We start from the raw sequence: 72,089 nt of genomic DNA, 5'->3' as shown, positions 1-72,089 counted from the left end.
AGGATAAATAACCTATTTCTAGAACTAAGGCTCTGATACCAAATGATAAGAACCCACTAGACGACCTGCTTTAGGAACTCTTGAATCAAGTTGTTATGTGCCCCTAGAAACTAGAAAACAAGTTGTAGTTGATCAGATTAGAACCTTAAGGAAACTAAGTCCTTAAAGAATCCAATCTTGAAGATGCCACAAAGGTTAATCACTCCCTTGATAAGTCATGATATTGTATTCTGCCAAGAACACAAGAAGGCAAAGCTAAGTTTGCTGAAAATACCACTATATTATTGATGATATCTCGTTTTACATAGTTGTGGCCTTTATATAGGCATGTAAACATCATTATCTTATAAGGAAACTCCTAACTAATGATTGTCTTATCAAGAAACACTTAACTCATGAGAATCCCTTTAATTTAGGAAAACAAATATGCTTTGATATAGGAATCCTTCTAAAAGACTACAACTAATGACAACTAAGCATAGAAAAGTCAAAGTAAAACAAAACAAGACAAAACAAGACAAAACAAGCCCATCAATACATCTTAGCATGCGAATTGGGCATTTTCTTATCATGTCCATGCGCCAAATCCATCAAGATTTATTCTTCAAGTTCTAAGCCTTGTACATCGCCTTGCACATAAAGATAGGTGATTATTCTTGGTGAAGCTTTGGAAACTGCTAGAACAGTCTTAGAATTTTCTAAAATAGCCTCTTTGTCATGCACTTCCATGATTAAACCTTGTAGAGCCTCTTTCATCCTCTTTGTCATTGCCCTAGTCATTGGTCCACCGATTCCTTGCAAAGGATCTTGAAAATATTTGAGAATATTAGGTTGATCTATTTGGCCAACACCTTGATCTCCATTAGCTAATTACACAAATCTTGAATCTCAGGCCGTCACCGAACATGAACTTAAAATTGGCAATGGTGGAACCAGAAGATTTGGATTATAATATTGGCCACCTTATATCAACAGTTATTCTTTTCTTTATTTATAAGGAAATGTACTGATTGGTGGAATTTGTATTAGGATTATAGTTGGAGGATATGGTAGTAGTAAATATGTAAAAACAATCAAAGAAAATAACATGACATTATTTCATGAAATAAGCCTTGATTAAATCAGATGCTGAACAATAGAGTAAAAAGCTTGGTTTAAAGCAACAAAGGCCACGACAAAATTTATAATTAAAAAAACGTGTATTTGATAATAATCTCTCAAAACATAATGGAAGTGCTAGTCGAGATAGATGATATTTCCATTGGATTTGTAAACCTTATCTTTCTTTGTTCTGTCCTGTATTTTTCTTTGATTATAGTTTGGTGGTTTTCTGTAAAAGTTAAAAGAACAAAGAAGGGCAAAAATGTTATTTTATTGAAACTGTTAAATATGACATATATCTTGTTTGATAGAGGAGGTCTAAGTCCAATCAGAAACCATAAGGGTGGTATAAGCATTCATCTTTATTTATATTAAACCTTAGGGGAGGTTTAAATCTTTTACCAAAAAAATGTAAACTATGTCGTTAATGAATCAGCAGCATTTTTCTCCTTCATCTGTACTAGAAAGTTTGTTGCATAAAAGCAAAAACCAAGAAAACCACCTTTCCTGTGATAAACAATCGAGATGTATGGAAGGATTTCCTTCTTCTTCGGCCAATGATGCACATTGTGTGTCTGCTTTATATTGATCAGAAGTTAGTCGGGTGCAATATATTTAAAGACACTTAAAATTTGGAGTGCGACCTAGCTACCATGATTTCTGCAGTTTTGTTTGATGATTAGAACTACTTTTTTCTGTTCACTTTGAGAGGTTTCCCATTTCCACCATGATTCTCAAAGCTGGTTTGAACAGATATGGGATGTCACCTTCATAAAAACTCTGCCACACTTTAAAAAATTACGGGCATATAGTTGCATATTGATAATATCTTCTCATGAATTTAATATAGTAGATATTTCCAACCTATTCTATTCACAATTACTTCTTAGGAGGTCTTCTTATTATGGATATTGAGAGGGGGAAAGTTAGTTAATGGGATTTTGATTCTTATTAACCATGAAATTCTTGTTCTTTTTTTCCAGATTTATGTGGGGACTAGGAATGTTTATTCGGATAAGTGATACCCATCTCCTAAGTGGGTAAATAACTTTGTGGGGGGGGGGGGGGGGGGGGGGGGAGGATGGTCATTGACATATGTACATGGGAAAAATTTAGAGTTCAATCTACTTTATATAAACAAGAATAGGAAATTTAATTTGGGATTGTCATTGTCTAAACATGGGGAATGGAGAAAGTAAGAGGTGGTTCTCAAGTCATCTATAATTTCACGATTGCAATAATGGGATAAAAAAATGCCATGTAAACTAAAGGTCATAAATGGAGATAAAAATTAAAAAAAAAAGGGAAAATTCCTGATTAGTACCCTGTACTTTGGGCCTAGTGCCATTTTGGTCTCCGAATTTTAAAATGCAACAATTTAGTACCCAAACTTTTAAAACATGACAATTCAGTACTTACCATTAACTAGCTGTTAACCAGCCGATAAGTGGCATTTGAAAAAGACACAAGTGCCCTTCTAGTGTTATTTAATTTTCTTTATCAACCATCTAAATGTTGACAAAAAAAATTAACAGTCCCAAATTTTTGCCTTTTCCATTCAAGAAAGTTGGGGCCATGTTTGACTAGGCAATTTGGTAACCCCAACTTCTTGGAATAGAAGAGACAAGAATTTGAAACTGTTAGTTTTTTATCAGTGTTTGGATGGTTAATAAAAAACGGGCTTTTATAATTTAGTGCACCCCTAGGGTAGAGCTAAGATTTCTATGGGTGGACTGAATCCTGCTGCACAGTGATCTCATGCACAATGATCTCATGCACCCCACATTAATAAAATATCATTTGATGCGATGTGTGTGCTGTGATTTACAATCACGAATTTGTATTTCCTATTCAAGAACAAATAGTTAGATGATATATATATATATATATATATATATATATATGTATTTGTCCTACATTTTTGTTTAAAGGGTAAGACTTTACTTTTAAAGCAAAAAAGTCCTGTAGATTATGGGTGAAAATAGAGATGTTATATGAAGTGATGATACAGTGCAATTTCATCAGAATTAAACAGAACGAAGCTTATTTCACGAACGATTAACCCTGGACCTACTTATATATGCCAGCCATGGAACATTATTCCCTCAGGTCTAATAATCAAGATTACTAGATTACCCAATAAACCATTGGATGAGCTTCCTTTCGTTGCACGAAAAAAGTAAGGGAAATGAATTTACAAATTAACAATGAGCTTTATTAGGTAGTCCAGATCTGCAACTAACTGTTTGTAATAACCAGCAAGAGGACAATGCTCTTTAAATTCCTAACCTTAGTCGGGTTATAGCATTAGTAACATTTCTTTCAGATGGACCAAAGTTATAACTAGTCAACTTTTGCTTGAAATTATATAACAAGATATTTATTGAAATTGTCATTCATAATTGTCTTCATGATTAAAAAAAAATCATTGATGTCGTCTTATAACATTTCAAAATGGATGTATGTAACTATGTATGAGGCTTGATGATGCGCAATTTGATAGCTCCCATTTGGCAAATGACTCAGATGTCGAGCTGGAGAATTTATTGTTGGAAAGGGATTTGGAGGCCGAGTTAGGAGATAGCTTGGGTTCTGAGTTGAATATGAGCAAGATGTGTAGTTCTCTAGAGAGACTTGTGAGAAAATAATATTAGAATGCCCATGTTGCTTTTATCTGAGGTGGGTATTCCGATGTTTATGTCAGCAAATAATTTCTTAGAGAATCATAATACTCAGAAGATAAGAGTGTGTGAGAACTTAATCGTGTGTACCTTCTCTTAGGAGAATGATGCCTTTATATATGTGTGTAGGGCTAAAGGCTCCTTGTAACGAGTCTGAGATTACCAGAGAGCCGCTCCTGCTATGCTCGGAGATAACATCTCTGTCGGTTACGTAACTCATGTTGAGGGCTAAGAACCGTTCAATCAACACTGGCGTGGACATTGTGGGCAAATGAGCTTAACGGTCAATCACTATTACTCCCGGAGAATCCAGTTTGGGTAATGGACTTTAAGAGTAGATCGGCGACCCAGGTTAGCTCAACCGGCATTCGGTAGAGGTCGCTCTAAGCATTAGGGTCCCGTAGATCGGTCAGGACGAGGTACTATAAGTCGGCTCTAGACGAAGTGATACTAACCGTTCTGTCGAGGTGATTTGCTTACTCAAAACCGAGGTGTCATCTGGATACCACGTATTGTAATATTATTTGGAGGACCAAATTACCCCTCATCAAGGCTGAAACCTTATGTTGTGCTTGATTAATTTGATAGAAAATAAGAGATAAGTTAAATAATTAAGTGGAATCTATATAAAATATTTATATCCTATTCTGAAAACATATGGCATTCTCGATGCATGTATAGATATAGATATACTTTTAGCGAAATGAACAAAAAATTACTTGAACTTCTGGTAAAGAGGTATGCCGCACCTCTGAACATACTACGCCTTTCATCGATCCAGACATTCAGCTAATAACCCATCATTCTTTTTTTATACAATAAGACCAACCAAATCACATTTAATTTGTTTCTGTTTGTCCAAAGGATTGACCTTGAAAACAATTAATGATTCACCCAATTCTAGAGGATTTTGGGAATTCCTGAAGGGGGCTAGTTATTTTCAAATCCCTCTCTTGAATGGTTTTGGAGTTCCTGGGGACGGTAACCACAATCCGAGAATGGTCTAGCCGAATAACCTTGAAAATTTGTGGATTTCTTTTCCATTTCCACGGTTTGATTAAACGCACGGCCATTACCTACAAGTTCTGACATGTTTATGCGCCAATAAACCCTGTAGTTCTTTGCATTGACTGCTCTTTTAGTTCCCCTTTCATGTTCTAGTTTCTTCTGAGATTTTGAGTAAATAGGTGGGACTCGCCCACCTTCTTTGGGTTATATTGGGCTATTGTTGGGCTTGAATTCACTTGATTTTATTGAGGCTACATATAGTCATATAAGGCCCATTTGTAGTTTTGTAAGTGAGTGGCCTTGTATCTCAGTTTAGTGTGACCTTGGCTTGGGTCCATAAAACTAAAACAATCATGTGATTGGCCTATCTAAAAGGAAAGTATAAATAAATAAATAAATAAATAAATAAAAGGTATGTAGAGAGCATCTGATTTGTTTATTGTTTATTCTTAGCATTCTGGTTGGTAGCTTCTCCACCATTGGATGGAGTCCGAATGCCCGGTCAAATATATCTATCTAATTGGCATCATTTCATTATATTGATTTATGATAATGAATAGCATTGATATCCTCTAATTAAAGTGGGGATCCAGATCCATATGATCTTCTTTGGAGGGTATATATTCATGGGTTGCATTATAATTTGCCTCCAGGGTACATGTATGATTAATTAATTTACGGTTTTAGTTAAAAAAAAAGTCACATTTTACTATAACAGTCAATGCATCCCAATTGCCCATAGGGAGTTGTGTCTCATAGTGCCAAAAGTATATATATTTTTTTTCTGTAATTTTATTATCATCAATTGGTGCCCCTCTCTGAATAGAAATGGGAGTTGGGGCAGGGATATTAAAATATCATCTCAACAATCTTATGTGAATGATGCTCTTTTGTGATGTACTTTGTCTTAAGAATATATGCTTTTCAAAACACAAATTGATCACCACTGTCATCTGTCACATATTGTCTTCTCTCTCTCTCTCTCTATACCAATAATTGAGTCAGGGATAACGAAAATTATCACATTGATGAATCTTCCGGTTTTTGATTGGGCTAAACTTGTTAGTGGGGGCCCATTTAAGTTGTAATTGTGTACAGTCAAAGAGATCTAGGATGGGAACATATCACGTGTTACAAAGCCAAAGGCCCAAAGCCTTGAAGATGAAGGCAAAAGCAAAACTGGGGTGGGCATTTTGATGAAGTTCCTCAGGCCTCTAAAAGTGTCTTCGACGGTCTACCACCAGCTAGTCTCAGACCGTATCGTGTTTTGTTTGGTTGTGTGGAGTGATGCATGGGTCCTAATCGATTTAATCGATTGATTGAATTATAGTATAAAATCGCCCCACAACCAACCTCATGAAGCAAATGCATGGTACTTGTTCATTCGTACCCACGTCTCAACTCCCAAACCCATCCCGTCGCTTTCCTTTCGCCAGACACCCGATTCATCGAACTGTGTGTCCCATTGTCTTTCGCCTTCTATATTTCAGGGTAAAAACACTGACAAGTGACAATCACGCATTTTGGGGCAGTGATACGTGAGTCTTTTGCCCTTTCATTTGTTATACATCTCAAAAATATAAGGCCCCGCTTAGTTCGCGGGAATAGGAGTTTGGAATCATTCTGATTCCAATTGTTTGGTCGAATAGAATCTGAATCCTATTCTTTGCCCTTCCCTGGGTATGGAATCCCACTCCTGTTGGAATGTCATTTCTATTTGAATCAAACAGATTATAAGAATAGACTATTCTAATTCTGATTTTAAAAAATTTTGATTTCAATTATAATTACAAAACAAACAGACCCTAGTTATAAGTTTTACGGTGGATGCTTTGCTTCTTTCAATTCCCTTATATTTCTCTTTTAAATAAATAAAAAAATCATAAAAAAAGAAACCCACAGGAAGAATTCACACTTTGGATTTGGGAGATACAATAAAGAAGAAGCCTTCTACCAATAAATAAATAAATAAAGGAGAAGGCCAAATGATCTTATAAAAGTTCAAATCTGACAGTTTGCTGGTGCCATTAAAGTGATGGAAATGTAGTATTTGAGAGAATTGGAATCTGCTGCACTCCTTACACCAACTTTATAGTCACATCCCACCATATATTGGGAATATTTCCCATGACTAAAACTGAAACATGCTGTAAAATCGGTGTAAAGAATGCTCTATGAAGAGCATATCCAGATTCTCTTTGAGAAAGTTGAAAGACTTAATATCTCTACCCCTGAAGTATCGGATAGTTTTCTCAATGTTACCCTAAATTTTAATTTGACACCAGCATAGCTGACGGATGAGGAAAAACAGCTTTAATGTAGTACGATTTTAACACGTGGTAGAAGTGATGGGTCAAGATGGTACATGTGTCTGCCATGTCATCTTTTATTGAACTCGGTACGCCAGTGAAACTGGACACTACCTTTTTTCAGTGGTTATGAGGTTTAATATTTGATGGGACACATCTACCCATTCATGGACCCATGATACGGTTAGGATTTGTCTTATAAGTCCAATCCATGTATCGAAACCCTTACTTGATTAGGCAGGCTTGGGAGCCCACAGCCCACTGCTAGGTGCTAGCTGATGGCTTTCGTTGTGTTTCGCCCATGTTTGGGGTTATTACCTCCATTCTAGAACCTTCTGGTGGTCATGGTCTGACTTCCTCTTCAATTATCACCGTTCCATAGCTCGAATCGAACATAGAAATACTATGGGTTGCCACTCTCATTCTACCTATAAAAAATTACAGTCGCACATGGAGAATATCTTTCCATTTTGTATTGTGAGATGTGCGGTTGTTCGTGTACTGTGAGTAAAAAATCTGGATTCATTAAATATAGGCAGCGTATTATTGCCTTGCCTTGTCCTTGTGGGCAGAAAATCGGAACTCAATACTTAGGCCTATTCTTTTGCCGGGAATTAGAAACCAAGTGAAAATGACCAAGAGACGTTTCACACTCTTGTGTCATAGCTAGGCTTTCACCAGAAAGTGTTTGTTCAATAGCCGAGTTGAAACAATTCCAAAAAATTTTAAGGTTATATTTGGAAACGATGCAAATGGAGTGTAAACTCCGGTTCAGGGTAAATTTATAGTTTGGTTTAGTTTTGATTGTGTTTGGCAACGATGCATTGACAAATGACAGAAATCATGTTTTCCAATGCACATTTACATCGATAATGAAATGTAAAAATATATCAATAAAAAAAAAGTAAATTTACATTCAAGTAGGCTTTTTTTATATAAAAAAGACATATTTTATTGGAATTCATGTTTGCATCTATTACAGTTAAAAGTCTATTTGGTAAGAAGGTAATTATCGGTACAAATCTAATCCAAATTTACAATTTATATGAACAATTTTACACTCTACATATTTACATTCACACTTATTTGCATCATTTCCAAACAAAGACTAAGGCTTAGTTTGGAAAGAATACAAATACAAATATGTATAGTATAAATACATTCAAAATACACAGGTTCACACCGTACATATTTATATTTATACTCCTTCCAAACTGAGCCCAATGCACAACAGACGTTGACATTTTGAATCTTGATGTATTAGCGGAAACAATAGAACATCGCAGTTTTATTACTGATCCAAATCTCTTTATTAGTGCAGTTTTAGAACAAAGCATAGTTCTAGTTCAAGCATATATCATCCCCTTAAGTTTGTATATGCACATGATGAATCCTAAAAGCTACAATGGCTATTAATCAAGACTACGATATAAGAATATGTTGATCATTTGGGAATGCTATGGCTATATATGTCTAGCTTTTATATATGGAATAGTCAAATAAAAAAAATATCAACATAATAAAAAAAATTACTCTAACAGGTAGGCTAAAAGGTTGCTAAATGCTAAAAGAAAATAAAAAGAGAAGGGAGAGCAGCTCGATTGTACAAGGAACTGGGACCTTAATCCATATTCCATCCAAACTCCCTTTTTTTTGCAGTGCAAATCTGAATCGAGACAAATGTTGCACTAGGTTCAGTTTGCATATAATTATGAATTTGCACTTTTATCTAGAACAAAATTTGTTAACAAAGCAAATTTTACATTTCAAAAACTGATGCAATATTTGCACCACCTTCTTTCCATTTCATTTCTTTCTTTGTATAAAGTGGGACCATATCATCTTGCTTTCTATTTCACTCCTAAACAAAATAATGCCCACCCAACCTCCATTCTCTTTCATATAAAGTGGAGATTGCTTCCTTTTTACTTCCTATTTTATTTCTTACAAATAAGTATGTGTTTGTATAGCTTTCGTTTATTAAATAAATGTTTGTATTTGATTTGTCTTTAAAATTGTGAAAAAGTACTTGATAAACCATTTAAGGATAAGTAAACTGTACTCCATCTCAGAAATCTAAAATTACAGTCCCCTCCTAGTCTATTAGTAGTCCCTCCCTATGAACCGCATCCTGCCCGTGGATTTGACATCGATCCATGGTTAGGATTCATCCCACTTGTAGGGTGTGGCTAAGATTTGTTGAGGTGGACTGAACAATAAAAACCCCAACCATTTATTGAGAACTAAGCACTACATCATCGGAACAGTGAATAAATACATAACCATTGGAAAAAGTGTTAAAATAAAGCTTCCCCAATGATTGACACACATATAAATCAAAACCAACTTTTATCAGTACCTATGCATACGAATCATCATGGTGAAATAAATGCTGATTTGGCGATGACATGATACTATTTATCAAATAAACGAAAGTCATACCAAACACTAAAGCCAAATCTACGTTCAACCTCATGCATTTAAAGTACAAACTAAAGCCAAGTCATACTATTTATCAAATAAAACTAAACCAGATTTACACTCAACTTCATGCATTTAAACTACAAACTGAGCCTATGACTCAAACATCTTGAGAGACCGGGGGGGGGGGGGGGGGGGGGGTAGATGTAATATTATAATGTAATAATGTATTGTAGGGACCATAACGTCCTCAGCAAATTTAATTTTGTAAATAAAAATAAAGGTGACCTTATCAAATGTTACAACAACGGGTAGCAGATAAAAAATGTGTGTGTGTTTCCATCTAACTAGTGCATTCCAATAGAAATTAGAAGAGGATGCATTTAATTGGGATGCCATATTAGAGAGAACCTAATCTCAACCCCGCCCTACAGTATTGCATCAGAATGGCAATCAGGTGGGTTGATGGGTAAATCAAGTTCTACTATATAATTGCCCAGAAAAATAAATAAAAAGATGGTACTCCAAACATGGATTGCATTTCGTTCTTGTTTTGGTAAGCATGATGGATCCCATTTCTTGTGAGGTACTGATGGATAGACCCCAACAGAGACCAATCATTGTTCAGGTACAATATTTTAGACCATGGCCCTACCAAATAAAGATCTAGCTAGAGATATGCCTCGAGCAACTGGGGGCAGTGCAAACCCTCTAATATATAACTGCTTCACATACTTTTTTTTTTTAAATCTCTCTCTGGTCTCTCATGTCTTGTCAGGGTCAAGCTTCGGTTTCAGTTCACATAGATCCGACCTGCAACTATCCAACCGTTGGCAATGGCAACCTGTTATGCCATGAAAACATGGAGACAGGCAGGGCTAGGGCAGAGAAACGCAACGCGCACATGGTAGGTTGGGCAAGCCACGAAAGAGAAAAAAAAGGCCCCATTAAAGAAATTATTGTAGTTACTATGTAGTTAGCATGATGATGACACTTAGAAAATCAAAATCAAGAGAGTTTGTTGAGAGAAAGAATTCCTCAAATGGTTTACTTTTTAACTGGTTTGGATGGATTCTAGACTTCTAGTCAATATATAAATCAAAATCGCGCTCTCGCAGCAGCCCTAATTTCATTGCCTATGCATCTATCTCCCCATGCCGTGTTCTCAACTTGATGATCAAGTAAGGATACGTAATGCAGAAAACCACATGGACCCAGATTGGGATGCCATGTCAGCTGCCAATTCTTATTTTTGCATTGCTTTGTCTCCCTCTGTATCGTCTTAGGATTTGACATAAAGCTTAGGTTTTGGTACATGTCATGTCATGCATGTGGTTTGTGATTGATACGCTTCAACATGTGAGGAGGGACGTGCATGTTTGTTAGTTAATGTGCACTCATTCACCATGTGAGGCAAACGTCAAAGGGAGTGGCATCCATCCTCCTCCTTGGTAGTAGAATGGTAAATTGGAATCCTAGGGGTGGAGCATAAAAAGTTGGATTCCTGATGTGTGTGTGTGTGCCCGCCTTTTCTTGCACACAATCGGCACAAGATAGTTCACCGACCATGAGCCATTTTATGTAATTGCTGCTTGTGTTGTTGTCTTGTCGACATGATTCATGCATGTCCCCTCTGATCTGGTTCAACTGGTATTTCAGAACTCAGAACTCAGAGGGTTGCTTTTAGGAAATGTCTTTGGGCCTTTTGACACGTGAAAGATAGGCCCTCCCTAGTCCCTATTTTGCAAGATTGTTATTTGATGAAATGCCCCAATTGACGATGATCTGGTACTGGTACTGGTTGTTAAGATGGTCACTCAAGAGGAGGTGGGAGATCAATCTTTTCATGGCAAGGCTAGTGGGTAGTGGGCCTTAACGTGCACCCTGCATTGTCTCCACCCATGAGTTTTGAGTCCCTACCAACACCAACTAACCTGCAGCTAACCACAGATCTGATGCAATGCAGCTTCCCCGTATTGGGGCCATAGCCGCATTTACCGAACCAAGAAAAATTGCACTTCCAAATAAAGGAAAAGCACTTGTACAGATGATTCTGAAGGCTTAGTTTGGAAAGAACGGGTATAAATATACTCCCAAAATACAAGGTTTTTGCATTCAACGTATTTGTATTTATACTCCTTCCAAATCGAGCCAACTAAGTATGCTTTGTGGAAATATTGGTGCCATAGTCCCCTCTTATCTACAATTGAAAAGAACAGTGGCGTGTTCACTCATGATTGGTTATGTAGTCTGTGATATGCAGTGGGCCAGTGGTATCAATATATTCCCCTTCCTTGTCATTTTTATTTTTATTTTTATTTTCATTTTCCTATACTTAGTATGGGCTAAACTAGTAATCAGGTCCCTTATTAAACCCCTTCTCTACTAGTGTGATATCTAAATTGGTTGTGGACCAAGTTTAATATCCTTTCACCTCGTTGCTGCCTTGCTGGGTAGGTTTGGGTTGAGTTAATGTGGAAAGGGGCTTGGATTAAGCCCAACCCACACAAAGCGCCCAATCGGTTGTCATCGCTATTCCCTACTCCCTATGGCGAGTGCCCAGTGGTGAAGGACCATGGCGTCCCCACTTGGTAAGGAATTGCCTGAAGAATATAAATTTCTTAACTTGTCCTTGACTCTTGAGTAGTTTGATAAGGGAGAAGAAGGATGGCGTTGTAATTTATGAAACTCGATCACTCCCGGACCCGGTTGAAACCAGGGTAGCAAAGGGGAAGATAAAGCTTAAGCTCCATGCGGGCTGCCATCATTTGCATTTGCATACATAGAAGAAGATGACCTCTGCGTCGCACTCGCACAGACAATAATATGTTTCTGGGTTGTACTTGTAGACAACAGGAAAGGAATATGCCCAACAAGTAGAAGCTAGAAGGATAATTTAAAATTATATATAGTAGAGCGCCTAGCTCATCTCATAGTCTCATACAATACAACGAAGGCAGAGGAGGGAGGGAGGGGGGTGGGGGGTCATTGTTTCTCAAGTCTCAACCATGTCCATGTGTGACCTGGACTACCCTCTCACGCTAGTTACAATTTTAAGACAAATTTGCAATGAGTACAGTTCTCATGGCGATGGCGTCTTGAGGAAGTGGTAAGATCATCAGGCCACCATATATGCATGGGCTGCTGCTGCTGTATTATCCGATCCAGGTTCAATGAATTACTTTTAATTTCCAAGAAGAAAAGAAAAGGTAGTGTAAGGTACCTAAAATCCATTCAAGTAATAGTAATACACACCTTAATAACCAAGAACAGCAGTCTGAGTTCTGATTCATACTCTTAAATTTATGTGTCAAATTAATTAAGATAAATCCAAGATTGTATGTAGTATAACAGAGGACGACGCAGCACAACACAAATTAAGAGTGGTGTTACCAGTTACCAATACCATCCTAGAGCTGATAACAACCATAATCTCCATTCCTTTCCTACTCTTTGCTGTTTCCTCCTACTCTTACAAATAATTGGCCTTTCAATCCAACCTTCAAAAAGTGACTTCTAATTCATTCAAGGACCAACAAGCTTAGCAATTAGGGACTTACTTGCCACGTGAATGAAGGCCTTCGTGGGCCACTTATGGGCCAAACAGGCTGGCAGGCTTTTGTTTGGGAAAGCCAGTAGGCCTTGAAATAATGTCGGGCTTGGTTGGCTTTTCTTTTCTTTTGTTGCAGCAGCCTGCCTCTATTCAGTATTCACTTATAATCAGCTCAATTACTTGTAGCCAAGTCTGTGTCCATGTCCGTATACATAATACATATGCTGATTGTTAAAATGAAGTTTCTAGGCTTGGCATCGCTTCACATTTGAAAACTTTTCTTTTTTATGAATCAAAGTTGGGGCTCAAAAATTAGTTAGTAGTCCCACTTTTAGGAGTCCAAGTACTGCCAGACAGGCCTAGCTAACTAGGTTGACAAGACTAGACTAGGTGTATGTTCGTTTTCTCTTTAATTCTTGTGTATTAGATCTTGTTCACTTTTCGGTAAGTTACTTAATTATCGGGGTAAATGTAATTATCTAGGAAAAATTTATTTAGGTAACTGCATTTACCCATGCTCTTTTATTTCTCATGTAAATAAGGCAATGACCATTTTAGTCATAAAAATGCATTATTAAAAGGGGCATTTTTGTCCCATTCAAGCATTGGCAACTTTCTCCCTAGGTGGGAAAGTTATTTATCCACCTAGGAGATGGGTATTATTTACCCAGGTAAGTGGCACCTAGGAAAATCAACTTTTCTTGGTCCCCACATAAATAAAAAATGACTAAGTTTCCCCTCTCTCAAAATCCGAAAAAAGAATACCCCCTTAAGAGTAATCTTTTAACTTTAAGAGAAAAATGATTGTTCGTTTTCATTTATCTCTTAAAGTATAATCATACAACTTTTTTATTTTCCAATAATATCCCCAAAAAGCCGAACAAAAACTTCCATATATGAGGTCAAAATGGATATTTAATAATTTTCAGAATTCAGAACAATATAATTCAGAGGAAAAAAAATTCATTAATATCAATATAACTCTTAATACAATAATTACACTTTCAGATATCAAACTTCAAATCAAACTAATAAACCCTAAACCTCCTAGGCACACATAACATAAATGTTAAACAATTAAACCCTTTTGTTTCTTTCCTTTGCTTTGGGTGGGGGCACACCGCACACGCCCTATTCCTTCTGTTTGCATCGCACCATCACGTTTCACATAGCAGTCCGCACCAAAAACTATGGTGATCCAAAAGCAGCCTAAAGGAAATCATTCTTAATTTTCCCTTACTTTGCCCCTCGTGAAGTTCGAATATTGCATGAATTTACTAATTTAACATCGTCATGCCATTCGTTAATTCTGCAATGAGATTGGGTAATATGAGACTGTGTTACGTTGGGCCAAATCATCCAACTATGAAATTAAATTTACACTATGATGTGATGATGGAGGTGATATCAGTGTGAATTGATGATGATACTGATTGAAATGATAGTGAAAGATGATGTGATAGTGGTGAAGTGATGGGATGATATATCATAGATCGATGATTATGCATGGTGGGGTAAATTATTTTCCATCCCTAACTACCTACCACCAATCTACATATTTGCCATTAATCCTAACAGGGATGGTTGGTAATTAATAGCGTTGTGGCATGCGTGTAGTCAAAACCAATTAATTTGGCCTTAGCTTTAGCAGGCGTGAGTGTTGAATTAACTCCTCAAATGCACGCGCTAACCAGGTGGGTTGAACCTTGAAACTCGTCATCTTCTTCTCATCTCAAACATTTTGCGTATCAACTTGACTGTGTTAATTGGGTGGGAGAAACCTATGAAATGGCGTTTCATGCATGCCGGTGCTTCTTACTTTAAATTGCATCTCAGGCCACATGCATTTCAATTTGGCTGTGTTTGAGTTTCTGTATCTTAATTTTCCTTCTTTTTTTTTTTGGTTTTTACATTTTCCTTCAAACTAAACATTGCCTTACAAAAGTTTGGAACATCTCCATACTTATATATATATATATATATATATATATATATATTTCCCAATGCAAGGCTAGCTGCAAGTGTTGTAAAAACGGTGTGAGGACAATTTTTATGGTTGTGAGGACTGAATTTGGATCCATTTTAGGAGACATGGTTTTTAAAACTGACCCGGTGACTGAATTGGTCAGGGGTTCAGTTATCGGGTCAAACAGTTTGACCGTTCAAATCTAATATTGGCCCATTCTGACAAAAAAATAAAAAAATAAAAAATAGTCAAAACCGTTCAAACGGTTAACCGCCCGGTTCAACGAATCACTGACCAAAATCAACTATTTTGGGGATAAATCCAGTTTTTCCGACCCGACCATCCAGTCCGATCCGATCCTCCTCATACAAAATCCTATTAGATTTTAAGTGTGCAGAAGCATAAGTCCACTTGTACTGAAATTTAATTAATTATAATGGATCAGAAAGATAAAATCAGGCAAGTTATGATACTATATCAAAGAATTGTTCAACTTAAAAACAAAAGCTATTAAGTGAGGTCCTTGGAATGAATTTTTATTCTCTGATACAATTCTACGTTAGGCTTTACTATTTTGGAGACGTTCAGAAAGATTTCATCAATATGTGATGCATTTATGTTTTATTAATAAAACGCAATATTTTCTACTTGACTTCCCAGCAACCCATAAGCAATGTAAAGTAAGTTCAGGGCTGTTTCAAGCATGCTTTTTAAAACTGACCTGGTGACCGAATTGGTCAGGGGTCTGGTTATCAGGTCAAACAGTCCAATCGTTTGAATTGAATGTTTGGCTCGTTTTAACAAAAACTTAAAAATTTTAAAAAAATTCAAAAAAGTAAAAATAATCAAAACCGTTTGAATGATTAACTGTTCAGTTCAACAGTTTGCTGAACAAAATCAATGATTTTGAGAGAAAATTCAATTTTTGGAGAAAATGCCTGACTAGTTTCCATTTTTCCGGTCTGGTCCAGTTTTAAAAACCATGATTTCAAGATTAAGAAGCAACAAAAAAATTGAATTTATTTTAAGAAATTTGGTGACAGGTCATTCTCATATCATCATTCCGTGGAGATGAACCACTTTTACCTATAAAAACAAAGAAGGGCTGTAATGGAGGACTGTTTGATATATGTACCATATTAGAGTCAGTATCGGGACTTCGATCCCTAGAGCTTAGAGAGTACGTGGGCGTTTTATTACTCATGTACTCCAAATAAATCGAGCTAGGCCTAGGCCTAGTGCACCATTTTTGCGTGTATAAATCCTCTACCACCAAAAAAAAAACAAAGAAAGGACGTAATCAAATGCTCCTGGCTACCATATATCAGTTTTGCCAGTATTCTTTCCTTCCTTTTTATTTTTTTTTCTTTTCCTTTATTAATCTCAACCAGACAAATCGAGAATATGCACAATCTTGCATGTCATATTGGAATATTTGCATTATTTAAAGCTTTAGATCAACCCTTTTTTAATGACAAATGGTTCACAATTTGCTCAGTGAGAGAGAGGACAGACAGAGAGTTGGGTTCAATATTAAAACCATGTGATATCAAAACTGTCAGACTCTTTATTTCAAGCTTCAGAGACTCTCAGAGACTTATGGTTAGGAAGAGATACCTTGCCGGTATCTTCCAAAGCTGTTGGTTAAGGAAATTGAATGAATATGAGCGGAAAATACTGTTTAGCCCAAATTTTCAGCTCTAATTCCATTTTAGCACAACCAAATAACTTTAAATAAGAAAAAAGTTTGATCTTTTAATTAAAATCTAATACTTAATCAGGATACAGTGGTATTTCAAAATTCAAAAAAAAAAAAAAATACAAGGGCAATACATGGGATGTTTTATTAAAAAGTATTTTATAATATAATTATATAAATACATATTTTTGATAGATTAATTGTACATACATTCATTAGATTGGTGTGTACATGGTTTTGGTTTATAAAATAAATAAAAGAATTAGATTCTAAAAAATGGCATCTTCCTGCAATTTTGAAGTTGAGTGTCTTAGAATCAAATTAAAGCAAAGAAATGAAATGGAGCTAAAACAAACTTTCCCCGAAGCAGAGAGAGGGTTCCTGAGCTCCGGTCTTTAGTGTCAACGTACACACAGTGGACCAACATGAGAATCTCGATTAGATTTATAGCATTGGAGGCCTGAAACTAAGTCACATGAGATGAGGGACCACCTAAATCTTTTTAGTACACACTAGCTACTCTCTATGTGTGCAAAACCAAAAGTGACGGCCTCTATTTATCTATCCAAGGTTTTTAAAAACGAATCGGACAATGAATCGTTCAAGGGTTCGGTTCCTGAGTCGAATGGTCTGATCGTTCGAACCACGAACGAATGGCCCATTTTAACAAAAGAAATAAAAAATAAAAAAAAGATGAAAAATCATCAAACGATTTGAATGATTTGACCACCCGATCAATAATTTATTAACCAAATCAACAATTTTTAACCAAAAAAATGATTCTAGAGAAAAACAAAATCGGTTCCTAATTTTCCTGATCCAACCGTTCAATCCAATCCGGTTTTAAAAACCATGTACCTATCCATCAATGTCGCCCATGCTAACCCATTTAGTATTCACTACTGCTGTGTCTGAAATAAACTTAGATATTTTGACATTTTTGATTCGTGGAAACCAAGCAAATGTTATTAAACAAAATGAAAAGAAAACAACTCTTGGGCATGAAATAAAATAACATCTCACCCTCATATGACGTTTTCATATAGAAATATGCATATACTGGTCGCCCTCGATGTGTGGAAGTAAGAGCCCTTGCCTTACTTTAATGCTCTACACGTGCATTGGTTTTAGCTGCTTCTGTGCGTGTATATATATATCTATTATTAAAATAAAATATCCCCCTTCCCACCCAAAATTCAAAGTCCAAACCCCAAACTTCAAAGCAAAAGCCTCCCTTTTTTAAAGTCTAAAACTCATTCAACGGCCCAAACTAAGGACTCCCCCACGAGTAATGTAATACCAGACCTAGCTTTTCCCAATAACTTTGGTATATTGAAACCCACCCCCACCATATCAACAAAGCACAAAAGAAGAGAATGGATTCATTCAAGGTGATTAAATTAGTCATACCAAAGCATGTTTTAACTCCTAATAACCTTGTCTAAAGCACGATTATCCAATAAACTTAATAGCTAGGTCCCTCCCCCCCCTTCTTAGATTGTCTCACATTTAACTTTCTTTTGGTGTTGACGCATCGAAGATTTGGATAATCTATCTGTATTCTAAGTGATAGAGTTGTGTCTTAAATAATCAAATCGGCTATACAGGATTAAGACAAAGACTTCCCCAATACCTAGGTATTCGTTTTGAATTATTGAAGACAGGACTGAGGAGGATCGAGAGCATATACATGGCCACTCATTTAACACCTATGTGGGTCGGTGTTGTTTGGTTAATATATAGAATATAGTTAACAGAGATCAGAGATAGAGATGTTTTAAAAGCATGGTGGAAGCTCAGCTTTCCAAGTCTCGATCACAGTCACCGACTTAGCTAGACAAGTCTCCTATAATTTAATGGGGGATGATTTGTTTATAATTTGTAGACAGAATGGAGCATATGCGAAGAAGATCATTAAATCTTTCTTGGGTTTCAAAAGCTTTTCCATGCTCCTCTGATCGGCCACTGGATACATGGCAGAATTAAACAAAAGAAAACTTAAAAAAAAAAATTAGGGTTCCTCGTGACTTCGAGGACAGTCCGGGCTGTCCATTGGATGAAGCTCATGTGCCCCGAGATGCACGCCGGGTAACCCTATTTTCATTCAAGTCCACCATGATTTTTATCTGGATCATACCCTTTTAATAAAGTGTGTATCAGCTTTCTCTGCATGTCATATGAAATATATTATACTATATATATAAAAGAAAAGAATCTGATCTCATTTTACCAGGAAAAGCTTAACAGTAATTTGGGTCGTCTTGCTGTGCGCTTCAGACACGACATCTTCAGCCATGCAAAATCTTTATCTTCAGCCTTAGCGGTGGGGATATCGTCTGGGTTAACATACAGAGATTTCCTTGGATTCCATTGTAACATTTTCATGGTATGGACCACATACACATATATGGAGGAGGGGGTTTCTCTTCAGTAAAAAGTAAAAACAATTCAAGTTATTAGACAAAGCCAAGTTTTCTGCTACCACTAGTCTCGATCGATTTGTCCATATTTCATACTTCACCGTGACGTACATTTTCAGGATGGATGAAAAAAGAAGAACATTATCTCTTAAGCTAATTAAGATGGGTTGATCCATATCATGTGGAAAATGGCTTGCATTACTTAACAGTCTTTTCCTCTCACCAGATCTTGTCTCCTTTCAAATTTCAATGCTGATCGAGATGGTGCACAGAGACGTAATAGAAAAAAGAAAAAAAATAAAAATAAAAGGCCTTGGATTATAAGACGTACTTGTTATCCATATTAAAATGTCATTAACCGAGATTAGATATAAAAAATGTGCTCATTTGGAACTAACAAATACAACCTCTCTCAATAACTATACCTAGAAAGGCTGTAAGGCTATTCCTTTAATTTCCTTTTTCTTTTTTGTTTTCCTTTTACATTTGAAATGCTACAAATTTGATTTGATTTGAAGCTTAAAAGTTTCCAAGGCTACATTTATGAAAGCATTTTCTTTTTCTAAGACAAATTTATGAAATATGAGAGAGAGAGAGAAGAGACTCTAATCTTCAGGTAATATATACTGTACACCCAATTGGTTTTTTATTAAACCAAGTGAGCCAACGATGAGCCAGGTCCTTATTTCCTACAGTCTACTGGAACCTATCAAAAATATTTACCTCTGTATCTGCTGCTATTTCCTACAGTCTACTGGAACCTATCAAAAATATTTACCTCTGTATCTGCTGCTGCTGCTGCTTCTATTACTTCTCATTCTCTACTTTCTTAACTTTAAATACATCAAGTAATTTAAAAGAAATAAAGACTACTGATTAAGAAAATGGCAGTACTTGGAATGTTTGATACGCATATTTTTAACAGGAGTATATATGGAACTTACTAGGTTTAGAAGGTCTACATAGTACATAGTAGAAGTTTTCTGATCGAGATATAAATATGGTCCCCCACCCAGAACCAGAAGGCCTCTCAGACCCAAAATTAGCCTTTTGCTTATATAAATGCTCAACCATCCAAACAAGTTACAACAGTATGAGTGCAAAATTCATGGGAATACACCCGATTATGGAATAGCCATGGTTACCTATTTAATTAGCAATATTGATTGTTGAGGTAAGGTACATCTCCCAGTGGTTTAAATCTTCCCTGTGCATGAAATGGGTGGGTGGGCCCTCCCTCAGTACCTTCACAAATGTTGACAGATGTATCATTGACTATACGTTACTCTTATAAACACTTCTAATTACTCTTCTATATATATGATTACAGCATGAGGACCCAGACCCTAATTGGATGATTGTCAAGTGCTTGACATCATTGTTTTAAAATTTAAAGCCCCAGGAATTAATCAACCCAAAATTGTAGAATTGACTTAACAAAATTTCAAGTCCAAACAACACTGCAACATTTTCCTCCTCAAATTTAATTAATTGTAGTCTGTAGTGTTTAAACGAGTTGAGTCCTATGCTATAGATTTATATTTATAGTTATAAATCATTAATTAATAACTCTTCTCCTCATCATCCGAGTATATATACATATATAATTGACTCAGTGTATGTCCTAAGGCTACATTTAGAAACAATGCAAATGGGGTGTAATTCCAGTTCAGGGTAAATTTGTATTCTGATTCACTTTTGTCTGTATTTGACAATATTACATTTATGCATTGATAAATGATAAATCAATGTATATTTACATTGATAATAAGATGTAAAAGTATATCAATAAAATGGAAGTAAATTTATATTAAGTGGACTTTTGATAAAAAAAAGCATATGCTTTATTGGAATTCGCGTTTGCATTCATTACAGTTTTTAAGTCTGTTTGATAAGAAGATAAATTTGTCAGTGCATAATTAACCCAACTTTATAATTTATATGAATTATTTTACACTCTACATTTTTACATTCACCCTTATTTGCATCTTTTCTAAACACAGTCTAAAAAACAAAGTTGAGTAAATCTTGGGAAGAATAGGGGTGAATATATAAGGTTTCATAGCAAGCAAAGACTGGTAACCCAGCCAAAGGGTATTAGTGAAATTGATCACTATTGATCCCCAGAATGCCTAATCGAGCTTCATTGTGAGATTGAAGAATTATTGGTGATAATTGCGTTGCTTTAGTAATAAGGCAATACTAAAATTGCAAGAAAGAGCTTTAAGTCAAAGATCCTGTCAACGGTAAATATTCTTACACCAATCTAAATTCAAAGATAGATAGATGTTTCAACTTGCAATTTTATCAAAATGTAACCAATTTGCAATCCTAACTCTGAATGCCCTCTCTATCGATTTATATGTATATTTCATCGGAATTTTTAATTCAATACAGAATAAAATCTAGCACGAGGCCACCATCTGCTACCCTGTGTGTGGGTCTCATTTCCTTCCAAATAAGGTGTTGACAATTTCCCATCGATCCTTTATTATAAAAGAAAAAAAAAATCCATCTAATATCTATTTCTTTCTTTATATATATAATATTAAATAGAACACATTAGTGGGACTGAGAGGTAGGGACGAAAGGCAGGGTACACGTGAGGCCCAATGGCCATATCACATAGGGGTCAGGTAGAGGCTTGGTGCCTTGGTTGAGTTGTGACAAACCAGCTGCAGCAACTCTTTAATTATATCAAGTAATAGGCCATCATGTACACAATTTCCCATCTTATCAAGTCTTTCAAGGCTGTTAGTGTTTGCAGTAGTTCAGTTTGGTCCCACGGCATCCCTCCCTTTGAAGAGGAAGGGCAAACATGGCAGTGGTCCCGTATGTGTACCCTGCCACCACTATCTCATTTACCCCCACTAATTGGGTCTAGGCTCTAGTATATAGCACCACGCCCCTGTGGGGCCCATTGTTGGAAAGCCACTAAAACAAAAAAGTTCAATTAAAATTGTAAAATTGAGGCTATGTTAGGAAATGATGCAAATGGAGTGTAAATCTTGGTTTAGGGTAAATTTGTATTTTGGTTCATTTTTGCCTATATTTGTTAATATTATATTTATGCATTGATAAATGATAGATAAATGTATATTTACATTGATAATAAGATGTAAAAGTACATCAATAAAAAATAAGTAAATTTGCTTTCAAGTGGGCTTTTGACAAAAAAATAGCATATGCTTTATTGGATTTCATGTTTGCATTCATTACAGCTAAAAATCTGTTCGGTAAGAAGGTAAATTTGTCAGTGCACAACTAACCCAATTTTACAATTTATATAAATCGTTTTACATTACATATTTGCATAATTTCCAAACGCAACCTGAAAAAAAAAAAGCTCGATATATTATATAACATTATGCCCAACAAATCAAAGAAACAATATTTTCATAAATTCATGTGTTAGAGGTAAAGTTATTAGCTATTCGTTAATTGGGTAATAAATTTTTCTTTACCAAATTATCATGATAAGAAAAAAGCGTAATGTTGAAAAAAAAATGGGAGCTGGAAGAGTGGACCCTATTAGCTCAAGCTTTGTACTATAGATCAATACATGTTAGAAAGATGAGGTCCCACCATTTTGGGCCCTACCTAAGCTAAATTTCTATATTGCATGTTAAAATATTTTAAAACATTTATTACAGTGAAAAGAATTCCTATGTAAATGGTCACTCCTCATGCTCTCTAAGCATACCATCTCAAGGTTAACTCGTCATATTATTTTTAACATTATACACCATTTACTGGCTATAGCTATATATATAATTAAGAATAAGATTTTGGCCATTGGTGTAAATCGATGGTCCGCTCCAATTTTAAAAATAAATAATTAAAATAAAAAACAACTAAAAAACTATTGTCTAAATCTACGGTTCAACCGTATGAATTAACGACGGTTAAAAAATACTAATTAGAAAATTAAGAATTTAGTGTTTGTACCAAAAACTAAACCTCTCATTAGAAAGACTTTTTATGAGCTTACTTTTCCTGTCTCAATATATACTCGCATCATTTTATCATTGTTGAAGCTTAAAGAAAATGTCAGACGGAGTACGGAGTTGTAGCACGTACCATTTTTCACTTTTCTGTATACTCTGTTATTATGCGTCTTTTAGTGCTGGAATTCCCAAGTCTTGGGATCTTGGCCAATATCAGACCAGTTGGACTCGATAGTCGGGCCTTATTCTACTTGGTTAATTTGGAGGTAGTTTTCCTTTTAGATCCGCTGCTTCTTGATGGGGCGATATATAGTGAGTTAGTGACCACGTTTGATACCCAAGTAATAAGATGTGCATCTTCCTTTAATTTGTTCCACCAAAAACAGAAAGATCGAGGAAAAATCCAATGAAAGACCGAGTTTTATCTTTAACTCCCTATTAACATTAAATTGAACTTTAGCGATAAATAGAGAGAGATCCCCCGACCCAGTTGTTAAAGTGATGGATTTCAGTTTTAATTCCCGTTTTCTTGGAATGATATTTCAATGCCAGTAAGGAACCGTTTGGCAAGTCTTTTTGAAACGATCTTTTGGTAGTTTTGACAGTTAAAAGATATATTGATTTTTTTCATTAAGATTTTAATAGTTTAGAGTCTTTTTGGTTAAGATGTACCTTTTTTGTGCTGTCTTTTCCATGTGAAGGCAAATAAAAAAATGCAAAAAATTCATTTGCAAATTTTCAAAAATTGCCTCTTTTAAGTTTTTTATGTCTTTTCAATGCATCAGCTGCTTTTGATGATTAAATTTACATAAACCAAATAGAAAAAAACCGAATCATGATCTTCCAAATTTATAAATAATTGATAGATCACATGGAAAGATGCACCAAACGGGACCTAAATTGGATTGGTCCTCAAACGGCTCTCTCCATCATCCTGAGGCCAAAAGAAATATCAAAGCTGAACTTGTGGTCGGCGAAGGGGATGCATGGACCTACAATTGACAATGCAAATCAATTTGCAGAGTGGTACCTAACGTCATCCAATGCTCCCTCTCGTTTCTTCAAGGAGGTAAATTTATAGGCTGAATCCACCGATTTTACTATGTTGAACCAATAAGCCCCACACACCGACCTCCTGTGTCTCTGGGTTTTAATTATAAGTTTATAACAACTAAGCCTGCAGAGTCCATTAAAAGATAAGGTTGTGTGTTTTATTGTTAGGTTTTAGGGTAAGGCAGGCTACGTCTTATCTCTCTTTTGCTTAAACTTTATGATCCCATTAATTAATCGTTCCTATCTAAATACCAACGTCCATGATCGTCTTTAGTGCAAAATTGAAAACTCAATGATTGTCAAACAAATCAATGCTAAGGACATAAATAAGGTCGGTAGGGTCGGGTAATGGTTTAGGTCACCGATGACCATGCAGTCGAGAGGTTATCAATCGATATCCCTTGTTTTGAGGCAGGCGCGGTGCGGAGTTGAAACACTGGGCTTACTACTACGTTGCATCTGTCAATAAAATGTAGATTAAGCTTCTTTCTTAAGATGTGAACCATGTGTCTTTCTTACATTGAAACTACTATTCTCATATCACAATCAAACCCAACACATTAATATGTGTTGACGTTGGGTTTGTATAATATCTTCTCAACCCCATGACATGCATGACACCGAAAAGAATTCATACAAAATTTCCATAAGCATATTCTTGTGGTTAGGTTTTGTCCCTGCAGGTGCAGGGGTCTTCTACTTTATATGTGTAGTTACGTAGAGAGATTTTACAGCCGATCTAGATCATCCATCACATAGGGGATCCACTAGAGGTAAGAAGCAAAATCCATTCTATAAAATGCTCAATTACGTCCATGATTTTACCATGCAAACGTTCAACTACACAAATTCATATATATCAGCCTCACGGCAATGTTTTCAGGATAAAAATAAAATGTTCAAGCGATGAAACGTGAATTTATTTTGGAAGGAGTACAAATGCAAATACACACAAAATACAAGGTTTTGCACTCTATATATTTGTATTTGTACTCCTTCCAAACTGAGTCCAATGAAATCTCAACTACTTTGCTACATGTAAGATTATTTGTTCATTTAGGCTCGATGTAAAAGTACATTGATGTATTTGAATACCGATGAATTTAAAATTAGTGAATTATTAAAACTTTTTTAAAATGTAAAAAATGACAAAAATGATGTAAATAATACAATGATAAAATTGAAGTAGTATTTACCATTGTTTTAAAAATCGACCCGAAACCGGAACCATTCTAGTCACTGGTTTTTGGGTCGACAGTCTGATTTGAATGGGTGGCCCATTCTGATAAAAAATTAAAATAAAAATATCCAAAAACCGTTGAACGGGTTGATGGTTTGAACGCTCGGTTCAACGGGTTATTGACCAATTCAACGATTTTTGGTTAAGAACTGGTTTTAGGGTAAAATGAAACCGATTGCCTGGACAATTCCTGAGCCAAATGGTCCAACCATCTGAGCCAACGGCAATTCAAAAATCATAATATTTACATCAATTATCGATGTAAAACTCAACCAATGAGGAGGTTTACAATGAAAAAACACATGAAAATACAGACCGAGAGTAAAACTTTACACCGCTCCATATTTACACTACAAACAAACGCAAACAAATGCAAACTAACAATAAAGTTTTACGTTGACACAAACAAACGCGCCTTAAAGAAACTTACTAAACACTCCTACTAATTGAATTCCTCAATTATTACTTGTGATCACCAAATGTTCAGATGAATTCCTCGTCATAGCACGTTAATCTTGTTTATCTATTTTGCCGAGGGATTATTGGCCACGTATTCTTTTATTCCACACTAGGGTGTTCATTATTATACGGTTCAGATCGCCAAATCAAACCAATCAAAATTTGTGGTTTGGTTTGGTTTCATTTTAGAAATCAAACCAAATCATAAACCATATATTGAAATACAAATTACTAGTAATGCATGTATATATATTATTTGGGATTTCCAATTGGGTTAAACTCAATAGAATGGCCTAAATCATATTACAAACCGCACCAAATCAAATAAAACGATTTGGTTTGATTTGATTTTCATACTGAAATGATTTGATTTCTTTTAAAAAATTCTCAAACTGTATTTTATTGGTTTGGTCCAATGTCTTCTCCAAACTGCATGGAACCGGACCATGGACATCCCTACTCCACACCCATGGCAATGTGGCATGTGTGAAAAAGCTCCCAAACAGCCAAAGCTGTTGGAAAATGGGGTCACTGTAATCGTGACCGTTGATCTCATCAACGGTGATCAACAGTCAGCATCGCACCAAAACAAAAGTGCGAGCAAAGTGCGCCTCTAAAGCGTGTAAATCAGCTCCTATTAAAATACTGAGTTTATAATTTTCTAATGTGAGGCAAATTCAAAACTAGGTTTTGTTAGAGAAAAACTAATTTTCCAATCAAACGTGCAGATGCAATTTCTCGTGTAATTGACCAATCAAACTCATTAAATTTAATTTCTTATGAGATTAAAATCCAACAAAAGCTTTGAACTTTTCTAAAGAAAACACACTTATACAGCACTCCTCTTGTTTTTGTTGGGAAAAGTGTGGCTGTTTGGAGAAAGCAGCTTGGGCTGTTTCGAAAGCTTCGTGTGCACATGATACATTACCTCACTTAGTTCTTTGTTTACCTTTTAATTAAAAATGTATTGCTCGCAAATTACTCTTATCCTACACTCATGCTAACGTGCCAAACTTATCACAGGCTTCACAGCTTTTATTTATTTATTTTTAAATAGCTAAACTTTTCTAATTTTCTCTAATTGTTGATTAAAAATTTCTAGAAATTTTTTACACGTGGACACTTGTGAGAGATATCTCCTCTTTCTCTTTAATTATTTTAATGGTATTCAATTACTCATACCCTTCTAGAAAACTAAAACACAATGGTGTAAGACTTGGACTGGACCTCAGTTAGACTGTCTAACTCAGGAACCAGAGAGAAATACGATTTTTTTTACTAATTCTTATTTTTAGTTTTTCCTCATACCAAACCGCTATTAACCTGGGTAAACCATCTAAAATCGGCCCGATTTTAGTGAGTCAAATTTTCAATGTCCCATCAGAGTACTGCTTTATCATATATTATATTGCAAAACGATAAGTTGAATTTACAATCTCCTTACAAAGAGGTTGAATTTGCATATTACCATCAGTCCATAACACCATTTGTTTTTTTTGATTCGTTTCTTTAGTCTCAGTTTCGAAAGAGTATAAATATAAATACATAAAAAATAATATAAAATATAAGATTTTGCATTTTATATATTTATATTTGTATTCCTTTGAAACTGAGTTTAGAAAGAATTTAAATACAAATATGTACAATACATATAAAATACAGGGTTTTGCACTCAGTTTGGAAGGAGTATAAATATAAACATGTAGAGTGCAAAACCCTGTATTTTGTATTATTTTGTATGTATTTGTACTGTAAATATTTATATTTATATCCTTTTCTACGTTCAATTTAGAAGAAGTATAAATACAAATACATAGAATGTAAAACTTTATATCTTATATGTAATTGTATTGTACATATTTGTATTTGTATTTATTTCAAATTGAGCCTTAATGCCTATATTGTTGAAATGTATATGCATTTGTTAGCAAAAATAAGTCATGATTTTTAGGCCCTGTTTGATGATTAAGTACTTGTTTCACAAATGCATATTAGAAGTACTTATTTTAATAACCCTTTAGGTTGTTTGGTAACCCACTTTTTCAAATCACTTATTATGTTTTTAAGTACTTATTGGGATGGGAATGTTTGATAAATTACTTTCCCCATAAGTGTTTATATTTATATAAATAACAATTTTAGCCCTCACTTCACTCATACATATATACAATACTTTTCACATGTTATACTTTACAATTCAAATGAGAGCCCACGTTGACTCCCACATGGGCTGTCATGTAGATCCAATTAATAATAATAACAATAATAATAATAATAATAATAATAATAGTCACGGTACAGATGGTACTGAGGCTGGTAGTAGTTGGAGTATTGGGAGGGTAAGGGGTTGTTCCTATGGCGAAAACGTAGCGTTTTTCGGTGATTTCAGGCTGAGGAGGATGGGGTGGTGGATGGCTGTGATGATTCCCATGTCATCGCCTACTATTATAACCAACCACCACTGCTATTGCTTCCAATATTTCCCATTTCCCCCTTTTTTTCCTTTTTTTTTGTCTAAACTAAACCCACTTCTCCTTCAACGACTAAAGAAAAAATAAAGAAGCTGGTCCTTGAAAATTTTCAAAAACTAGTTTTGGAAGGCATTTTCAATCTGGGTTCGCTCTTGTTTCCAAATCTGATCAAATTCGAATAGATTGAATAGGAATGGGGAGAAGGAAGTTCAAAAGTTAAACTTATCTGTTTTTCCTTGCTTTTTTTCTCAAAGAGGAGAGAATGAACAAGAATTTCGAAGATCTTTTTTGTCCTTGTTGTTATTTTTCTTCTAACCCTTTTTGTTGCAGAAAATTTGAGGGGGGTTGATTAGCAGTGACTGGTAAGGATTCTGACTAGGGTTTTCGAAAATGTGAAGATGGTTGAGTGGTGGACTAGTGGTGGAGGAAGAGGTGGGAGGGGGAAAGAAAGTAGAGAGAGGAATCCTTTTGATGTGTCCCCCGCCTCCCCGGGGTTGCGTAAAGTTGTCACACAGCAGGCAGTGTGTCCTCCGGCCATTCAAAGTTTCATACCAGAGGCCAAATGGAGAAGGGGGAGGAATAACTTAGTCGGGGTATTTTAATCATTATAAAAATTTTTCAGGGACCGGTTTGTCCTATTACTTTAGAGAAATACTTTTTCAAGAAGTACTTTTTTATCAAACACCCATAAGTACCTAAAAACCACTTAACGTGTAGTCCTATGTCTTAAAAGAAGTACTTTTAATTGTTCTCAAAAAGAACCTTAAGGCTTGAATATGAATGCCTTGAATGAAGACTAAAAAAGTGACCATTATAACTACAAATTATATGCATATATACTATATACTATATAATATTATGTCATTGGGTCAACCCAGTGATTGAACCGTTTGACTCGCAACCTGATCTATCCGGTTTGATGAATGGTCCGAGTCTTAGAGCATTAGAAAGTAGATGATGTGCAATTTATTGTTAGCTTTTACTAGGTACGTATAGGTTTTCCCTTCTTTATATATACAAAATAATGATTGTAGTGATTGAATGTACTTTGTCCTTACCTTTATCAAGATAAGGAGCTATGGTATCTACATTGTTGCCATGGAAAAGCAGGTCATGAATGATAAAGGCATTTTTTGTATAGCTGTTCTTACTATGTAAGTTAATTTACCAATAACTTTTTACATTAATTTCATTTCAAGGTTAGAGTATTATATAGTGTTTGTTCATATATAAAGTTCTTTTATTTTGTTCTAGATTTTCTTACAGTTTAGGTATTATTTAATTTATCTCTATTTTTATTTAATTAGATATTTTATTTTTAATATTCTATATTTGTTCATATATACCATGCATGTTTTTAGATCTATAGGGTTCCATGGAGATCTAGAAACGTCCCTCCAATCCATTATAAATCAAGTCTAACTTAATTTTCTCAGTCTAACTTAATTTCCTTTGTCTTTACTTAATTTCCTAAGTAAAGACAAAGGCTTCTTAAACTTACCACGTGGATAATGGGTCCCTTAATTTCGTTTTCAAGTGAACAGAAAATCCAACCCAAAGAGGCAAAGACTTGTCTTGATTTAATTTTTCAAGTCAATAAAAAATCAATTTAATTTCTAATTTAGTTGCTCAAGTAAATATGCTTAACATGTGGGTAATGGGTGTCAACTAATTAAAATATACATGTAATCGCCACATCCGAGCTTACAGGGTTCCACGTGTCAAGTAGTGACTGAGTTGGAAGAGTGTGGAACTGGATGTGAGGATTTGACCGGTCAAGACCTCGATTAAGTTAGCAAAAGAGAGAGAGAGAGAGAGAGTGGCGAGGTTTTACCAAGACATTTTTAAATGGGATTAAATCTGATATTTATTAAAAGTTTTACATCTACATTTAAAATAATAATAAAAACAACATGGTCTTGTGTAGAGTCTGACACACAAGGCCTGGGGCGTTGGCTCAAAAACACGCACATTTCTCTTGGCCCACTTCACTTGGAATAAGGGTAGGGCCAGTATGGCGTATCCTTTAGAACTGATCCTCTCTCTCTCTCTCAAAACCCTATTTAAAAACAAGCCTAGCCCACTGCTTTCTCCCATGCACTTGTCTTCTTCAACCCCAACACCACTTGTGCTGTGTTATTGTGCTGTTTTTTCTCTATCCCTCTCTCGCTATTCCTCTTTTTCTCCTGAGTTCTTCTTGCTCATCTTCTTTATAGCTCTCTTACATCTCGCTCTCAACAGCCTGGTCATTGACATTCGGCTCTCTCTCTCTCTTCCTCACTTCTTCCATTCCAATCTTCTTCTTATTAACCTTGCTTCTGACAAATCTATTCCTCATTTGTCTCTTTGGGTCGTGTCTCCCATCTTCAGTCGCTTTTTACTTGGTTCCTGACAAACACAATTCACTGAAAAGATGTCTAGCAGAAGATCGCGTTCGAGACAGTCAGGAAATTCAAGGATCACCGATGATCAAATCAACGACCTTGTATCCAAGTTGCAACAACTTCTTCCAGAGATTCGTGACAGGCGCTCGGACAAGGTGATTTGGGGCTCTCTCTCTCTCTCTCTCACACTTCTTATCTACATTTGTGTGGTCTAACTTTAGCTTATGTACTTGAGTGTTGAGTCGTAACCACAAATCTATCATTTTTCTTTTTGTGGTGTATCTTTTATTAAATACAGTTGAGCTATGGAACAACAATTGTTTCCCCAGGCAGATAACGTTCTGGGTATTATATAGCTTTTACAGGTTCTATCCTGGTTAGATAGTTGCTAATTAAGGTTCAATTCGGTTCTGTTTTGCAGGTATCAGCTGCTAAGGTCCTACAAGAGACATGCAACTACATTAGGAGCTTACACAGAGAGGTGGACGATTTGAGCGAGCGACTATCAGAGCTATTGGCCACAACTGACACCAACAGTGCACAAGCAGCTATCATTAGGAGTTTACTTATGTAACAGATAATACCCTCTCTCTCTCTCTTTCTCTATATATCTACCTATTTCTCTTCTTCTCTTTTCCTCTTCTAGGGTTTGGTCAAGTAGATTAGAATTGAACTTCAATGCATCCCTGAGAAGCTAGATGTAGTAATTTCAAGTCAATAAAATAAAAAAAGGACTTGCATTTACAAAAGCCTTTTTTTCCTCTCTCTCTCTCTCTCTCTCTCTCTCTCTCTTTTACATTTACAAGTAAACAACAACTCTTGCCACCAAGTTGTCAATTTCAATACATTAAACTACGTCAAAATCCTATTCTTGTGTGTTGTGTCTACCTAGTTAAGGGTGCATCCTGATCGAAGGCCTACTTATTTTAACATAATCTTCTGCGTTGAATGTGACACTTGAATAGGATATAACCTTGTCTCCGTGATCTCAAAGAGCAGTGGAAAAACTAATTAAGCAATTTGAATTGACTCTCTCTCTCTCTCTCTCTCTCTCTCTCGATCGCTCGCTCTCGTGGGGGAATCTCAGGAAGCAAGTAGAACCCGTGAGTTCGACGTTTGAACCTCAAGTCTTCCGTAACAAAATATTAGCATGTCAGTCGGTCGACCCCATAACATTTACATTAACAATAATTTTCCTTTTCTCTAAGCAAGAGAGAGAGCCATCAGCCAACAAATAAGATCATAAGTTCACCATATAATTTATTGTTTCAAACTTATAAAATAGGCAATTCACTGTTGGAGTAGAGATATATAGAAGAAAAAGTGCACACTGCGTACTTTGTTCTCTACATGCTAATTAATAAACTTTGTTTTGTTTTTATGCTTCATTCTTAACTATAAGCTAGGCAAGGTAAACTCTAACACAGTAGAAGAGGATGACAATAGTAACCGTCTGACATAGCCATATGTTGTTCAAGATCCTTCTTTACAGATATACAAAGGTCAGAAATAATCGTACATGCAGAGGATACAAGTCCTGTTTACATGCTAACATGCATGGGGGTCCTTGCTATCAGAGTATGAAGGAAATAATTCAAGAGCTTTTGCCTTCTTCTTCCACTTTTCTATGACTGCAACTGTTTGCGGCTTACCCATTCGAAAATACAAATACCTCTAACAACTAATAATTGATTTCTACCCCACAACCCCTTCTGGGTTCTCACACAAGGTGTCACCATTGGAGCAACCATGCACAATGCACATATTAAACAGCATTTCAGTCCATTTTTCTGTCTCTGTTTTTGTTCTTTTCTTTCGTCTTTCTGTATGTGTCTCTGTCAAAATAGAGAGAGAGAGAGAGAGACCATGTTCCGGATTGACATGATCAGAAATGTCCTCACAGCATAATCCGCACCTTACCAACAACTACAAAACATTAACTACAGTAAGAAATAAACCAATTAGTAAAATTGGAATACCTGGCCACTACTCGATCGATCGGTGGATCATACTATTCATTAAATAATCTCAACTAACCCACACTAATGTTTGTAAATCAATGAATGACTTCTCATGTGTAAATGTCTGAGAGCACTTTTTAATCGTCGGACTGATCACTCATGTCAGAGCAAACTCATAACAATACAAGGTGGGGTATGAGTAATGGATCCGAATCCTATGTAGAGTAGGGACCAAAAAGAAAAATAATATAAGAGAAAAGAAAGATCCAGTCCAACTTAAAATAAATGAAAAAGAAAACGAAAGTATCTCCCCACCTGAGGGGCACCCTTCGTGAAACCAAATTAATTAAGCATGGAGATCATAGATCGTCACATCAATTTAATTAATGGTGGTGTCTGCGTACATACTCCGCTCAATAATTCTTCTCATTGCATGGGAGTGAAATACTAATTGTCAACCATTGCAAAATGCAATTAGTTTATATGCAAATTAATAATGTAATTAAATCCAGAAAGCTCATTGGGTCTGAATTAATGCAATCTTAATTAATTAATAACTGAAGTGAGCAGTAGTCATGCTGGGCACATGACCCTCACTGCATGTATTCATTTCACTTTGGTTTTAAATATTTCCTGATTAAGTTTAACGCAGTTTCTTTTCATCTTCATCTTCTTCATCATCATCATCATCATGTATGACTTGATTTCTTTGCAACCAGATGAATTGAGTTACAGTGCCCCGCACAGCTATTGAAGTGTCCAATCAGTACGTACGTGGCGGTGGGCCCACAGAGAATATCCATGCCATTTGATCCAAGATTTTCCTTTCATAGGGGTTGGGGTTTGGAGGACGGCCGACCCAGTACCCACCTAACGAAAATTTAAAGATAAGCCCGCCCTACTCCATAGCCATAAACGGTATTTAAAATATAGGAAGATTGCGTTGATTTTTGGGTCTAGCAATCTTCTAATAGGCCCCGCATATAGTTAACCGTTTTGAATTTTTTTTTTTAATTAAGATAAGAAGATGATGGTAGAGGTAGCATGAGAAAGGGTGGGGAATGGAATTTACAAAATGCATGCATGTGGGCTGGCAAACTGATTACTGAACCATGCATGTAATAGTATCAAGGAGACGACTTCCAAAGAAATCGCTAGCCAATGGTGATGCCCAATCATCATGATCAGTTTCATGCATGCATACTAATCACTAGTCAGTAGATTTTATTTTTGAGGATTTTGGTTTGAAGCAACCTCTCCTCTCTTTTAATTAATAATTAATGACGATAATCCCTGACCTGATAGTTGTTAAGACTTAAGACTTGGACCAAAAAAGGCCAAAGAATAAAATAAATAATTAATATTTGATACTCTTTCCCAGTCTACTGCCTGCAGCCTTTTAGAAAACACAACCTAATCATCACCATACATGTATTGAATTCCATCCCCTCCCCCCTTAAATACCCAAATATGGGGGATCCCTCTTCCACAAAACTAATTAGGGAATACTTAGTATATATTTTTTGGAAAGTGCAACAAAGAAAATTAAGTAATGATAAATATAATTGCTAAAGCTTCACTAAAATATATGTAGGATATGGTGTAGATATGATGACGACTAAGTGTACTGAATGTTCGCTGAAACCAAAACATGGTCTATTCAATCCAGTAAACAACTTATTCTCTACAGGACGATATATCATATACAATATTACATTGTGACAAATCTGCGTACTAATGGAATCCTAGACTTGCTGCATGTATAATATACTACATGCGTAGAGAGAGAGAGAGAGAGAGACAGCTGGAAACAATTTCAGTTACGTTGGAAATATTTCATCTGTATTTACGCCAATTTTCCATGGTAATTAAATCTTGTTTTCAATTTGCCTTTTAATCAAATCCAATGGGTGTCTTGCCAGAAAACTCTGCCCAAAACTTCTGTCGGCTTCAATAACATGGTATGGTTATAATCAAGTTGACATCTTTAGTACTAATTGCTCCTTTCGATCATTTTTAGAGTCGGCTCCAACACCTGGGCATTACATAGACTCATACTCTATGAGAAGTTTTAGAAGAGATCACTTTCACTAGATTTATGGGGCCACAATTAAGGTACCATTTATAATAATTAAATAGAGCAGACAAAGTTTGTATAGGATTGCCATAGACTGCACGTAGAGTAGCTGCACTGGACGTTACGTTAATAATTATATTATATTAGGTAAAAAGTCTCACTCTACAAAGATATTCAACACAAATCTGCATTTAAGTTGTCAAAAGATTTGAAGCTGGACGTCCTTTCTGTTACGTACAAATAAGAGAGAACACAGTTACACAGCTAACTAGATTATTTCACAAAACGAAGAATTCTTACATCGTTTTCTACAAGGCAAAAGAAAAAGAAAAAGATGAAAATGTCCTGGATGCATCAAATTAAGCAGAGCGCAACTCCGTGAAGCTTAGAGTTTAGTGAGCTAATATCACCACAAAATCTATGGAAAAGACAATTTACCTTGTCTTTCAAAATTTATCACCTACTTATTGCAGAAATGACACAATTAGAATAGGATAGGTGAGATCGTCCAGCAAATCAAGACGGATTACATTTAATTTTGAGAGGAATTGGTGGTAGCTTAATGGATGTCTACCGTGGACCCTGCAGGTCAGAGCAAATTAATACAAAGCCAAATTTCATTTAATCCTTAAATCATATATATATATATATATATATATATATCCATATCAAACATTCATTTAGGTCCTGTTTGATGGAAGGATTAAAGGTCTGGAATTGGAATTGGAATTGAAATTCTATTCCCATTTCTGATGGAATGGCATTCCCTGCAATAATCATTCCCTCCCTCTCCCTTGTGAATGAAATCCCACTCCATTTGATTTCAATTCTTATTTTAAATCCTGTCTTACCAAACAGATAATTAGAATATATCATTTTAATTCCAACTGCAAATCAAACGGACCCTAATCCTAACAGATCGTTGTTATGTATCTCTTTTCTAATGAACCAACTCATCAGACTTGAGCCTTTTTCCTTTATTTCTTTTATTTTCTTAATCCAATTAGATTTTCGCTGTGAATTGTCGGCAGAACTTTCCATTGGATTATTAGACCAGAAAGTAGTGATGTTAATTGGGCCATGATACTGGGCCTTGGGAAGAAGCAATATGTTCCGACTTGCAACTTCCCAGGCTCGGTTTTTATCCAGTCTCAGAGCTTTGTGCTTTATGTTTATCTATGGGGATGGGGACGGACCACTTCTTGAATTGAACAATAGGCATTGTCAGCCTCGATCGATATTCTGGGCTCAATCTCTATGTATGCTTACTGCATACAGTCTGCGTTTGTTTCTTCGTAAAATGTAAAATGGAATGGAAATTCTTTCAAACTGAAATATTCCATCTATTATTTTCAATGAACACTACATTTTTTTATCTATTAATTTGTTTGTTGCAAATGACAAGGAAAACAAAGTATAAAGTTTTTAGTTTTTTGTTGACACAAGGAAATTTTTGTGGTACTCCAAATCCAACAAAGCTAATACGAATGATGTGATGCGATTTATGTAATGCCCGGCCCACTCATATTTGGGCCGGACTCAACAAGTTGCATTCCCTAATCCTTACCAACTGAGACAGTTGATACCTTCAATCATCATCATCATCATATCCCAACCATACAGGGTTGACTACATTATCCTGTTTTACATTATTAGCGTTTAAAACATTTTTTTTTTTATTTTTACCTATGTCTCAATGGATGTATCAAAATCAGCCTTTGCAACAAAAACAATTTAGATATGCCAAAAAAAAAAAAAACTTGCATACATCATGGATCTGAAGGAGCATTGGGCCAACCCCGAGTTCTGAGAAGCCCAGACCAGCTTTCATCAACAGGAGCGGTCTGGGCCTGGATCAATTTTTGAGGCCTAAACTTGAGTTCAGGCTAAGCTACGGATGACATTAACTCAGCTTGAGCCTTGAGGTCGATGCTTCTTTGCCAAAACTCGGAGTTTAATAATGTTATACTAGTGCTGGTCATAAGTCATAACCATGGATGTAATACTTAACCAGCTGTTATATAGGAATCTCAAGTCTGAACTCGATTTTTTTTAAAGAATAATTGTATGGGTCGAAATTCAAAGGAATGGCTTTTTTGTCTTACTTTCAATGGAGGCAATCACCTCATATATATACAATTACATCATGATCAAAGTAGCAACTCTAGAAAATAGCAACTTTCTAAAACAATGCCTTCCTAAAACTCTATCTTCCTAAAAATCCATATGCACAATATTAGCAACTTCAACTTCCTAAAATAGCACCTTCCTAAATACAATATTAGTAACTTCCTAAACACAATATTAGCAACTTCCTAAAACAATATCTTTCTAAATATATACAATATCTACAATATCTCCATTACTCCCCCTCAAGTTGGAGCATGTAGGTCACGTATGCCCAACTTGTGAAGAAGAAAATCGAACTGTCGTCGGCCAAGTGCCTTTGTCAAAATATTTGCCAACTGATTGTAAGTTTGTACATGAGCAGTCTCAATAGTCCGGGCATGCAAGGCATCACAAACAAAGTGACAATCAACCTCTATATGTTTGGTGTGCTCATAAAACACCGGATTAGCTGCAATATACATACCGGCACGACTATCACAATGCAATTTCATAGGTCTGGGATGTTCCACCCCAAGATCACGAAGGACACTCTTCAACCATTTCAATTCACACGTCGCGGCAGCCAGAGACCTGTACTCTGCTTCTACAAATGATCGTGAGACGGTATGTTGCTTCTTGGTTTTCCAGGAAACAAGAGATCATCCAAGCATTACAAAGTACGCAGTTAAAGAGAGTCGTGTCAAAGGACAACTGGCCTAGTCGGAGTCAAAATAAGCATATAATCTGAGATCACTGTTGACGCTCAAGATGATTCCCTGTCCTAGATTTCCTTTTAAGTGTCGGACCATTCGTAGAGATGCATCCCAATGTTCTTGTCGTGGTTGTTGCATAAATTGAGCCAATATATGGACATAATAACAAATTTCAGGCCATGTTATAGTAAGATAAATTAATCTCCCTACCAGACGTCTATATTTTTCTGGGTCATCTAGGAACTTCCCGTCGGCTAGTGTAAGTCGATGATTTTGTTCCATGGACAGATGGGCCGGTTTAACCCCCAGCAATCCTATTTCAGAAATAATATCTAGTGCATATTTTCGTTGGCAGAGATAGATGCCCTCTTCTCCTCTGGCAACTTCGATGCCAAGAAAATACTTTAGTGTCCCAAGATCCTTCATGTGAAAGCACCGACTCAGATATTGTTTGAATTGATGTATCATCTCCCCATTGTTTCCTCCCACGACAAGATCGTCCACATACACCAAAACACATAGTGTAGCTCCGTTTTTATGGTAAGTGAATAAAGAATAGTCTGAATGTGATTGAGTAAAACCATACATCTTCAACGTCGTACCTAATTTGGCAAACCAGTTTTTGGGTGCATGTCGCAATCCGTACAAAGATTTGCGCAGACGACATACTTTCCCTGAATGTGTAGATGAAAAACCGGGCGACAATCGCATATACACCTCCTCCGCCAGGTCACCATGCAAAAAGGCATTATGCACGTCCATTTGATGAAGCTCCCACTTTCGTGCCGCTGCTACAGTCAAGAACAACTGAACAATCACCATCTTTGCCACTGGTGCGAAAGTCTCATTATAGTCTATCTCGGCCTTCTGGTTGTTCCCTAAAATCACCAATCTTGCCTTGTGTCTTTCGATCGTTCCATCTGAATTATACTTGGTCTTGTATACCCATTTGCACCCGATCGCTCGCTTCCCAGGGGACAACGGCTCAAGGGTCCAGGTCCCATTACGCTCAAGAGCTTCAATTTCTTCCTTCATGGCTTGTCTCCAATGTGACTCACGGATTACTTCTGAAAAATATGTGGGAACTTTCCCTATAGTTATAGCTGCCAAAAACTGTCTATGTCTCAAAGAAAAGTTAGTACAAGTCACGTAACGTGTAATAGAATAGGACGCACCTGAGGAGTGGTATGATGTGGCATGATCCGCGAGGGGGTCGTTAATGTGCTGCGTTGTGTGGCATATATAGTCCTTCAGCTTCTCAGGAGGACGCCTTTCCCTACATCCTCGACTAATGTTTTTACCTTCACTGTTGCTTTCCAAGTTCACGTTGCCCTCTCTCTGTTCATTAAGATCTTCACCACTCCCCCTTGCTTCCGGAGTGAGATCTTCTTCAGAAGTTGATGCATCATTCGAATTGTCTGCACTATTCGCTTCATGGTCATCGAAGAATTGTGCATCATTATTACAGACAGACGGTTGCTCGGCCACATCGGGGTTAAGGGATTCAGAAACAACAGCTTTATAAGGAAAGATATGTTCAAAAAATACAACATCACAAGATACAAAGAACTCATTTGTATCTAAGCCATAGAGTCTCCATCCTTTCTTACCGAAAGGGTACCCAACAAATATGCACCTTCGACTTCGAGAACCAAACTTGTCTTTGTCACGCCCCTGATAATGAGCATGACATAAACACCCAAAAACACGAATATGTTTGTAAGTTGGTTCCTTCCCAAACAACAATTCACATGGACTCTTTCCATCAAGTAAAGAACTTGGAGTACGGTTAATCAGGTACCCGGTAGTCAACACACATTCACCCCAAAAACTCACCGGTAAATTTGCCTGAAAACGCAAAGCACGTGCAACATTCAGAATGTGTCGATGCTTGCGTTCCACCCTGCCGTTTTGCTGAGGTGTCCCTACACAAGATGTTTGTTGAATGATGCCATGAATATTACAGTAATTACTCAATTCTACAAATTCCGACCTGTTATGACTCCTTATCACTCTAACCTTACTGTCAAATTGGGTCATTACCATGGCACAAAATTTCACAATGTTAGCACTAACTTCACTCTTTTTTGCCATTAAATAAATCCACACTGCCCGTGAGTAATCATCAACGATGGTCATGAAATATATAGCACCACATGAAGCAGGAGTACGATATGGTCCCCAAACATCACTATGAATTAAGGCAAAAGGTGTAGAAGCTTTATTAGAACTTAGAGGAAACACATCACGAGTTTGTTTAGCTCTTAAACAAATATCACACAACTCACTGGATGTTTCTTGACTAGCAAGTTTATTTTTAATAGTAGGAAGTAAACTAACAATTTGTTTTGAGGGATGTCCCATTCGCCTGTGCCACAGCTCATATGAGTCCACCTTTGCCAACCTGCATGCACAGCTCATTAAGTCCTTGCCACACAGCGCCAAAGGTAGACCCCATCACGCTTCTCACCCACACCAATCACTGTCCTCGAAGTGGGGTCCTGCATCACACATAAATTGTCAGAAAACGTGACTGTACATTTTAATTCATCAATAGATTGAGACACAGATATCAAATTGCAATTCAAGTTGGGAACATATAAAACATGTTTTAAGTTCAATCCTTTCCCAAGCTGTACTTCTCCTTCTTGCAACGCCATCATATTCTTTCCATCAGGGAATCCAACGGCACAAGGAGCGATTTCATGCACATTCTTCAACAGCTCCAAATTCCCAGTCATATTATGAGAACACCCTGAATCAATCAACCACATTTTCTTACCCGTCAATTTTTCTGAAGTGGATTCCTTATGAGAGTTGATCATCACCATTAATGTTGCCCATTGTTCATCATTAAGTCCAGGAAAACCAGCTTTATCGCTGGTCCGTACAGCCGCAGTAGTGGTGCTGGTGCCGCAGCTTCCTGGTGTCTGGACAGCATTGGCCGTCACTGAACCAGATCCTCCTCGACCTCTTCCGGTTCCCGTGCCTCGACCTCCTTGTCCTCCACGACCACCAGAGCGACCTCCCTTGCTTGCAAACCACCAATCTGGGTAGCCTACAAGCTGGAAGCATTCGAGTACCTCATGTCCAATTTTCCCACAGTGAGAGCACGTCTTCTCATCCTTGTTCTGAGATTTGGTTCTATTTACAGTTTGCACAGCAAATCCTACAGCCTCTGCTCGTTCTTCACGTGCTCGAGCCACCATTTTGTGTCATTCTTCTTGCACAATTATTGCATGTATTCGGTTCAAAGAAGGTAAAGGTTTTGTACTCAAAATATTCGATCTAACAGTGCCATAAACTGCACTGTCAAGATCCATGAGGAATTGATGAATTTTCTCCTTTTCCTGCTCCAACGATAGCTCGGTCGTCGCTCCACACTTGCATCCACCACACGTGCATTGTGGGTTCTTCACATACCCAGCCAACTCCTCCCACATGGTCTTCATCTTTCCATAATATGCAGATACAGTCATACCCTCTTGTTTGCAATTGGCCAAGTCGCTCTTTAATTGGTGAATCCGCAGATCGTTCCTGATGGCGAACCGTTCCCGAAGATCCTCCCACAGTTCCTTTGCTGTCTCCATATAGGAGATCGTAGACCAGAGCCCTGGTTTTATGGTATTGAATATCCATGCTACCAACATGGAATTCACACTATACCAATCTTCCAATTCGTCGGTATCATCACCAAGTTTCATCACATTTCCTTCAAGGAAAGCTAATTTCTTCTTTGCCCCGAACGCGTTCTTCACAGCTTTGGCCCATTCATCATAGTTATCCCCTTTCAAAACAATAGGTGTCACGACCAAGCCGGGGTTGTCCTGCGAACCAAGGTAATAAGGAGATTTCGAATTAGCCATAGTGTAAGTATGGCTCTGATACCATAAAGAATAATTGCATGGGCTGAAATTCAAAGGAATGACTCTTCTGTCTTGGTTTCAATGGAGACAATCGCCCCATATATATACAATTACATCATGATCAGAGTAGCAACTCTAGAAAATAGCAACTTCCTAAAACAATGCCTTCCTAAAACTCTATCTTCCTAAAAATCCATATGCACAATATTAGCAACTTCAACTTCCTAAAATAGCACCTTCCTAAATACAATATTAGTAACTTCCTAAACACAATATTAGTAACTTCCTAAAACAATATCTTTATAAATATATACAATATCTCCATTATAAGTAATTGGTTATTACCATCATATTCATACTATTCACAAAGTAAACAAATTCTAAGGAATCTACAATGTTTAGTGAAACAAACAGACTATGGGAATACACAAACGATTTCAAGGGGTTTTGGTTCCGATTCTAACTTACTTCAAACAGTCTTGCATGGAGTCCTCTCAAGCAAGAGAGGCTGTTGAAGCCTTGAATGTTAACAGCTATCTTTTATTTTTTTTTCCATTGATCGTTTCACTGCTCAATATTCTGCATATAATACCCACCCTATCTATTTTGGCATGTGTATTAACTTTTATAAAATTACAAACAAAAAGCATATGTATCTGTTGCACACATAACTTGGCACATAAACAATCACAAGTTAATATGCCAGTGGTTTCGTGTGGGCTCCATGTATATAAAATAGGGAGAGTGACGGTTCAGCCCAGGGTCAGAAATTTTAGGTCTAAAGTACAGTTGGGGTAGGTGTCAGCTCGGAATTGATGCTAGTTCACGGGTGGGCATTGGTGTATAGTGGCGAACATTGCTGTGGTCATATGTGATTGGTTTTGTAAGTCTGCTACATAGTTGTATTTGCAGCAGATCTAGGTGACATTCAGTAGTGTGTAAATATCGTGGATATGATCATTTTGGTCCTGTTCATGGTAAGATATGGTGTTCTGCTATGTGTGGACAGTCCTCATCCACAAAATAGCATGAATAAGGATAGGCTACACCCCAATTTATCATCCACAGTATTTTCTCGTGGATGGTGTACACTATGGTGTGGACAATTTGTGGGAAGGTTTCAATGTAACTCCCATGTGTTACATTAGTCCAATTACTCTCATTTTATTTAATTTTTTAATAATTTTTAAATTTTTAATATTTTATCAATAAAATAATAAATTTTAATGTTAATTCTAGCACAAGTCCGACGGTTCTCCTTCTCTACTCTTTTTTTGTTATTTAAATATTAATTTTTAATATTTTTAACAATAAAATAATATTTTTTAATATTTAAAATAACATATTTAATTATTTAAAAAATGCAATTGTTGCCTACATATTAATTTATTGATGCCTTTTTTCTAATTTATTTACCATATAAAATGCAAAAATTAGGCATTTATGATCGATTGTGTAGATCTCCCATAAAATGTATTTGAGATACATTGAATCAAAAAGTGTGGTCTACAGAACGCAACTGTGGGTGTGAACCGATTCGGTCCATACAATCTATCCACAGTTCAGAACAGTTGTGGACTATAGTGTGGTGTGGATTGGTCCCTACCACGGGGTGTGGTGTGGAATAGTCCACACCGACCAATTTCTCATTCACACTACAGAACATCCCCCTAGAGTCTAAAAAATTAAAAAAGAAAAAGGAAAATTGGCAATATCCATTTCCAACGTCTGTTTAGACTAAAAACCAGAGCATGGTCCCTTTCCCTGGATCATTGATGCCTCAGAATGGCAGGCCAGAGTATTCACTGAAGACAATAGCTGTTCACTCGGCTATGGAATCATCAATAGGCATTGTGGGGATTTTCAAAGCATAGGGGGCCATGGCTCCCCTCCACCACCCCCTGGCTCCGCCCCTGGTTAATGCCCACACCAGTCATAAAATGCATGGAACCCACAACCCACTAGCAGGGCCCTCCCCTGCTGGTGCTAATTTTTTCTCATTTGTATCAGAAAAAATAAAAAAAAAAACAATTGTCTTAAAGATTTCTAATTCAGATCATACTATGTGCGCAGGTGGATGATGGAAGCGAGGAGAGCTTTCTCTAAAAAATCAATGGAATCGCATGTACTCGGATTAATCCTCTGAAAGATGAGTTTTTTTGGAATCTTGGAATGGGATTTTGGGTGTAAAGCTATGTCAGATGGTAGCTTCTTTACTTCTGGGTCTAGCGGGTTTGGTTTTTGGATTTCAAATGCCTGTGGTGTTTTTTTGTTTGCAAATTGCGGATCCTGTGAAGTCGTTTCTATTTGCTGAATACGCTGAAGTGGTGGCTATTTTGGAGTTTACGTGTTTACGTTGCTTTTCTACCTTAAGCCTAGGAATTCAAGAACTTGGCATCTTCCGTGATTCAGTCAATGTTGTTAATACTGTAAACCAGAAATCTTTTGATCCGTTGCTTCATGATTTATATGATCTATCAGGTGTAAATTTCAAGTTGTTCTCTGTTGCCCGTCTTTCTTATCTCTCTGCAGCTCATATGCAGATATGCTGATTGCAAAAGGAAAGATGGGTTCTGAAGCTGTTTGGTTGGTTCCCCCTTCGTGGTTACTTCCTCTGGTGGTTTCTAAATTCAAAAGCGTCAGAACTCAGGGAAAATTTGGCTGTCCACTGTCGGCAGGAATTCTTCCCTGCCCAGAATGAATAGGGGTCTACATAAAACCGTTATCTTCATTTTTATTTGAATTTTTTAATTAACAGGTCCAAAATTAGAGGTTGTAACCTTCCCAACTCTCAAGACTACAGAACGCCCTCTTCTTTCCAAAAACCCTTTTACTTTTGTTTCGTCTTCTCTCCCAAATCTTACCTCTTTCCTTTCTGCCTCCCCACGGAACTATGGGGGCACAGCAGTTATACTTGCCGTTGTTAATACGGAGAGAGCGAACCATTCACTGAATGATTGATCAAAAATATGGTGGATTGATTAATTGGATTTTTCTTTTTTTTGGCAAATATCTTCTTCTTCTTTTTTTTCTTTGATTGATTGATTCTTATGAACTAACATTACAAGTAGATAGAATGCCTCTTCTCACTTCTCAGTCTAGACGTATTTACACTTTATCGGATTAGGGCTTTGGGCTGGGGTCATTCAAATTTTGACAAAAACTAAACCCGAACCCGACCCAACAGGTTTAGTTCTCACAGAAACCAGAACGCCCTCTTCCCCCTTTCCCCTTTCCCCCATCACTCATATATAAAACTTGATGACTCTGAACTTGTAAACCGGCCCCGACCACGTTAACAGGCTAGGAGCATCACTCAATGGACTACTTATTTAGATTCTGAGCTTGCCTGAGATTGCATACGATATGGGTTAGAATAAATAAACTACAAAATCAAAAGTCCAATCTTCTACTATTGCTTGACGGTTGATTCTAGAATTTTATGTCTTGAAACCATTAATGTAATGCTTGTTCCAAAACATCTTTGCCTAATGATGATGATTATTGTATAAATTTAAAATCAATCCAAAAATAAATACTATTTTCATGGTGGTAGGTCAACAATTTAACTTTTTTAGTCAAATGTATCAATTCTCGATATAATATAGACATTTTGTAAAAAACATTTAGGCACTTTATCTAGTAGTTTATATTAATCATATTAAAGAAAGATAAGTGTGATAAATAATAGTTGCTTTATTGATGTTGGAAATAAAATTTAAAAGGTAAAAATCAACCCAAAAATGAAATTGTTTCTTGGCGGTGGATCAACAGTTCAACGTTTTAGGTCATATGTGCCAACCCTTAAGTCTCATAATTAAATAATAAAAATTAAGAATAGATAAAAATATAAAAAAATATATAGAAACTCAGTAGAATACATTTATACACATCTCTAACATTTTATACTGTTTTCAACCCACCATTAACCCGGTCAGTTAAACTGTTTGAACTATTACTTGATCAAGATTCCAAGTTTGGATAATCGAATCGGTGACCCACGACTCAAAGGCAAAAACGGTTTGGCCACCAAGTCAATTTTTAAAACATTGATATTTTATATTAATCATATTAAAAAATAAACACAATAAACAAAAAATGTTTTTAACTTTTTATTGATTATGGAAATAAAATATAAATTTTAAAACTAACCCAAAAGTTAAATTATTTTCTTGTTTGGTGGTAGATCAACAATTCAAACTTTCAGGTGAAATGTGTTAACCCCTAAAGTCATAATTAAATAATAAAAAATTAAAAAGATAAAAACACAAAAATATTATAAATTATGTAGAAACACTTGGGCATATCTCTATTAGTTTATATTAATTAACCATATTAAAGAGAAAAAAATGTGACAAAGAATAATTATTTTTATTGATGGTGGAAATAAAATACAAATTCAAAATATTTCCAGTCAAACATGTCAACCTTTGATGTCATAATTAAATAATAATAAAAATTAAAAAATATGAAAACACACAAAAGTTTTAAAAAATACAAAAAAATGTAGAAAATATTTGGGCATCTCTATATCATGTATTCATCATATTAAACAAAAATAAGTGTGACAAATAAGAATAATATTTTATAATATAAAAATATAAAAAATTATAGAAAACTTTTATAAATAATTGGTGTACACACTTACTAGTATAGAATGTCGCTCAATGGAAAGGTGTATTTCATGGATATCTTAGGTAGTTTTAACAACACAAAACTTTTAGTTGTTGAGGGCTTTATTGGAAACATTCTTGGGCATGACAAGCTACCATGGGTCTGGGGTAAAAGAATAATTTTCATCAATATTCTTTTGACCAAAAAGACAAGAGATTGAATTGGTTGGCATGTCATGCCCATAGACGCTCTCAACAGACTAAGATATTGGTTCCTAAAAGATTGAATTGGTTTTGTTTTTGAAAACAAAAGCAACTGCCACATCAACAAAAAACATATAATTTGCTGATTTGACAGTTGCTTTAATTTTCAAGAACAAAAGAAACCATGTTGTCAAACACCCTCTTATTTGCTTATTTGGTTGAGGTTTGATTTCTAATGTCTTTTGTGGTAGATATTAGGAGTTCAGGATTCTCTTAGGGAAATCCCATGCTGTGGAAACAATGAAACAATGTCGGTGATGCTACTTTGAACTAAGGGGGTAATCGATCCCTATATAAGAGTACAAAGGGGGGGAGGGGGAGAGGGGGATGAAGAAGAAAAGCGAGAAAGGAAAAAACATGTAGCTTGTGTTTCCCCCAATTGAAAATTTTAATTAAAAAACAAAAGAATTTTAACTATTTGAAGTTACATCATTAGTTGGGCCATTATTATTATATGACATGGTAGCATGTTCTGCACTATCCGAAAGAAATTCCTGCGAGAGTGGGCAGCAAAATTTTTAGCCAATTTGGCTCAATGAGCAGTCGATACCAGTTATAAAAGAAAAAAAAAGTAAGTTATGATTTCAAAAGAACTTGTAACCAATCAACATATCATAAAAGTTGTAACTAATTAGGTGGTGGTATTTATCAAAGTTCATGGTGGGGATTTTATTGCGCAAACCACCATCACTGTGAATAGGTATGCTATTAGCAGCGTTGATATCTATAGGGATTTCCTTTTAGGGATTATCTATTATCTTTGATACAAATTTTGTGTATAAATTCAAATACAAGAAAAATGAAGATGAATTCAAACAAATTGATTTTTTTTTTATATATTCAAAGGATACAAACTCTTTGTATTTGAAATTCTCTCTTAAAAAGAGGTAGAACCTTTGATTCTCTCTTGATGGAATACTTTTTGCAACTTAAACATTTGTATTGGAGTCGAATGATACAGATTGCTTCCTTCAATTGGGCTTTAAAAGCTTGATTAAAAAAATGATTCTACAAGACTTCAAGAGCGTTGTAACTTTGCACTTTAAAAATAGTGTATGCTTCTTCCTTTTCTAAGAGTCTTCTTCCTGAGCTTCTTTTTGACCAAACATCCCATCCCTCTTGATGGAAACCCCTATTTATAGATTTCTTGGTCTAATCTTTTAGTCCGTTGATTGTGGATTCGATTAGTTTTTCTTACCATTTTTAGAGAATGAAATGTTGCAATTACTGTCATTCTTGGAGAAAATAATTTATCAATTATTATTCTTTTTTTAATCATTGACTAATTTCCATCTATGGGAATATGTGCCTTTATTGGCTACAGATTTGATTGCCTCTAGTACCTTCCATGAAGAAGAAAGTGGGAAATTTACCATTTTATGGAGGGAATGATTTTTCATCAATTATTTTCTCTTCTATCATTGACTAGATTTTCATCTTTAAAATTTGAGATCGGCTCTAGTTGGATTATTTCTATAAACTACTAAGACTTGTTATTCACATTTGAATTTATAGTGGACCCCATATGGACCCTTCCATTATACTAATTGGATATACAAAAACAAAGCCCAAATATTAAGGCCCATGCACATATTTGAGAGTATAGGGAAGGTCCAAATAGAAAGACCCACATTAAGTCTCACAAGAAAATTTGAGCTTATGGTGGTAGGGCCCATCTAGAAGCCCACGAAAAGTTTAATGTTTACATAGCTAAAACTCACCATTAATGGTGAGCATTGTTTGATTAAGACCATAAAATCGAACAAAAAATTTTGGTTTTTGATGAGGGCGGATTTGGCCCTCCAATGACATTGTGACATATGGCATCTCGGAACAATTGGGTGACACCCGGAACCACTTAGGCAACAACTTGTCTTAGCCAAGATGATGGTGTCTTAACTGGCGACCTGGCAACCTACCTTCACCGTCGACCTGGCGACCTGCCTTTATGCTGACCTAGCGACCTCGTCCAGGGCCGACCTGCAGCACCTCGTCACTGGCCGAAGTGACCTCGACGCAAGGAGAGACCTCCCTCAAGGGCGTGCTGGCCTGACTGAGGTCCAGGTGGCGACCTGCGAGACATGCTCGTCAACAAATTCGGTATGCATATCCCAACACTTCCATGATCATCGGAAGTTTGCCCACGTACCGAACATTCCAGAGGATGGTCAACGTGCATGGCAGTTGCCTCTGAGGATCTTGGACCGGTTAGGCACGTCCTCCCGAAAATCTCGGATGCGGTACGTGAGGCCCACATCAAACAAGGCCTATATAAAGGCACCAACCCCAATGACACAAGGGGGCAAGTAAGCACGTTCTAGCTTTCATACTTTATGATTTTTTAGCTCGCGATTTACTACTAGTTTACTGACTTAAACATCGGAGCGACCTCGTCGGGTTAGTCACCCCGGGTCCTCTGACATTGATTCCTTGCAGGTTTCAACAACATAGCTCAACAATCAATCCAGCTCGTCACCATTCAGTCAGGCATCAGAGTCACCTCTCCAGCTCGCCACCGGTCAGCTCGCCACCTGAGCCCCCAACTCGGCCTAGTCAGCTCGGCACCTAATCTGTCCCCAGCTCGGCCTGGTTAGCTCGGCACCTAATCTGCCCCCAGCTCGGCCTGGTCAACTCGGCACCTGATCTGCCTCCAGCTTGGCATCCAGGTCCTCATCCAGCAAAAGTTCTCTTCTTCGGCCTCTGAGTCATTGACCACTTGGAAGCAGACCGAATGACGAGGTACTTAGCACAAAAAATTGATTCATCAATTGGTGCCGTCTGTGGGAAATGCTACAAGAAGCTAAGTTTTCATCTTCTGAAAGGCTAAGTCCTCTTCTTCCAGAAAGCTAAGTTCTCACTTTTTAGATACTAAAGCTCTCACTTTCTAATTTCCATCTTTTATGAACTCAAAGGCACCTTTGAGCAGCATCAACACTCATAACAAATACCGATTACTAGGGGGCAAAAACATCAACACCCAGCTCGACGTATTCATGTCGATGCGGAACAAGTAGCAGTAGAATGACCTTGACAACTAGTAGTCCGGCGACAGGCAACCTCGGTCTAAGGCTGTCCTCGTAGGTTGAGCCAATCATGGTTCCCGTAGAAAGTTGATGGCCAACAGACTAAGCACCTTTGTCGACTTTATTTCAACTCGGATAAAGCCTCATCAGTCCTCTTCGCGAGGTATCCTCTACAAGATGAGCTCTTTGTGGCTTCCGTGGGAGTTGGCAGCCAACGGACTGCATGGACACCCTTGCCGGTCGAGCCTTCCAAAGCTCCCGTGCGAGCTGGTGACCTAAATTCAATAGTACTGCCCCTGTAGGTCAAGCTCCTAGTAGCTTCTTGTAGGAGTGGGTGACCGGCATCACTAACGAGTCTGATGTAGTACAGTCGTAGCTCTAAGGTGCCAAGCTGGTAAAAGACCTCGGCACCACATATGACCTAGTCGCCTCTTCGGCATGGGCAAAATCAAGGGTAAGGAGAGTGGACTGCGAGTCGCTCCTAGAGCCTAAGGGCTAAAGTGCCAAACTGATAAAAGACCTCAGCACCACATAAGACCCAGTCGCCTCTTCAGCATGGGCAAAATCAAGGGTAAGGAGAGTGGACTGTGAGTCGCTCCCAGAGCCTAAGGGCTAAAGTGCCGAACTGATAAAAGATCTCGACACCACATAACACCCAGTCGCTTCTTCGGCATGGGCAAAATCAAGGGTAAGGAGAGTGGACTGCGAGTCGCTCCCAAAGCCTAAGGGCTAAGGTGCCGAGCTGATAAAAGACCTCGACACCACATGAGACCCAGTCGCCTCTTTTGCATGGGCGAAATATAAAGCAGTTCACATTCAGCATGAGAAAACAAAGGAAAGACTAGTTCGCTCTCAGCACCATGATGGATGCAAGCTTGATTTCTTCATAGCCGACCTCCACCTCGGTTGTAGGCTCCGCATCAAACTCACTGGCTGGGACTAGCTCGAAGGATGCTGCGTCGAAGTCTACCTAGGTGGGGTGACTTGATAAAGCAGTTACACAGAACCCCCCTCTTAAGGACGGCATGATGAGCTTCACTCTTGAGGTACTTAGCCGGATCGCAAAACCTCTTAATGGTCACATCCCTAATAAGGTAGATGTCCTCGGGGTACCTGCTCCACCTCTCCTCGAGTAGATGAATTCGCTCTCGGGCCCCGAAAATAAAGATGGCGAAGTCCTACACAAGGCTGCAAACACTTGGACTCTTCCGACCTGAGAAGAAAATTGAATCGATGCTTACGAGCTCATCGAATTAGTCATTCCAGGCCAAAAGGAGCAATCTACTCCCTTCGCCGAGTTACTTTCAGCTCAAGAGTGGGGGGCAATTGATGAGGGCGGATTTGGCCCTCCAATGACATTGTGACACATGGCATCTCGGAACAACTGGGTGACACCCGGAACCACTTAGGCAACAACTTGCCTTAGCCAAGATGATGGTGTCCCAGCTGGTGACCTAGCACTGACGCCGACTTGGCGACCTGGCACTGTCACCTTCACCGTTGACCTGGCACTGACGCTGACCTAGCGACCTGCCTTTATGCCGACCTAGCGACCTCGATGACAACTTAGGTTGGCTAGAAGCACCTCGTCCAGGGCCGACCTACAGCACCTCATCACTGGCAGAAGTGACCTCGACGCAAGGAGCGACCTCCCTCGAGGGCGTGCCGGCCTGACTAAGGTCCAGGTGGCGACCTGCGAGACGTGCTCGCCAACAAATTTGGCATGCATATCCCAACACTCCCACGATCCTTGGAAGTTGGCCCACGTACCGAACATTCCGGAGAATGGTCAACGTGCATGGCAGTTGCCTCCGAGGATCTTGGACCGGTTAGGCACGTCCTCCCGGAAATCTTGGATGCGGTACGTGAGGCCCACATCAAACAAGGCCTATACAAAGGCACCAACCTCAATGACGCAAAGGGGCAAGTAAGCACATTCTAGCTCTCATACATTATGATTTTTTAGCTCGCGATTTACTACTAGTTTACTGACTTAAGCATCGGAGCGACCTCGCCGGGTTAGTCACCCCGGGTCCTCTGATATTGATTGTTTGTAGGTTTCAACTACATAGCTCAACAATGAATCCAGCTCATCACCATTCAGTCAGGCATCTGAGTCACCTCTCCATCTTGGCACCTAATTTGCCCCTAGCTCGGCCTGGTCAGCTCGGCACTTGAGCCCCCAGCTCGGCCTGGTCAGCTCGGCACTTAATCTGCCTCTAGCTCGGCCGAGTTAGCTCGACATCTAATCTGCCCCCAGCTCAACCTGGTTAGCTCGACACCTAATCTGCCCCCAGCTCGGCTTGGTCAGCTCGTCCCCTTATCTACCTCCAGCTCGGCCTATTTAGCTCAGCACCTAATCTGCCCCCAGCTCGGCCTGGTCAGCTCGGCACCTGATTTGCCTCCAGCTCGGCCTAGTCAGCTCGGCATCTAGGTCCTCATCCAGTAAAAGTTCTCTACTTCGGCCTTTGAGTCATCGGCCACTTGGAAGTAGACCGAATGACGAGGTACTTAGCACAAAAAATTGATTCATCAGTTTTGATTTTTTAGTTTTTGGTTAATTCAATTTGGGTATTTTGGTTTTATAAAATTTCAATTTTGGTTTTGTTTTTTAGGTTTGGAAATTCAGTTAACTACAAAGACCAAATTAACTGAGTTTTATTGCTTTTTAGGTTTTTCTTAGGTTTGGATATTTTAATATATATATTATAGATATTATATATATATAGTGACAAATAATACATATATAATATTTATAATATATATTAAAATATCTATAACTAAAAATTTCAATTTTGGGTATTTCAGTTTTTCATTATTTTGGTTTTGATTCAACTTTTTCATTTAAAATTTTGGTTTATTCATTTCGATTTTTAATCAAATAAACCATTTGCTCACCCTTACTCACCATGACTTTTCAAAATCTCTAGAGAGCTTCATGCCAATGAATTTTATTCTTCAACATTCATCTTCTGTTAGATCACTGTTAGTGACTAGACCTGTTCATGCATCGGGTTCTGGTCGGGCTTAGCCTCTGTATTAACAGAATATACCCAGGGTCGTGCGTGACCAGAAAATTGGAAAAAGATATTTTTTTATTTTTCTATTCAATGAAAAACTGTTTTATTTATATTAAAAGACCTCAAAACCTAAAAAATAATGAAATATCTCACTATTATATATAATAAAAAATATTTTTATTATATAAATACATTATCAAGTTGGGCTTTTGCTTGGGCCACCTTTTTTGAAAAAGCCTAAGCCTAGCCCGAAAAAAGGTTGGGTCCGATGTTTTAGGCCCGAGCTCGAGCTTATGTGCTTGATATCTTGTCCATGTAAGCATTTAAGTATTTTACATGACCAAACTACCCCTAAAGTGGCCATCCAACCTTGTTAAATATTTTTATGATAAAATTACCCTTGATTGCTCATATACATACACACATGCTCATTAATATAAAAATCTCCCCTGAGATTTCTAACAATCATAAAAATCTCCTCTAAGTTTCATTTTAACAAAAATCTCCACACCTAATGCATTATTTTTTAAAATACCCATTTTACCCTTATGTTTATCAATTTAGTTGGAGATTTACTAAAATACTCCTAAAAGAACTTTAAAATTTTGACTAAAAAAATTTCCTAAGTCAGATTAAAAAGAGCAAACTAATTTCATTTTGTAAACTCATTATGATCAAGTGAAGTTTAAAAGGGAAAATCTAGTATCAATCAGCCAGTTGATCTCCTAACAAAGGCACTTCCACATGAAAAATTTCACGCACTCTTGTCCAAGTTGGGTGTCACTCCTTTCTTACGCACCAACTTGAGAGGGGTGTTAGAGTTAGAATCTTGGGCCACGTGGCCCACTTGCTAGAATTAGTTACTTTGTAGCAAACTTGTCCGCAATCAGTTATTCACCACATGTATCTATAGATACATGTGTAAGGAATGAAACAACACATAGATTATTTTCGTTTTTTATATCATTTTACATGGTATCAAAGCGGGTAATTGAAGTTTGATCCAAGACTCTAAAACTCTTTCATGGCATCTAAAACCAATGGAAGCTCGTCCATGCCGCAGATCTTGGATCCCAGTTCACCATACTTCCTACATGTGTCAAACAACCCAGGGCTCGTTTTGGTTTCATGCCTGTTCACCGAAGAGAATTATCCAGTATGGCATCAAGTGATGAGAATGACACTTCATGCAAAGAACAAGCTTTGTTTCGTTGACGGATCGTTGCCCCGACCACCCATCGCTTCACCAAAAGAAAATGCCTAGTCCAAATGCAATGTGATGGTGGGATCTTGGATTTTCAATTCCCTCTCTAAAGAACTATATGGAAGCATCGCCTTCATCAAATCTGCATCGGAAATCTAGTTCGAGCTCCAAGAACGTTTTTCTTAGAGGAACGTTCCTTGCATACATCAATTGAAGGATGATCTATTCGTACTTTGACAAGGAGAATTAGGCATTTTTGTGCATTTCACCAAACTGAAAATGCTTTGGGATGAGCTAGCCAGCTTAACCGATTTGCCTAAATGTTTCTGTGGTGGCGCAACAAGACTCTTTGCCATTAAACGTGAAAAGGAACATTTACACCAGTTCTTGATGGGACTTAATGAGTCCTATTATGTCATTCGATCAAGCATACTCAGATCACTACCACTTCCAACGTTAAATAAAGCCTATGCCCTTGTCCTCTAGGAAGAACGACACTAGATAATCTTGGTGATGCAGGGACTAGCACCGGAAGCTGCAGCCATGAACACTTCAACCAAGCCCCCATCTTGGTCCTCAACAACTAGTCGTTCCAAATATTATTGCGAACATTGTAAACACAATGGACATACAAGAAACCGGTGCTACCAACTAGTGGGATATCCATCTGGATGGGATAAATCCCAATCAAATCGATGGGGTGATAATTAGCGATCCAGCTCCTGTGCAACTTTCAAAGCCACCAAAGCATCAACCAGTAGCACTCCTTCACTTACCACTCTGATAGTCCAATAGATAAGCCAGGTTCTGTCCCTCATGAGCAAAGACTTTGATGCCATTTCTGCCAATACCGCTGGTAAGACTATAACCAATGTTGAGTGGATACTAGATAGTGGTGCCACAGACCATATGATTCCATCCCCATCATGCTTTCTTGATTATATCACATTCGATAAACCCAAGATTGTTCGACTACCCAATGGAGACTCTATTCCAGCCATATCATAGGGGTCTGTATCCCTGAGATCTTTGATCATTACAGATGTGCTTTACATACCTCAATTTACATGCAATTTTCTATTTGTCAGTAGACTAACACAACGACTCAGTTGTGTTATTTCCTTCCTTTCTTCCATCTGTATTCTCCAAGACTTAGCCTCCAAGAAAGTGATTGGGGTGGAGAATCGACATGAAGGCCTCTACCAGTTCACCTTCGTCTCTTCTCAATCACTTGCTCACACTGCCACCACAACCCCAACCTCAGTCATCTGGCATTATCACTTAGGACACGCTTTTCGTCAATGCCTCTCTTCAATACTTGGTGTTCCCATCAATGTTTCAAACTATTGTTGTTATGCTTGCCACCAAGCAAAGTAAACTCGAATCCCTTTCCCATAAACCAAACAAAATCCCCTCAACCTTTTTAGCTAGTGCATTGTGACATTTTGGGGGGGGGGGGGTATACAATTCCATTATACACTAGGGCACACTACTTCCTCACATTGGTTGATGATTTTACCAAGTGTACTAGGATTTTTTTACTTCGGAATAAATCAGAAGCAATTGTTTTCTTGTTTTTTTTGTGCTACGGTTCCCTGCTAGTTTGGGTATGCCATTCAAGTTGTGCGTTCAGATAATGGATCTGAGTTTTATGCTCGCCTTCTTCAAAATTACTTTGCTACACAGGGCATTGAACATCAGCATAGTTGTGTAGACACACCCTAGCAGAACGACATGGCTAAGAGGAAACATCGGCATTTGTTGGAAGTGTCCAGGGCAGTCCAGTTTCATGCTCACATGCCAATCTCATTCTTGGGTGAGTGCCTACAAACAACAGTTTACATTATCAACCGACTAACCACACCTATTCTATTTGGAAAATCACCATATGAAATGTTATTTCACACCCCACCATCTTATGACCACATGAAGGTGTTTGGCTACCTCTATTATGCCCAAGTGCAACCCAAACCCTATGAAAATTTTGCTAGCAAATCCATTAGATGTGTTTTTGTGGGCTATTTATATGGCCAAAAAGGATATCGGCTTTATAACCTTGAAACCAACCAATTATTTACAAGTTGAGATGTCACCTTCTACGAGTCTCAATTCCCTTACTCAAATCAGTAATGTAATGCTGACCAATCTCCACCAACACTAAGACTCTTTCCCCCTACAAACCCAACATTCAATCACTTCACTATACCAACAACTTCCCATGAATTTCATCCACCAATACAAGACCCAATTACAGTTGCATCCATTCGACCAATACCCCACAATTCCTCTACACCCCATGCTTACCGAATGCCTTATTGATGAGCTAAATACAGCTAGACCCACCATTCCAAACCCATTTGGCCAACACAAAAGAACACTTAAAACCCCCTTTCACCTCCAAGATTTCGTTTGTGATGTCCCACCTTCCCTAGCCCCCCAATCCAACTCAGCTAGTACCTCATATTTAGAATCAGAACCCACCACCTTTATTCAGGCCAGTGCTAATCCGCGATGGCGGAAGGCTATGGCTGATGAGATTTATGCTCTTGAACATAACAATACTTGGACTCTTGTTGATTTACCACCTAGAAAACGAGCCAATGGATCCGAGTGGGTATACAAAATTAAATACAAAGCTGATGGTTCAGTTGAATGGTTCAAAGCTTGTTTGGTATCCAAAGGATGCAGCCAAGTAAAAGGTTTGGACTATCATGATACCTTTGCGCCAGTTGCAAAATTATTAACTATTCGATGTCTATTTGATGTAGCTGCCATTAAGAAATGGGAACTTCATCAATTCGATGTTAATAATGCATTCTTACATAGGGATCTCCATGAGGAAGTGTATATGGTCATTCCTCAAGGCTTTGCCAAAGATGGTGATAATAAAGTTTTCAAACTCCAAAAATCCCGTTATGGGCTCAAACAAGCCTCTCGCATGTGATTTGAGAAATTTCAGCAAACCTTTTTCTCACTAGGCTTCCAACAATCCCATATTGATTACTCCCTCTTTACATCCATAAATGGTGACTCCTTTGTCGCAGCCCTGGTTTATGTCGATGATGTTCTACTTGCCGGCAATGACCCTTCTTGTATTTCACAGCTCAAACAATTCATCAATGACAAGTTCCACATCAAAAATCTTGGGCCTCCTAAGTATTTTTTGGGCTCGGAAATTGACCAATCTCATGATGACATATTTCATACGAGAAGGATTACAAGCCATCAACCACTCCTATGGAAGTTCAACGACATTTTATTGACACTTCCAATCCCATTCTGGATGATCCATCATGCTTCTGGCGCCTAGTTGGACGACTAGTTTATCTCATTATCACTAGGCCTGACATATCTTTTGTCGTTAATACCCTAAGTCAGCATATGCATCAACCCCACCAAGAACATCTTGGTGCTACACTTTGGGTGGTCAAATACCTTAAAGGAACTCTCAAGCATGGCATCTTCCTTTCAGCTCACACTAATACTGTTCTTCATGGCTACGATGACTCAAATTAGTCGAGTTGCCCGATAACTAGGTGATCCACTATTGGATACATCATCTTGTTGGGTTCTACGCCCATCTCATAGAAGACAAAAAAAACAGCCAATAATCTCCCATTCCTCTGCCAAAGTTGAATACCGTGCAATGGCATCTGTTACAGCTGAATTAGTCTAACTTTGCCATCTATTAGCTGATCTCATTGTTCATCTGTCATCTCCAATGCAATTGCACTGTAACAATAAAGCAGCTATACTTATTGTCGCCAATTCCATTTTCCATGAGCGGATAAAACATATAGACATTGATTGCCATTTTGTTCATGAACCAGTTCAAAGCGGTATTCTAAAGACCCATCATTTGCCTCGTATCAATGAGCGAGTTGATCTCCTAACAAAGGCAATTCCATATGAAAAATTTCACATACTCTTGTCGAAGCTGGGCGTCTCAATCGTTTCTTGTGCACCAACTTGAGAGGGGTGATAGAGTAAGAGTCATGGGACACATGATCCACTTGTAACAATTAGTTACTTATCACATTCAATTATTCACCACCTGTATGCTGTATCTATTAATACATGCAAGCAATGAAACAACAGTTTTTGTTTTGATAAATTGACACCTCTAAGAATTTGGTGAATGATACTCATAAATAAATAAATAAATAATAATAATAATAATAATAATAATAATAATAATAATAATCAGTTTAGGGAGCCAACCACTTGTAGGTCCTGATTGTACAGGACAACAAATAGGTAGATTTCTACGGCCACGTCTCTCTATCTCAGGCTCCAATCTCTGTTTTATTTTTTCAGGGGCACCAGACTCACCACTCACCATGGTCGGAACAGTTGGCCTGAAATATGAGATTACATCTGCCCCACACAGCGCGCTCTAACATTCACATCCAAACCGTGCATTGAGAACATCTCCCAATGACAAGTACGGAAGATGTTCCCAATGCACGCTCAGATGAGCAAACCTATCTTATTTTCGAACTGTTACAGATGGCACATTCAGCTAAAATCCTGCAATATGGTCGCGTCAGCTAAAACCCTGCTCTGCGGGTGAAGGTAACCTTTCCACGGGCCCACAGCCATGTCATCTGGTGGGTTGCTTCCAAATATTGGAAACCGAAAGTTTTGAGCAGATTCCCCCCCCCCTCTCTCTCTCTCTCTCTCTCTCTCTCTCTCCTGACATGATAGAGAAAGAATGAAAGATGCATGAAGCGCTCCGTCCCGTGTCTTAAGCCCCTCTCTGAGTCTCCCTCTCTCTCTCTCTCTTTCTCTCTGAGATCGACCTGAAGGATCTCCTACCTCTGCAAGGCGTTATACTTGTACCTACTTTTTCGCTCTGATCAGAGGGAGGTATGTTCAGCATGGATGTTTCAATACCCAATTGCCTTCATATTGCTTATCTGTTTTTCACTGATTATTTCATCTGAAGTCGTTACTATAGGGTCCTTCTACCCTTCTATTTACTGAGCAGTTATTTGAAATTCTCTGCCTCCTGTATGCTGCTTTAATAAAAAGATTTGTGCGAGGCAATTGATATTTGCAGCAGGGTCTGTAATCTCTAGTTTTTCCAGTCCCACCCTATAACATTTCAGGTTATTTAAATATTTTGCGCTCTGAAAATTCGAGGATCAACATAATACCTATTGAAGAAATATGGGATTTTTATGGGTTTCTGTCTGTTGATTTTTGTCTTGTTTCATTTATTTCCATACTTACTTTTTCGCCATGGAAGTTGAGTAACCTTCGGAAATAGAAGAGTAAGCTCGCCCTTCGTTTTGGGCCTGTAATTATTTCTTCCAGGTTTGGTGCTTCTGGTTCTTCTACATAAGCAACACACTCGTTAAAGTCTTGAACTAATTACAGAATGACTATTTATCAATTAAAGCTAGTCTAGATATGCTGTTCCATAAAATTGAGTTGATAATGAAGTCCTCCCAAAACGATTTTCTTTAGATTTGAATATAGAGCATGGGCTTTTAGGAATCCCCAAATAGTGGCTCAGTCAAGTAATCCTTATATTAGAAGTTAGAACAATGTTGATGAGATGGTTTTCCGATCATTTTAAATGCGATAATAGTTTTGCTCCGGTGCTTTAAGCCAATTGTGATTGGGAAGTGCAGGGGCAAAACTGCCATTCTGGGGAAGGTGAACTTTAAGCTTTAGCTACCCAAAATTTGCGCTTTAAGAAAAGTTTGCACAGAAGTAATGAGCTTTCATTGTTTGACCATACATTGTTCCTTAGAGTGGAAGCCGAAAGATAAATGCTTTTTCCTTAGGCTGCCTTCTGTGCTGCAAGTAGATAATTGGATTGATATGTGTAAGCATTTTCTTATTCTGCACTGGTTGACTTAAATATTTAGTTGGCAGAAATAACTCATGTTTTTATATATTTTCTTTTAGGGGTTTTTATTGTTCAGTCCACCCCTACAAATCTGAACTTTTACTATCTCAGAAATTGCTACCCAACCAATACTTTTGGCTCTGTTTCTTTGTTTGCAATGCAAATCTGAACTGGATGCAGATTTTGCACCTGGTTCAGTTTTGCATCCATTTGTTTGTGACTGAAATTTGCACTTGTGCCTGATGCAGAATTTGAACCTTTTTAATCTCATTTGCACTAGTTTTTCAGATGCAAAATTTGCATTAGTTTTTCAGATGCAAAGTTTGTGCCACCTTCTTCCGAACACAGATCTGTTGACCACAAAAGGCTGGTCACATCTGTGTGCACCAACACCACAACCACACATTGGGAGCATCTCCTGTGAATGATAATAAATAGTACAAGAGATGTTCCCAATGTGTGACTGTAGATGTAGATGTTGTGTACACACGTTTTGTGGTCAGCAGATCCGTGCTCCCTTCTCCTACATTACTCCTCTTTCATATAAAATGGGATCATATCATTTTACTTCTCACAAACAATGAAACAAACAAGACAAGGTCAAATATGAAGCAAAAGTAAACCAGAATAGACACTCAGTCCATTTGCACTCCCATGCATTTACACCTGTGCAAATTTTTGCACAGCAATGGGGACTTTATAAATGGTTGACATGATTATTGTATGCCAATGATTTAGAGTTTAGAATAAGTAAGCTTTAATTAAGATCTCGTTTTCTTTCTTTTAATCCTTTGTGCACTATCAGCTTCTAACATTTTATTTGCTCTTCTTTGTTTGTTGTGCCTATCAGGTCTGAAGAACTTAAGTCCATCATTTTATTTCATAAAATTTTAGAACCATGGACCCAAGTGGTTATACAGTGGAAGTAACAAGTCTGTCTCCCAATGCGACAGAGAAAGATGTTTATGATTTCTTTGCTTTCTCTGGCACAGTAGAACATGTTGAAATTGTCAGGTATTAAAAGTCTCATAACATTTTTGACACCAGTTTTCATTCACTCTTCTTTTTAATATCAGATTTTGGTTTCTATCTAGATACATTTGGATTCCATTCACAAATTGTATCTTTCACCTTCAAATTCATTGTACATCAGCCATTTAAATAAATAAGAAAATCTTATTTACTATCTTCATCATTTTCTATTCAATTGTTTATTGGAATTTGATTATTTGACCTTAGCTTCTTCTTTAATTAATTTAAACATTTTGAAACTAGACTTTTACCAATTAGCAAATTCATTGATGATTCAATTTGTTTTTGATCACATTAAATTGTTTCAATGACTTTTTTGAGATGGATCCCAAGAAACCTCAATCATTTGGCTGATGGGTTAGCAAAATCTGGTTTGGGAAGGGACTTCTTGTATGGAGCTAATATAATGCCTTACTGCTTTATCCCCTTTCTTTTTGTCTGCTGAGGTTTGTACACATTTCATCTTTTTGTTTACAATATTGTACAAGTTATCTTTCCTCAAAAAAAAGTCCAAACGATTCCAATAATATCTCGTCCTCCTACACTCCTATGGTGTTCCACTATGCTAGCTACAATAGTAAAGGGGCCATTACTTGGTGCAAACCGTGCAATGGTAAAATCTTGGGTTGGCAAGCATGATAACATGGGTTCAAGTTTGAGAGCAGCAATTTTGTGCAAAAAAATGCCAAAGATTAGGACCATATCCAGTCTACCCGTCCCAAGACCCCAGATAGCTGGAACCAACATTGCATAGTGGCCTTAAAGCTGTTAGAACATGTGCAACCATTTAATTAGGTGATTCATGAGATATTTTAGTCTTCTTCCTCCTCTTAATTGAATCTGTCCTAAGTTGTAGCTTGATGTAACATTCTTGTCTCAAGGATGACTTTGATATGAACGGTAGTATAGTGAATCTTCTTGGATGGTGATTTGAGAGATAACTTTTTTAATTGAAAAGACTTGTCTTTTTTTATCAACATGTTTTAGTTCATTGAATTCCGATATGGATTCCAATTATTCCTTGTTTTCTAGATGGATGAGTATATATTACAAAAAAATAACCCCATGGACCAAAACCACAACAGACAACACTACCTCTTCCAGCCAAGTAGGACAGGGCAGTATGTAAATATGAAGAGTCTGATCTCCAAGAACTTTTGAAGCTAACACAATTACCAATATGTTGATTTGGCAATGAACATGAATGCAACAGACTGATTTGAAGTTCTTGGATATGGACTGTATCTCCCTGAGAACCCAAAAGATTGGCAAGAAGTCATCTAATTTTCCCTCTTGAGTTATGAGATGATTTACAAAAGAATCAGCATCTACCTGTAATTCTCTGATTCTGAGTTGATCTTCCCCTGTGATCCCAAGTGTACACCTGTGGCTTCAACCAAGAGAACAAACCCACTGGAGATCCTAGCTTATGTAGTAGATACAAGATTTCCCTCTGGAATTTTTAATAGTTGTTCTCAGGCTGGCCATGGTCATTGTTGGAATAATTGCTACTTTAGTATTTGACTTTCTGAAGATTTCTCTTTTCCATAGGTTCCAATGGTCATTAATTCTACAGATGAATAAGGTTGGGTAGCGACTGTTGTTGGAGAAGATAACACTATTGTGTATTTTACAAATTTATCAACATATCAGGATGGCAGGATGTATTAGGATCTGGTTTCTTTGTTAAAAGCATTATCACACAGCACCTAAGATTATTGTTGACTCTTCATACTGCATAACAGTGGGACAGGATTCATGTAGGATTAAATCAGTCAACAATGATTCAACTACTCAATAACTCTAAGTATCTTATGCTTTTGAGGATGTGTATTTAAATTTTAAAACAGTTCTTAGATCATTGAGATGATCTCTTTATAAGAATTCGAGTACCTGGGCTAAGTCATAATAATCGTTTTTCTGTGCTTTCAGTTGCAATTGTAAATTTTCAAGATGATACAGATGTCATTCTACTAGTTTTAACTGTTAAATATTGCACACTGATGCATCTCTATCACTGACAATTGTGTTAAAATGTGTGTTGTTCCTTGTGACTTTAACCAATTGGTGAGGATAGAAGTTCCTTGATGCATCTGCTGGAAAAATACCAAAAAAAATCTTATAATGTTTCATGCATGTTATATTAACAACGTTATTTAATTTCTGATATGGAAGAATGTCTTTAATAGATGTGGAGAATATGCTTGCACTGCCTATGTGACATTTAAAGAAGCTCATTCCCTGGAAACTGCTTGTTTGCTCAGTGTAAGTTTCATGCAATCTGTGGTAAGAAAAGTTGGTTTATGTACTGGGATACATTGATATCTTGAATGTTTCAGTATTCAATACAGAAATACCTAGTGTCTAAAGAATGGTGTACGCAAGATGAAGTGTATATGGCTTACAGAAGCATGACTCAAAGACGACATATTTAGGAATGTCATATTGAAACTTATTGAGTTCTTGTTATCTTAGTTGCATTTCACGAGTCTTGCCTCTTACTCATTTACTTTAATTTGGATTTTATGATTTTATCAAACATCCAAAATCTTTTTCACTTTCGTTACTTTTAGGCTCTGTTTGGTTTGAAAGAAAAGGAAGGGAAATTAAGTCAATTAAGGAAGAGGTTTCTCTTCCTTTCCTTCCTTTTCTTTCAAACCAAAAACAGCTTTAATGGATAAGCATTTAATCTTTATGGATAATCATTTTTCTCTTTATGAGAATAGTACGTTGTAACTTGTTAAGGGCCCGCGAATAGGATCTCGTCACAGGTCGGTCAACGGGGAAAACCTCTTGTTTTCCCTTGTTCCTCCCTTTTCTTGAGGAACCTATCTTGACGCCTAAATGGTGATTATTAAAGAGATCACCCCCTCTCCTCTGCTATTTCTTGATTGGAAATTTCGATGCCTTTATTGAATATCATCAGCTCCTTTAAATAGGAGATTACAAGAAGATAAGAGTCCTACTTTTAGGAAGGCTCCCTACTAATCTATACTACTGAATTTAGCTAAGATAGAAACAGATAAGATAAGAACACTGAACATATAAGATAGAACTGTATCTAGCTAGATAAGATGAGAACACTGAATTAGATAAGATGAGAACACCGAATCTTGCACCCTTTACTGTTGTTGTCTGCGGCGATATTGCTTCCCAATAAAAGCGTCCACAACATTACTCCCCTCCTGGACTAAGAGCTTGTCCTCAAGCTCGAATTCAGGATAGGTGTCTTGAAACACAGTCAAAGGAATCCAGGATAGGGGGAATGATTTTGCCCTCTTGGATCGGGTTCCAATGAAGAGGGTTCATCCTTATCTTCCTCTTGTTCCACCAGGAGGCAGAAAAGTCTCTTGCACTTGTGCCCTGCTGAGTAAGGTTCATCACAATTAAAACACTGTCCCCTCGCCCTGCGTTCCGCCATCTCAGCTCTGGACAAGTGCTTAATAGGGGGTGCAACAACGCTTCTCCCCACCCTGGATGCCGAGTTGGAATTGTTGCTTGTCTGTGGTTTCTGTTCTTGGCTGGCTGCTGAAGATGGAGCCATTCCGAGTGGTTTCGGGGATGCCCATGCTGTTTGAGGCCGCCCTATACTAATACTTCCGCGGTTGAGTTGCAACTTGCGTTCAAAGGCGCGAACCAAATTCATAGCAGTAACCAGATTGGGGGGATTTTGCATCTCCACATCCACCCTCAAAGTTTCTGCTAACCCCGCCGTGAACATGTCAACCTACTGGTCTGGTTGTACCGATGATGCTCTTGCAAGGAGGGTCTGAAACTGACGCTGATATTCAGCCACCGTTCCCGTCTGTTTGAGGTTGATTAGTTCGCCTAATGGATTGCTTGTTAATGGGGGCCAAATCTAAGAAGGCAGTAAGATTTGAATTGGGTCCAACTGAGCCCGGGTTCCTCCTGCTCCAATCTATAAAACCAGAGCTGCGCCTCCTCCGTCATGTGGAATGCGGCTAAGCTTACCTTGTCTCTGTCCTCTGTCCGTTGGTTGCGGAAGGATCTCCAGCGCCATTATAGGAAGGAAACTCCAGCCTGTTGTATTTGGGAACGATCGCGGCTCCCTGGGCGACGACCTGCTGCTCGCCGGACGATTCTACCATGTCTGGTCGGCGGCCGTTTGTGGTTGCAGCCTCTTCTGGATTCCTTTCCTTGGTAGAAAGATATAACTCCATCAAGCGCCTTAATTCTCGGACGTCGTCCCTGATCTCGCGCACCTCCGTGCTGTTTTCCACGAGCTTGTGCTCCAGTTCATGAACCCTAGTCGTCAACTGCTCAAGGTCACCCATGACGCCCTGCTTTGATACCAGATTATTAAGGGCCCGCGAATAGGATCTCGTCACAGGTCGGTCAACGGGGAAAACCTCCTGTTTGCCTTGTTCCTCCCTTTTCTTGAGGAACCTATCTTGGCACCTAAATGGTGATTATTAAAGAGATCACCCCCTCTCCTCTGCTATTTCTTGACTAGAAATTTCGATGCCTTTATTGAATATCATCAGCTCCTTTAAATAGGAAATTACAAGAAGATAAGAGTCCTACTTTTAGGAAGACTCCCTACTAATTTATACTACTGAATTTAGCTAAGATAGAAACAGATAAGATAAGAACACTGAACAGATAAGACTCCCTACTAATCCATACTACTGGAAACAAATAAGATAAGAACACTGAACAGATAAGATAGAACTGTATCTAGCTAGATAAGATGAGAACACGGAATTAGATAAGATGAGAACACCGAATCTTGCACCCTTTACTACTGCTGTCTGCGGCGATATTGCTTCCCAATAAAAGCGTCCACAACATAACTCAATAAAATCTATAACAATTCAGACTTATATAATTTGGTACACTGTAGTTCAATTGGTCCTAGTAGGGTCTATTTGATGGTTTTCAAGATCTATAAAAGCAGTACTTTATTGTTTTTACTTTAAATACTCTAACCTGGTTGCAAATTTAGAGCTGTACTGAACCACTCATTTCCAGTATTATGCATCATTACAATTCCAGTTAGATCTTTTCTGTTCATCAAGTTCAAATTTGAATATCTCAGGGAGCTACAATTGTAGATCAACGTGTATGTATTACTCGCTGGGGGCATTATGAAGATGAATTTGATTTTTGGAATAGGCCTTCATGGAAGCTGGAAGATGAAACGAGCTCAACTGTAAGTAGTTTTCTTGATTTTTAGTTTGATAATTAGTTCATTATGGCTTCCCAGACACATCAGGCTACACCATAAGTTAAGTATCTTGATAACATGTCAAACTTTGTATTTGGATGATGGATTCCTCCAATTTGATTTTCTTGAACTTGCTTGAATATGGCTAGTGAAGGAAACAGAATGGGCTGCCCAATTATATTATCAATAGCAGAGGATCAAAATGAAAGGCATAATATGAAACATGCCCAGTTAGAATAGCCACTGGTCTGGTTGCTCTCCAAAAAGAAAGTACAATTAAAAGCTAGAATCATCTAAGCAGGCTGTTTTTAGGGGCTATTGCTTGTGGCAATGGTAAAAGTCATGGGTTGACAAATGTGAGAAAGCAGATAACACAGACTCAGTCTGAGAGCAGCCACCTTCATATAAAATCCTCCTATAGCCATGACTAACATTGGTAATGGCCCTTATCTATGCGGGCTATTTTTGTTTTGTGGAGATACCTTAATAAGAGACCTATTAAAACTTTCATGTTGTCAGTAGGCTATTTACTTAATGTAACTTTGGATTTGGTCATGACCCACTCCTTATTAACAGTGTATTAGCTGCAGAGGAGATTACAAAATCTGTTCATTCAATAAGAGATGGTATTGAATAGTCAAGAATGCAAGTTACACTCAAAGAATCCGACTATCTTTACATTATCTCTAGATCTTTTGTCATCCTTTGTTTCTTTCCCATTTTTCATTTTAATTTTTTGGGATTGTTTATCCTCCTGAGGTATTTGCAGGCAGCACATGAAAGTCGCATTGTTCCCACTCCGGGAGAAGCAGTGACAATGGCCCAGGAAATGGTGAAAGCCATGCTAGCCAAAGGATATGTACTGGGGAAAGATGCATTAAACAGGGCCAGAGCCTTTGACGAGTCCCATCAAGTCTCATCTTCAGCTGCGGCCAAAGTCTCTGAGCTGAGCAAGAGAATTGGACTTACCGATAAGGTTTGTGCAGGAGTTGATGCTATTAAATCAGTGGATGGAAAGTATCATGTGTCGGAATCCACCAGATCAGCCCTATATGCGACAGGGAGAACCGCTGCAGTAGCTGCCAACACTGTAGTCAACAGCAGCTACTTTTGCAAAGGAGCTCTCTGGGTGTCGGATGCCTTGAGCCGAGCAGCCAAAGTTGCCGCTGATTTAGGTAGTCATGGTGGTAGTAAAAAATGAAAGTGTTCAGCTAAATCGGGCACAGCTTCTTGATGATGTATATTTTTATATCTTAGTAATTACATTTGGTTGTGCTTTACTAGATGTGGCCTCACTGGGTTCATGGTGTGTTAACATGATATCATGCCCCAGAAAGCACCAGAGAGTGCTCTTTTTAGGAGGTTATGTATAATCTCATTTTGTAATATTTTGGATTGTTTTTTTTTTCTCTCTAATTGCTGTTTGCCAATAAAAAAAAAAACTATTAATCTAATTGGTTCATTCTAGGGAGCGTCTAGGGTGCTATGATGTGTGTGCTTAAATGGTTGGGCATGCATTTGGATATTTCAAGGAACAACTAACAAGGGAAAAATGAAAAGAGCCAATTAGGTGCCATTATAATTATATAATATGGAATATTGAAAGGGAGAAGCAGGATTGTATATTTGTATTCCATAAGACCAGTTTTAAGTTTTAACCCCACCTCTGACACACCCCAGATGCAGACTTGATAGTAGCTCAAGGTCGATCACACCATCCCCCTTCTAAAAGTTAATCAGTGTGAAGTGAGAAGATGGAGAGCTGGTATTGGACTTAGTGTCCAAGGAACTCTTGAGGACAAAACATGAGGTGCCTTACCAATGGTTACATGGGAGACGAGTTTGGATAAACCATACATGTACATTGGCAACATCTTCTGTACTTGTATTTATTATTCATGAAGAGATATTTTTAATACAAAGTAAGATGTGATTGTGAGATGGTGTGAGGCGTGCTCTGAAGAATAGATCCCAATTTATTAGTTTGTTCATGTCAGCATGCATCTCCATTGAGAGAAGTTATTTATCTATTTTTTCTAATTTTTGTATTTTCTTTGTTTTAAAAATATAAAATAGTAATCATTGTTTATCTTGATTAGATTAATAAAGTTGCACACTATTAGAGAAAGATTTTAGGTTTTTCAAGGCTTCTTATTTTAATGCATGTTATTATTACATTTAAAAAAGACATTTGAGAGAGAGAGAGAGAGACCTTTGGATAAATAAGTTGAGGTTAAACAATAAAAAAATTATTAATTTAAAAATCCACTAAACTTCCACTAAAAACAAATATTAACAAAACTTAGTAAATATTACAATTGTGCTTCAATTCCACTTAAAAATCAAACTTAATAAACACTAATAAAAATAAGAAATTTAAATATAAAATATTAATTGATAGTTTTAAACTTTTAATAATATTATTAGATAACTTATGAGTTGAGACCATTATTGTGCATAATGAACTCATTAAAAATGATAAAAAGTAATGGAAATTTAAAATGTAGAATATGTTTTATTAACAATATTTTATTGCAAAATTACTCATGTGCAAAAATCACTGAATAATAATGAGAAATACCAACAATTAATTAAAAATCTAGAAAATTCAGAAAAACCTAAACATAATTAAAATACTAAAAATAATTAAAAATATTGAAAGTTAACAATATTTTATATTAATAAGGGTATTTACTGAAAATAATTAAAAGTACAATTAATAGTATTTTATTATTAAAAAATACCCAAGCCAAAAATTATTGAAAAATATTGAAAATTAGTTGTATTCTTTATTAACTATGGTATTTATTTAGTTAATTTATTTTTATTGAAAGCAAATGCAAATTAATTTTGTAGTGACTAATATGCAAAAATAAATGATGAAAATACGGAAAAATATTGAAAAAATACTCATATGCAAAAATTAATGAATAATAATGAAAAACACCAAAAATTAATTAAAAATCCAAAAATTCTAAAAAACCTAAAGCTTAATTAAAATGCTAAAACTAATTAATAAAATAAAATTAATTATATTTTATTGCAAAAAAAATACTTAATAATAATGAAAAAATAATGCATTTTAATTATTAATAGTAATATAATTACCAATAATTATTTTTAAACTGTAATTAACATTAATTATAATTTAAGCTATAAATAGTAGAAAATTACATTTAATTACCAAAAAGTTATATTTAGTTTCTAGAAAATTACATTTAATTAGTTTTAGCCAAGAAATTAGCTTTATTTTTGAAAATATGATAATTTCTAGAAATTATTGTATTTTAAACGAATATAGTAATTTAATAATTACAATATTTTAATAATTAATAAAAAGTAACAAATTGTTTATAACTTAAGCAACTATTAGACCTATAAATTTGCAGGCTCAAGCAATTTTTTTTTTTTTTGAGTTAGGTCTAGCTGAGATATGCACTATGCCCACCACACATTATCAGGGATAACCGGATTTGAAGTCTAATTGGGTATCAAACTTTTGGAGTTCAGTGATGGCTTTAGTGGATAGGGCCCATGCTAAATAACCCTTAATAAGCTCAACTTGGAAGTTAGATGCACATATGGTAAATATTATTATATGATATTTAATTAACAAATTTTATATTAATATGTATATAGAAATGTTATATATTTTTTATACTAGACTAGAATTAAATGAAAATTTTAATTTGTAAAAAACCAAGATTTATAATTAACATGGGCCTCTTTATCATCATAAAATGTGTAAGCCCGAGCCTGAGCCTGGCCCAACCATCGGGCCTAGATCTTGAGCCCAAGCCCAGCCCTTATATAAAGCTCGAAGCCCGACCTATACACAAAATATCTTATTTTTAGTGTACTTTTATAAACTAATATTATATTAATTTAGTAATAATTTAATAAATTAATAAACTAATTTATATTTCCTAATAGTAAATTGATATTTATTAATAATTTAAGAAGCATATATATATATATATATATATATTATAACATAAGTACTTTTTTTATATGTAATAGTATCGGATCGGGCTTATTTGAGAAAGCTCAAGCTCAAGCTCATGGGCTTGAAATTTTGTCCAAGCTTGAAAAATAATGGGTCAGGCCGGGTTGGGCTGTCGGGCTACCCAAGCCATAAATATGTCTAATTTTATAGATAAACCATTGTATACATCAAAAATCATATGAAATAAAAATTTAAACATCTTTTTCAATTTTTTTTTTTAAATGGACCTTTCATAGCTTGACCCGGTCTACGGCCGAGCCTGGCCCAAGGCTTGGCCCACGGCACAGCATGGGCCCATGCGGGCTCGGGCTGTGGGCCATGTCGAATCGACCCCCAAAATTATCCCAAGGGAGGGAGGCATGGCCTAGGACGCCCTGTGGGCCAGCATGGCATGACCCACACTTTGTGCGAGCCACATGCGGGTCATGCCGTGCTAGCCCAGCATGACTTGATTTACACCTCTACTTGAACCTACCCAATACTAGGGATGGGGCAAGGAAATTTGAGGATTCCCCATCCTTGATGAGTAGTGGGGTGCCTTGCCCCTAAACTGGCCGAACATTGGGGAGTGGTTGCCTTACCTTGAACCCGCCTGACATTGGGGATGGGGCAGGGATGGAGTAGAGTGTCTTGACTATGGGGCAGGGATAGGGATGGGGTGCCCCGCCTTGAATCCACCCCATTGTCATTCATATATAATTGTTAATTATTAGTAAAATTAATAAAAGTGTTAGCTTTTGTAATTATTTTTATTTATTTAAAGTTAATCAAAATTTCATTTAAAAATAATAACAATTATTTAAATTACTACAAATTATTAATAAAACTAAATTTATTAAAAATAATTATTCATATTAAATTAACAATAATTATTTTCTATAAATCAACATTAAATGAAAAGTACAATTATTAAAATTTTAAATATTAACAATAACTTTGAATACTTTTATTTAATTAAAAAATTTGATTATTGATTTAATATTAATTAACAGTAAGTAAAATTATTAAATCTTTTAGATTTCCCATGCATCACATGGGCCCCCACTAGTTTATTTTAAACTCAGGTTGGGAGAGGGGGAATATGATCTCTACTTGTTGCCATTCTACAGGAAATCCCGATTCCACATGTCAAGGGTGATGGGATTTGCTCCTCACAGTTGGGGTGTTTATAGTTCAGTTAACCAAACCGTGGGGCATTTTTTGTAACCAAACTGGTAGTACTGGTTTTTTGAAAACTGGTAATTGAAAACGAACGAAAATCTATCAGTTAATTGGTTGACCGATTCGATTAACCATCGATTCGGTTCATCGGTTTTTTAATTTTTACAATATATATTATAAATATATACATATAAATATAATAAAAAATTATAAATATATATAAAATATTATATTTTAAATAATAAATAATATATCATATATTATAAATATATATTTATATAATGCATATTTATTAATTTATAATATATTAAAATATAAAGTATATATAATATACATAAATATATATAAAATATATAGCAATATATGTATATCAATCGGTTCGGTTAATTACCGATTTTCTATATTAGTTAACCGAAACCGAACAGATACCTTTGGTTTTTTAAAAACACCGAACTGAAACCGAACCGACTAATTTAGTTAACCTATTTTTCTGGTTTGGTTTCAATCGATATTTTCAGTCGGTTCGGTTTTTTTTACTCACCCCTGCCTCACAAAACGCTTCTGACACCGACTTCACAGACATACCACCATTGATAAATATAAGTACGAGAGATGTTTTTGATGTGCGGCCAAGACATGGCACTCCGTTTTCAGTATAGGTATATGCAACACTTTTATGGAAAAGCCCATTTTAGACTTTTCTATGTCCTCTAGCACAATCAGCTTTGATAAGATAGCTCTTAACTAGTGTAGCAGCAATGTACATCCAAACCTTCTTAGTCCCTCTCCCTCATTCTATCATCCACCGTGGCAATGTTTTAAGTTCCCACAGATGCACCACTCTTCTTGACACTTTTCTATGTCAACATCCTCATCTTCCCTATATTCATTTTGAGGTGTCTCTGTGTTACCAATCCTAATTGTACCTTCATTTCTAGTGCTATTAAATTTGCACTGAATGTATCTTAGTAATGCTAATTTTCTTATTTTAAAGCCTTTTGATTCGTAAGCATTCACCCAGGTTTTTTACATAACATATATTGTAATATGGTAAATAGACCTGTTCATGGGCCAGGTCAGGCCAGATTTGGGCCGAGTTTTGTCTATATATCAATAGAATACATTCAGGCCCAAACCCGAATCTAAACCGACCATCAGGCCTAAGTCTTGTGTCTAGAAAACCTCCTCTCTCTCCCCAATGTCTTCTTACTGGTGACAGTCCCTATAAACCAGTAGGACCTGCTCGATAAATTGTACTATACTAGATAGTTGAGGCCAGC

The 72,089-nt window shown here is 37.0% G+C and overlaps 2 protein-coding genes across 2 annotated transcripts; both read left to right on the top strand.

Annotated features, from left to right (window-relative positions):
• The first annotated feature begins 30,402 nt into the window (after positions 1-30,402).
• LOC104586770 (transcription factor PRE6-like) lies at positions 30,403-31,461 on the top strand. Its single transcript, XM_010244115.3, has 2 exons — positions 30,403-30,867; positions 31,134-31,461. Exons 1-2 carry the CDS (start codon positions 30,742-30,744, stop codon positions 31,284-31,286), a joined length of 279 nt encoding a protein of 92 aa, XP_010242417.1. The 5' UTR covers positions 30,403-30,741; the 3' UTR covers positions 31,287-31,461.
• Positions 31,462-58,212: 26,751 nt separating this feature from the next.
• LOC104586769 (binding partner of ACD11 1) lies at positions 58,213-67,096 on the top strand. Its single transcript, XM_010244114.3, has 5 exons — positions 58,213-58,431; positions 60,273-60,436; positions 62,644-62,719; positions 65,514-65,627; positions 66,412-67,096. The coding sequence occupies exons 2-5, from the start codon at positions 60,321-60,323 to the stop codon at positions 66,841-66,843; spliced, it is 738 nt and encodes a 245-aa protein (XP_010242416.1). The 5' UTR covers positions 58,213-58,431; positions 60,273-60,320; the 3' UTR covers positions 66,844-67,096.
• The last annotated feature ends 4,993 nt before the right edge of the window (positions 67,097-72,089 follow it).

Source organism: Nelumbo nucifera, chromosome 4 (assembly GCF_055504915.1).
Source record: "Nelumbo nucifera cultivar China Antique chromosome 4, China Antique-T2T, whole genome shotgun sequence".
Taxonomy (NCBI): domain Eukaryota; kingdom Viridiplantae; phylum Streptophyta; class Magnoliopsida; order Proteales; family Nelumbonaceae; genus Nelumbo; species Nelumbo nucifera.
This window is presented reverse-complemented; position numbering and strand designations above follow the sequence as displayed.

Bases quoted from the DNA above. Each gene is read 5' to 3' on its own strand.
- LOC104586770 (XM_010244115.3), top strand. From the start codon at position 30,742: ATGTCTAGCAGAAGATCGCGTTCGAGACAGTCAGGAAATTCAAGGATC. The intron at 30,868-31,133 runs GTGATTTGGGGC...TCTGTTTTGCAG, and splicing joins GTGACAGGCGCTCGGACAAG to GTATCAGCTGCTAAGGTCCT.
- LOC104586769 (XM_010244114.3), top strand. From the start codon at position 60,321: ATGGACCCAAGTGGTTATACAGTGGAAGTAACAAGTCTGTCTCCCAAT. The intron at 60,437-62,643 runs GTATTAAAAGTC...TGTCTTTAATAG, and splicing joins GAACATGTTGAAATTGTCAG to ATGTGGAGAATATGCTTGCA. The intron at 65,628-66,411 runs GTAAGTAGTTTT...AGGTATTTGCAG, and splicing joins AAGATGAAACGAGCTCAACT to GCAGCACATGAAAGTCGCAT.